At 43.5% G+C, this 71,350-nt stretch overlaps 2 protein-coding genes across 8 annotated transcripts; both read left to right on the forward strand.

Annotated features, from left to right (window-relative positions):
- The first annotated feature begins 4,594 nt into the window (after positions 1-4,594).
- On the forward strand, positions 4,595-27,313 carry ZNF606 (zinc finger protein 606). 2 transcript variants are annotated; one of them, XM_042969835.1, is made up of 8 exons: positions 4,595-5,077; positions 5,246-5,588; positions 6,171-6,277; positions 7,556-7,612; positions 8,148-8,236; positions 17,276-17,402; positions 17,875-17,932; positions 23,314-23,353. In XM_042969835.1, coding segments are annotated over exons 3-8 (363 nt in total). In that variant the 5' UTR covers positions 4,595-5,077; positions 5,246-5,588; positions 6,171-6,246; the 3' UTR covers positions 23,315-23,353. The 2 variants fall into 2 exon arrangements, with proteins under 2 accessions (XP_042825769.1, XP_007093561.2); XM_007093499.2 differs by having other exon boundaries at positions 4,596-5,077; positions 17,875-17,970; positions 23,314-27,313.
- Positions 27,314-37,914: 10,601 nt separating this feature from the next.
- CE2H19orf18 (chromosome E2 C19orf18 homolog) lies at positions 37,915-48,355 on the forward strand. Of its 6 annotated transcripts, none has more exons than XM_042969943.1 (7): positions 37,915-38,319; positions 38,443-38,508; positions 39,486-39,494; positions 42,192-42,284; positions 42,902-43,004; positions 46,526-46,692; positions 48,069-48,355. In XM_042969943.1, the coding sequence occupies exons 1-7, from the start codon at positions 38,241-38,243 to the stop codon at positions 48,182-48,184; spliced, it is 633 nt and encodes a 210-aa protein (XP_042825877.1). In that variant the 5' UTR covers positions 37,915-38,240; the 3' UTR covers positions 48,185-48,355. The 6 variants fall into 6 exon arrangements, with proteins under 6 accessions (XP_042825877.1, XP_042825878.1, XP_042825876.1 ...); XM_042969942.1 differs by having other exon boundaries at positions 37,916-38,319; positions 39,453-39,494; XM_042969945.1 differs by having other exon boundaries at positions 37,917-38,319; positions 38,430-38,508; positions 39,453-39,494.
- Positions 48,356-71,350: the final 22,995 nt, after the last annotated feature.

The following is a 71,350-nucleotide window of genomic DNA, read 5'->3' on the forward strand; positions in this document are numbered from 1 at the left end:
CCTGCTTCAGATTCTGTGTCTCCCTCTCTCTCTGTCCCTCCCCCACTCATGTTCTGTCTCTGTCTCTCAAAAATGAACAAATGTTAAAAAAAGTAAAATTAAAAAAATTTAAAAAAGAAAAAAGTCATGACCATGTGGGGTTATCTCAAGAATTCAGGGTTAATTTAATCAAAATCAATAAATATACTTCACTATATTAACAAGCTAAAAAAAAAAGTGTATGATTATCTCAATACATGCAGAAAAACTGACAAAATCCAACAATCATTCCTGATTTAAAAAACAGGGGTGCCTGAGTGGCTCAGTCGGTTAAGTATCTGACTTCAACTCAGGTCATGATCTCGCAGTTTGTGGGTTCGAGCCCTGTGTCGGGCTCTGTGCTGACAGCTCAGAGCTTGGAGCCTGCTTCGGATTCTGTGTCTCCTTCTCTCTCTGCCCCTTCCCCTGTACTTATGCTCTATCTCTCTATGTCTCCGAAAAATGAATAGACCTTAAAAAAAATTAAACTAAAAAAATTTTTTAATGTTTATTTCTGAGACAGAGACAGAGCATGAGTGGGGGAGGGGCAGAGAGAGAGGGAGACACAGAATCCTAAGCAGGCTCCAGGCTCTGAGCTGTCAGCACAGTCCGACGCCGGGCTCGAACCCACAAACTGTGAGATCATGACCTGAGCCCACGTCGGTCGCTCAACCGACTGAGCCACCCAGGCACCTCTAAAATTAAAAAAATTTTAAAACAAAACACAACTCTCACCAAACTTGGAATAGAAGGCAATATCCTCAACCTGACAAAGGACATCTACATCCACAGGTAATATCATACCTCTTGGTAAAAAACTGAATGCTTTATCCCTAAGATTAGAACAGGGCAAGGATGTCTGTTCTCACCAGTTCTATTCAACATTATAATGGAGGTTCTGGCCAAGGCAATTGGCAAGAAAAAGGAATAAAAGGAGTCTAGATTGGAAAATACATTTTAAAAAATCCTTCTTTGTGTCAAAAGACATCATAAAGTAAAAGGTAAGTCACAACTTGGAAAGCATATATTCCTAATAAAAGATTAGTGTTAAATTTATGTAAAGAACTTCTACAAACCAGTAAGAAAAAGACAACCCTAGAGAAAAATGCATGGAAGAAGTGGGAACTTAATTCAGGGAGAGAAAACACAAATGCTTGAAACTATGAAAAGATGCTGAACCTCACCAACAAGAGAACAGCAAACATATCACGATGAAATACCATTTCCTACCCATGAGTCTGGCAAAAATTTTAAAAAGTGACACTATGAAGCATTGGTGAGTATGTGGAACAAGTGGAACTCTAACCGTTGCCAGTGGGCATATGAAAAGGTGAAATCCTGGGGCACCTGGGTGGCTCAGTGAGTTAAGCATCAGACTGCAGCTCAGGTCATGATCTAATGTTTCATGGATTCAGGCCCCATGTCAGGCACTGTGCTGACAGCTCAGAGCCTGGAGCCTGCTCCGGATTCTGTGTCTCTCTGCCCATCCCCTGCTTGCACCCTCTCTTTCTCTCAAAAATAAACATTAAAAAAATTTTTTTAAAAGACAAGGTGAAATCATTTTGGAAACAAGGTGACCTATCTATCAATGTTGGACATAAATATTCATGCCCTCAGTACCGCTCTGAGGGGTACCCCAGAGAAACCCTGCATGTGTCCATAAGGAGACCTGTATATGAATGTTCATAGCAACATCATTTATAGTAGCTGGAAGCCTTTTGCTTGCAGTGCTCTTGCCCCCACCCCACCCCCCATATCTATATGGCTGGTTTTCCCCCTGACTTTAGGGCTTTACCTGCATATTACCTTCTCAGTGGGGCCTTCCCTAAGCCTTCAACTTAAAATCCCAACCATTCTCTCCAGCATTCCTTGCCCCCCTTCCCTACTTGGCCCTTAACAGTTATCCCCATCTGATGTGTTATATATTTTACTTATTTTACTGTTGCACATTCTCCTGTAGAATGTGAGCTCCATGAAGGCAGAGGTTTTGTGATTTTTATCCACTGCTTTATTTCCAGTTCCTTGCATAGTAGGTTCTTTAATGAATATTTAATGAACGAACCTAAGTGTCCATCAAAAATAGATGGGATAGGGGTACGTGGGTGGCTCAGTTGGTTAAGTGTCCAACTTCAGCTCAGGTCATGACATCATGGTTCACGAGTTCGAGCCCCACATCAGGCTCTGTGCTGACAACTCAGAGTCTGGATGGAGCCTGCTTGGGATTCTGTGTCTCCCTCTCTCTCTGCCCCTCCCCCACTCACACTTGGTCTCTCCTTCTCAAAAATAAATATTAAAAAAAAAAAGATGGGATAAACAAGTTGTGGTACACTCATCCAAAAGGAAACTAGATAGCAGTGAAAATAAATGAAATAGAGCGTCACATATCAAAAAGGAAAAATCTTGCAATGGTAAACACACAGAGCAAAAAATTTAAGTTGCAGATAAAATCTTGTATTGATATATTTTTATGAATGCAAAAAATGCACAGTAAATGTTTTGTATTGCTCTGGGATACACATATGTTATAAAGTTTCAGAAACAATAATCCACATCTCATTCAGGATAATGGCTGTTTCTAGAAGGTGGTTTCTGTCAAAGAGGGGAACACAGAGGTTTCAGTTGCATGGATAATGTATTTTTTTTTTCCAGGTTAGGAGTGCTTTCACTGAAATCCATACAATTTTATTATGTTTTACATGTTTTTCTTTTTATTATTTTAATGTTTATTTATTTATTTTAATGTTTATTTATTTTTGAGAGAGAGCATGAACACGGGAGGAGCAGACAGAAAGGGAGACACAGAATCAGAAGCAGGCTCCAGGCTCCAAGCTGTCAGCACAGAGCCTAACCTGGGGGCTTGAACTCATAAACACTTGAGATCATGACCTCAGCTGAAGCCTGACGCCTAACCGGCTGAGCCACCCAGGCGCCCCCTAATGTTTATTTATTTTTGAGAGAGAGAGAGAGAGTCGAGGAAGAGTGGAGAGAGAGGGAAACAGAATTCGAAGTAGGCTCCAGGCTCCGTGCTGTCAGTACACAGCCTGACGTGGGACTCGAACCCACAAACTGAGATCATGACCTGAGCTGAAGTCAGAGGCTCGTTAACTGAGCCACCCAGGCGCCCACCTCTACCTTTAAAATACTATCTGTCACGGGGGCGCCTGGGTGGCTCAGTCAGTTAAGTGTCCAACTTTTGTTCATTTGGGCTCAGGTCAAGATTTTGAGGTTCGTGAGTTCCAGCCCCGCACTGGGCTCTGTGTTGGCAGTATGGTGCCTGCTTGGGATTCTTTCTCCCTCTGCCTCTCCTAACTCGCGCATTCTTTCTCAAAATAAATAAATAAACTTAATTTAAAAATACTAAGGGGGGCGCCTGGGTTGCTTAGTTGGTTGAGCATCTAACTTTGGCTTAGGTCATGATCTCGTGGTTCATGAGTTTGAGCCCCGCATGGGACTCTGGGCTGACAGCTCAGAGCCTGGAGCCTGCTTTGGATTCTGAGTCTCTCCGCCGGCCCCTCCCCTGCTTGTGCTCTCTTTCTGTCTCTCAAAAATAAATAAACATTAAAAAAAAAAAAATACTAACGTCCACAACTGGATGCGGATCACCACCACTTTGATCCAAGCTGTCCTTTTTTTCATTTTGATTACTGCATTAGTTTCAAGGGTCTGACCCCTCACGGTCTCTCTGACCACTGTGCTGTTCCCCCAACTGAGCAGTCAAAACTAGGGTGGACGAATGCACAGGCCAAGATGAATCAGGAACAAGGAGGAAAAGGTGGGGGAGCCAGGGAAGCTTGGGGTGAGGGTCACCTCAAACACGGGTGGGAAAGAGGTTCCAACAGGGTCCCCAAGGGCTGTCAATGTGGGGGGGGGGGGCGGTTCCAGGCTCAGCTAGGGCTGGAGGGGGTGGTGGCCCAGGGATCCTCCCCGTGCTGGATGAGGAGCCTTTTGGTCGTCCCCGTCCATGCTCTTGAGTAGTGGTTTGAGTGACAGTCGCTGAGGCAGAGATTTCGTTAGCCATGTTCCCTGCTGTTCTTCAGCGCGGCTCAGTAAACGCTGACTCCAGGAAACATCCCAACATAGGTCGATGGTAACGCAGGCTGCCATAAAGCTTCGCCGTCCAGGAAGAGATTTGGGAACAATTCCTTATGTTTTAAAGGGCTTTATGCGAGAAGCTCAAAACCAGGTTCCTCATTTGAAAAGGAGTATCAGAACAGCTATGTTGAATGAAAGGATCCCTTGAACGCGTTCAGGCCTGCGTCTGGGACGCGTTAAACGATCAGACTTTGTCAAGTTTGCACTGGTGAGCCGCCATTTCACAGACGGGCAAACTGAGGCTCGCGGGGCCGCGATCTACCCAAGCCTTTCCAAGATGGGCAGCGGCGGCGGGGAGGGCCGTCTAGGCCCCGGACAGTACCGTCGGCTCGCCGGCGGCTGTGATACCAGCCGCCGACGTAAGCCCCAGGCGCCGCGGTGGCCGGACTCGCTGCAGAGTTGCTCGGAGTACGTGCCATGGCGACGCTTCCGGACCAACCGGAAGCCCACTGCCCAGAACTACAACTCCCGGCAGTCCGCGCGACGCGTCCTGGTCGACGCCGGGGGAGCGGCCGCCATTGTCCGCCGCCGAGGTGAGGCGGTCGCCCAGGCGGTGGGGTCGCCGCCGTTGCTGCCGTGGGAGCCAGGAGGTTGGAAGAACAAGCGCGAAGACGCGGCGCCTGCAGTCGGGGCCGGCGCGGATCCCGCGCCTGCCCCTTCCGCGTCGGCTTCGCGCCCCTGTTTCCTTTGGTTCTGCGACCCTCCCGCCTCCCGCCTCTGGGCTCGCGGCCGCGCTGGGCCGGCTGGGCGGGCCCCGGTGAGCCCTGCACGTCGGGCCTGGCGCTGGGTAGCAGCCGTCGGCTCAGCGCGCCTTTGTCTGCCCCGCCGCGCGAGAAGATCCCAAGCGTACCGCCAGGCCGAACCTTGGAGCGGAACAAAAGCCCGAAGCGAAGCGGCGAAGCGATCCCAAGCTTGCTAAGTCGCTTGCCTCGAGCCGCGGGGACCGGCCCGCAGGGGTGGGAACCAGGTAAGGCCGGCCGCGAACCAGGTAAGGCCGGCCGCTCGCGGGTGCGGGCTCCCGAGCATCGCCTCCGCCTCCGGTGGTGCATAAGAGATCGGGCGGGAGGCCAGGCAGCAGGTGATGCGGCGCCTCTGAGGCCGTTAAAGGGAATAATAAACACCTTTCTTTCCCCAGCGGGTGTTTCTCGTCCGCGCGGGTTCAGCTAAGGCGCCGAGGGACGACGGCGACCGTGGGAGGGGGACAATCCCCGATTCTCTTCACCGTGCAGTGACGGCGGACTTGGTTAGGTTGCAAACAGCGGTGCGGAATCGTTTGCCTACTTTGAGTTTTGGCGCAGATCCCGGTGTTCCTGGGGCCAGCAGGCGTCCTGGTGCTTTATACTCACTCCCAGGAATCCGCAGAGCTCTGACAGTTGGCCCTCGTACCCTCGAGAGGTCTCGGGACTTGCACAAAGACTTGGAACCGACGGACTTTGTGGTCTGGGCTCCACATCAGGAAACGGACAGACTTGGGCCCGGTAGGTCTTGCCGGTTGAGTTCTTGTTTCCCTCCTCCCTTCCTCCCTTTTAGATAAAGGTTGCATAACAGAAAATCATTTTAGAGTACAGTTCACTGGTTTTTGTTGTATATTCAGAAAGTTGTGCAATAATAACTACTATCTAACAGAACATTTTCATCACCTCCTATAAGAAACCACCCGCACCATTAAGTGGTCACTCCGCATCTCTCCCTCCCCGCCCAGCTCTAGGCAACCATTGATTTCTTGGGGGGGGGGGGGAGGGGGGGGATGTGCAGGTGGATTTTACAGTAGTTTTTGTCAAATCAACCAAAAAATAACCTCGAGGTTGTCACTGACTGTCTCTTAACAACCACTGACAAATTTATACCCTCTCAGTCTGGAGTGTGGTCTTTTTTTCAGCTTATTCAAGTCACTCTTCATTTATGTCCTGGAATTCTGTTGTTTTTGACACGTAAATTCTGTTTTCTTACAATGCTCCCTACAAGTCTTTTGTTGCTTCCTTGGATGGGCTGTGTTCTTTGTTCCCACTGGCTCTTCTGTGACAAAGGACCAGTTTTGTCTTTTCCATTTTTGTCATTAGGTTGGTATTGCAATTGTCTGTGAATCACCTTAATCCAGTGCTTTTGGCCAGGCACCTGGTGGATTGATCCTGTGGGATGGCAGCTGTCAATCCATGGGCCTCCTGGGGTAAGTCCCAATTCTGTGTCTTCCGGGCCTCCTCAGTGGTGAACCTGCTGCAGCCAGGGGTCAGAGCTAGGGAGGGACTGAGAGTTTTGGGGGATTGGAGGGAGTCTCTCTGTCTTGGTATAGAATTAGAACTGAATGAGATTAAAAAAAAAAAAAGACAACTTGGTTGTTGGTGAAAAAGGAAAGTGGTTAGTGTAAAAGACAGTGTTATTTTGTATATCTATAGTCTTAAGATGTGTTAGTGGTTCTAAGACATTTTCTACTGATTTGTGGGATTGCTTAGAAGACAGATATACATACAATCAGAATTTCTCTATCATTGCCGTATTTTTTACCTTTAGTGTTGTTTCTCATTTATGTAGCAGTGGCATGTAATTTAAGAACAATGTTAAATAGCGTGATGTCAGTGATGTGTTATCTTTAAGTGAGGTTTCATGTATTTATCACTAAAGACATCAAGGGAGTATCTTACTACTTAGATTATTATTTTTATATTATATATTTTTTTAATTAATTATTTTTTCATGTTTATTCATTTTTGAGAGAGAGAGACACACACAGTGCCAGCGGGGAAGGGGCAGAGAGAGAGGGAGACACAGAATCCAAAGCAGGCTCCAGGCTCTGAGCTGTCAGCTCAGAGCCGGATGCAGGGCTCCAACCCACTAATGGTGAGATCATGACCTGAGTGGTCAGATGCTTAACTGACTGAGCCACCCAGGCGCCCCTCTACTTAGATTATTTTTAGCATTGGGTAACCTTAAACATTTTATCAGATACCTCTTCAGCCATTCAAGTGATTCTATTCTATTATTATCATTTTTATTATTAAAAAAATTTTTTTTAATGTTTATTTTTGAGAGAGAGCATGAGCAGGGGAGGGGCAGAGAGAGAGGGAGACACAGAATCCTAAGCAGGCCCAGGCTCTGAGCCGTCACTACAGAGCCAAATGCAGGGCTTGAACTCAAGAGCAGTGAGATCATGCCCTGAGCCAAAGTTGGACACTCAACCGACTGAGCCACCCAGATGCCGCCAAGTGATTCTATTCTTGATTCTTCTTGGCTATATCATGTCAGATTTTTGGGTAGTGACTTACCTGTGTATTTCTAGTATAAATCTAGCTTGTTATGTTGGATTTTGTTACATGCCTTGGGCTCTGTTTATGGAACTTCGTTACACCCATTAGTGAGACAGATCTGCTTTTCTATTTTGTTGCCTTTAGTCACTGGGATTGTTGTCACAGTGGCTTTTCTTTACTTGTCCCAACCTGATCTGGTGCAGGTGTCCTTACGGACCAGTCCTGGGGAATGGCGGCTGTTGACCCGTGGACCTCCTGGGGTGAGTCAAAAGCCTGTGTCCCCATTGGCCATGTTTGCTGCTGTGTCATGCTTCTTCCAGCAGTGACCTGCCGTGGCCAGGGATTGGAGCTGGGGAGCCAGGTGGGGATTTAGGGCAGGGGGGGTTCTGGTCCAGGTCTCTCTGTGCAGAGCTGGAACAGGGACGGATCAGAACATTCCATTGGGTGATAGAGTGATGGTGACACCTCCAGGAGAAGGGTGCATGAGAATAAGTGTGTGGCCATTTACAGCTCGGGCCCAGAAAGGATGTGAACTGGTACTACTTCTCAGAGATGGTGCTTCTGAGCAAAGGGGGCCAGTGCAGGACTCATGTTCAGGAACATTACTTCTCTTCTCGGAGCCCCATTTCCTTCATCTATAAAATGAGGAGTCTCTTTCTTTGCCCAATGGACACGGCTAGGAACTAGCTCTCCCTCAGCACACTCCCTGCCCCCGCCGTCACCCTGACCAGGAAGGACTCGTCGGCATACTTCCGGTGGGGAGAGCTGCCTCCGTGACTTTGTTTTCCTCCCCAGCTCTGTGTCCTCAGGACTCTGCCTGGCCTGTGGAAGAGAGCCCCAAGGAGGAGAGGAGGGTCACTGGGCTCCCGACAGCCCAGGTCCAGGTGAGTCAGGCATCTGCTTTTTCCTGAAGGGCTGTCCTGTACCCTGGGGTGTCCAGGTTGTCCCCCAGCATCCTAGTCTTTGTGTTCATAAGTTTATAGCAGCTAGACTTCGCCTAAAGAAAGAGTCGGCCAGAAGTTAATTGCTTTCAAAGCACATACAGGGAGAATTCAAACAGTTTTCTGTGACATGGAACCACATTATCGACCAACCTGTTCACAGAACTGAGCCCTGGCAATGCCGTGTGTTGTTTTGGTGGACGAGGGGCAGCCCCTTTGGCCGGCAGCAGCCCCCTTTTCTCCTCCCACCTTACCTCATGTATTCAGTGCCATATTGGGTTGATGCTGTCCTGTGAGCTCTGTGCTTGCTGGGCAGAGAACATGGATAAGTCCAAGCCCTGGTCCCGAGGAATTCTCAGTCCCCTTTCCCAAGGTGGTTCAGTCAGCTACTGAGGCCTCATGGCCTGCTGGTGCCACACCTGTGGTTCAGGACATGGGCCTGAGATGCTTAAGGAGGCCCCAAGCCTTGGAGAGGCTGAGCCCAACTAAGGCCTCGAGAAGTGGGAGACAGTCTGCATAAAGTCACTGGGGCACAGAGCAGCTGGAGTCCTTCCGCTGTGGGGAGGGACGCTGCCCGGGAGACATGATGCACTTGCACCAAGAGGTTAAGGGGGCTGCAGGGGCCTGGCCTTTTGTGACCCTGCCTGTGTGTGTTGGGTGAGGGTGGGGGCACCGCACGACCGGCGTCTGGGTGAAGGATGACCCTAGTTAGAATTGAGGATGCAGAGGCCAGGATGAACCTAACCAGGCCCTGAATGCCTACTGTGGAGCCAGGGCTCCATTCTGGTGGTAATAAAGAGCTTCCTAAGTGCAGTGAGCAGGAGGTGCCATTGTCTAAAATGTGGCTGGAAGGGTGTCCCTGGCAGGAGTGTGGGGGGGAACGGGGTCGTGGGAAGCAGGTTGGCATTTCAGGTGTCAGTGTGACCAGGGCCTGGGAGCAAGACCTTAAGAGGTGTAAGGGAGTTGATGCAGGGTAACTTTGAGACTATTAGCATGTGAGGATGGGTCCTGAGAGGAATATGACAGGAGACATGATAGGGAAGAGGTGGCAGGAAATAGGATAGCAGAGTTGATGATACTGGAAAGATGTCCACTCCTTTTTCTCCTGCCCAGCCTCTTCATTAGAGACACCCACTTAAGAAAAACCAATTGTTTTAATGACTTTATTAAAATATTCAAATACCATAAAAGCGTATAGTTCTGTGGGTTTTTGTATATTCACAGAATTATGCAACTATTACCAACCAGTATCTATTTCTGGTTCTGCTTCTAGAACATTTTTCATCCCCAAAAGAAATTCTATACCCATTAGCAGTCACTCCCTGTTCCTACCACCTTCGACCCCTGGCAACGACTCATGTACTTTCTTTATGTGTTTGTCTCTCCTGGACATTTCACATAAAGGGGATCATATGATATATGACCTTTTGCGTTTGGTTTCTATCACTTAGCATATTTTTAAGGATCATTTATGTTGCAGTACATATCAGTATTTTATTTATTTATATGATTCAGAGGCAGCCATTTTTAACTTACTGTTTTTGGTTCCTTAGGGTTGTCTCCATATTTCTAAATGAGATTTTCATCCTGATTCATGAAATTTACATTTACTATTGGCTCCCTACTATGAAAAATGAAGAAAAATAGTTTTGTTACCATATTTAGGTTTTATTTGCTAAGTTTAAATAATGGATCAAACAAATGTACTGAGGTATAAAATTATTAATAACGTCTCTACGTAACTTAATGCCTCCCCCCCAAATTAAAAATATGTGATGAAATTTCCCATGGTTTCAAAGCTGACTGGTGAAGTGCATCGCAAGTATGCTGTCCTCACGTGGCAGCACGGCTGTCCCGGGGAGCAGAGGGCCTGAACCACGTGGTGCAGAGTGGTGGTTGTCTGGCATCAGAACTCGGGCAGCTTTGATGTTCATGGCTGATATGTTATATAGTCATTTTCAGATTCTGTAAAAGAATCGGCAATGAGGCAAGGCTGAAAGATGGGCCCTGAATCAGTCGCTTGGGAACAAAAGTTAGTTGTAATAAAATGCTGTGAAGAAGTCTTAATAACCACTGGGCTGCACCCTGCTGTTAATCTATGTGAGGGTTCCTGAGAATTATTAGGGTTAATGCTGAGAAAATAAAATGGAGAATTAAAATAACAACACCCTCCAGTGTCTGAAGAGTTGTGATTTCTGAGAACATGCTCCTGGCCCCCCCCCACACTCACTTCAAATTTTTCCCTGTGGGAGATTCAAGACTTGAATCCTGTGAGTTTTGTACTAAGCGAGGTCTTCAGGAACACTAATGAGAGCCCCATTTCCCTCCACTGTTCCCTCCAAGTTAAATACTGAAATAAAGCATTCATCTGGTGAAAACATCAAATGCTGTCATCCCTTGTTATCTGAATAGTCCATTTTGGAGAACATGTTGCATAGCAAAGTTTCAACTAGTGGGAGCCCAGATCCCATTATTTTGAAGAATAGGGAAAATGATGATACCCCATTTAAAAAACTCCAGCCAGCCTCCTCAGATATGGAAACTCTCCAACCTGTCTGTAACAATCCGCCGATGATTTGTGCATGATAAGTGTGCACGTAAATAACAGTAATACTCTGTACCCATCCCTGGCTGGTCTGAGGATGTGCACGTAGTTGTTTTCCTTCTCTGCAAAAAACTTACTGAAAATACTAATGAAATTCTGAAGTTGCCAAAGAACCCATCTGAATTTCCCCAGATTTCGTGAATGGGCCAGCTGTCCATGATATAATGCAGGAGCTGATTTTACATCTTCCCTCGGCACCCTTACATCTTCTCTCAAACCTTCCCATGATGTAGATGTACGGTCGGGTTCCGTAAAGTGCCGTCGGGAGCCCTGGTAAGCGCTCATGCGTATGAACAAAGTGAAATTGCAAGAATGACTACAGGAAATTTAGGTGGGACATTTGCGAGTTACCCTAGCAGATGTTTGTAAAGTGCAACCTCACGTAAGGGTAACCTGGGAATGGAACGGCTCGCTCCTTCCTGTGCTAGCTTCTAGGGTCCCTCTAATCCACAGTGGTGAGACTGGGTGCGAGACCTCCATCTGCTCTTTCTGTTTCACTTCTAGTCTTGGTTTTGGATTTTTTTTTTTTTTTAATTTGTTTTTAATGTTTACTTATTTTTGAGACAATGGGAGAGACAGAGTGCAAGCAGTGGAGGGGCAGACAGGGAGACACGGAATCTGAAGCGGGCTCCAGGCTCTGAGCTGTCAGCCCAGAGCCCGACGTGGGGCTCAAGCTCACGAACCATGAGATCATGAATGACCTGAGCCGAAGTCGGACGCTTAACCGACTGAGCCATTCAGGTGTCCCTGGTTTTGCCTTTTCTGCCTCTTCAAGGCCTCCATGAAGTGTGGACCCCAACATGGGGACATACTCAGCTGGGCATCTTTTTTTCTTCCCCTTTGGCAGCACGTGAGTTCCTTCCCCTTTGATAACATCTACAAATCTGGAAATATTTCTTTTTACTTATTCAAAGTTTTATTTTGACAAATCCCATAAGCACAGAAAAGTATGGAAAGCAATCAAATATGGTCTCCATTACTCAGAATGAAGTTGTTAATGTTTTGTAATATTTGCTTAGTTTTCCCCAGTCACATTCTCTTCCCATGTTTACCCAGAATAGCTGCTTACGGTGTGTACACAGCTAATCAATTGTCTTACTCATATGTAGATAATAAGCTATTTATATAGACATCACATAGATAGTAGTCTAATTCTTTTTAAGTTTTTTTTTTCCCTAAGTCATCTCTATACCCCAGTGTGGGGCTCAAACTCCCAACCCCGAGATCAAGAGTTGCATGCTTTTCCTACCCATAGCTTTTCTATACCTTTCTTTGCTTATTCAAGGTCAACTTTGAGATCCATCCATGTGATAAGTTCCTTCCTTTTGCCCTCTGTTCATCCCTTTTACAGATGGGCGTAGAAGCCCCTCCCCCCCCCCCCATTTTTACTATTCCAGGAAAAGCTGTGTGGACCTTCTTGTAATATCATTTTGTGCATACATCTAAATGTTTATCTAGACGTACCCCTCAAAGCAGAAGTATGCTGAGTTTTAGGGTGCACGTTTGCAGTATGACCAGCGCTGCCCCGTGGCTGTTGGAAAGGGCCTCCTCTCGTTCTCACCGCCATGGAAGAGAGCCTGTCTCCCTGCATCTCTGCTGCTGAGTGGCAGTGTCGGGTCTTTTAATTTTTGCATAGCTCAAGACCAAAATGGTAGATTGTGTGGTAGATTCAATGGTAGATTCCTTGATTGCTAGCAAGGTTGTGTATCTTTACATATCGTTACTGGTCATCTGGATTTCTTCTCTGTCTCTCTCCCACTCCTACCTCTGTGTAGACTCTGACCTGTTGATACGTAGGCATTTTATATGCATTCTGGATCCTGGTTCTTTGCCATGTGTGAATTGTCTTCTCCCAGTCTGTAGCTTGTCTTAACTTTGTGGTGTTCTTTGTCAGTCCCATGTTTCCCGTATCTGTATTTGTTTATAGCTAGTGTTTTTGTTTCTTGTTTAAAGAATTCACATATTAAAAAAAAAAAAAATTCTGTTCCTTTAGGTTGTTTCTGAGGTCTTCTCTTACATGGTGGGCCTCCTGAAGCAATTGCTGTGTGTTCACAGTTTTTTTTTTTTAACATTTTATTCATTTTTGAGACAGAGACAGAGCATGAACGGGGGAGGGTCAGAGAGAGAGGGAGACACAGAATCTGAAACAGGCTCCAGGCTCTGAGCGGTCAGCACAGAGCCCGACACGGGGCTTGAACTCACGGACCGTGAGATCATGACCTGAGCCGAAGTCGGACGCTCAACCGACTGAGCCACCCAGGCGCCCCGCTGTGTGTTCACATTTAATAAATTCTTGTTCTTTCAGAGCCCCTCTTGTGTCATCCTGTTTTATACTGAAATCCCTCCAATCAGAGAATTGGGATTGCAGTTCATTGAAAGTAGGATTGTAGATATTGCCAGTATTCTGTGTACTTTTGGCTTCTGCGTTTGGTCTCCCCGCCTGTGCTGCACATGTTCCTAGCGTATCCATGGCTCTTGTGGTCTCCTGTGCTTACCAGGGAAGAGCTGTGAAGCTGTGTTTGAGTGTTCTGCTTTCCTGTGGCTGAGTAGGTTTGGTTCCTGGTTGGCTTTCCTGTGTGTGTGTCCGTCTATCTGTCTCCCTCCCAACGAATCTCACTCTAAGCTCCATGGACCTGCTTGGGCCAGGATCCTCGGGTTGGTTGTGTTTCCGGGCATGCAGCTGGCTGTCAGGCCACAGACCTCCTACCCCACATTGTTGAGGTTTCAACTCTGGGGTTGTTGGTCACCCGAGCAGCTGGAGAACCTCATGCACTCCTGTGTCTGAGCAGGGTCAAGGCAGTGTTACCCGAGTGTAAGTGCAGGGCATTTGGTGGTGGTGCTGCCCACAGGTGGCTGGTTGGGAGCTGGGATAGCTAGCAAAGCTGTCCTGAGTACCGACTTGCCTTGTCACCTGTTTTCAGCCTGCCTCTCACTCCTGACTTAATCGTTTAAGCTCAGAGCCCCAAGCCTCTCCTGGGAACTTCTTCCACCGTAGCCCTTCTAATGTGTGGGGGCTGGGATTCCCTCTGCTTTGTTTCCTTGGTCTGCTACTCTTAAATCTGTTCCCCATCTTGCAAGAACGTGTGGAACAACACGTGCCAATGGCCTCTTCTTTTCACTGGCTGGGATGTTTCTCTTTCTCAAACTTTATTTAGGAGATATTTAAACCCTAAAGTGGAATCTGGACCTTGTGTTAGTTCCTGTTAGCATTGTAACAACTTACTACAAACTTAATGTCTTAGAATAATATGAATTTACTGTCTTGTTCTAGAGCTCAGAAGTTTAAAATGGGTTTGTAGGCTCTTGGCAGTCAGCCAGTTCTGTGTTCTCATTGATACCACTTCTTTGACATATTGTTATGTCTTCTCTCTCCCCTTCAGATGTCAATAAATAGCAACATTTTTCAAAGACAAGAAAAAAAAAAAGGGTCTGTAAGGCCATGTTCCTTCTGGAGGCTACAGGGGAGAATTTGCTTCCTTGCTTTTCCCAGCTTCTGGAGGTTACCCTAATTTCTTGGCCTGTGGTCCCCACCCTCCATCTTCAGGATGCCTTGATCCAACATCATGTCTCCTTTTACTCAGACCCTCCTCCTTCCTCCTTGTGATTACATTGAGCCCACCTAGATGATCCAAGATAATCTCCCCAAATCAGTATCCTTAATGTAATCACATTTCTGCAGAGCCCCTTTAACATAATGGTTATAGGTTCTGGGATTTAGGATGTTGCCATGTCTTGGTGAGGGGTGTTATTACAAACACCCATGTTCAATAACTTCAACTGTCAGCTTTTAGCTTTGTGCCTTTTTCTCTATCCTGACACAAAAACTGGAATATTTTAAAGCAAATTTCAGATATTCTATCATTTTGCTTATCAACACTTCTGTGTAATTTCTAAGAGATAACATCCTTTTTAGAAAATAATAACTTTATCTTTTCACACCCAACAAAATTAACGACAGTAAGTCCCTGTTATTAGTTAATACCCGGCAATGTTCAGTTTTTTCCAATTGTCCCCAAAATATGTTTTACATTTGGTTCAAATCAGGATCCAAACGAGGACCACACACTGTGTGCTTAATATGCTGAAGAAACCAGGTCACTTTCTTGTTGGTTGCCTGATTTTGCCCTCTTGATGACATTGGGTGAGTTCCTCCATCCCTTTGCCTTCCATAAGCTGATAATTGGACTAGAGGGATGAGTAGATTCAGGTCCCATATTTTTGGTGAGAGTACACCATAGGAGATGCTGGGTCCTTCCTACTCTGTTGCATTAGTGGGTACAGGACATCTGATCGTCCCATTTTCGGAAGATGCTATGGATTAGGCTAACTATAGCCGCCCCTCCATTATTCTTCATGTTATTCAGACACGTTCAGTGTCTGCCTTCCATGTGTGATATGGCAGTTCCTGATGATCGTTGCCAATGTCGACTACTTGATTAAAGGTTGCAGAATCGCTCCCTGCAGTGTCTGTTAGATGTAGTTCTTTTATTCCTTAGGTGCGTATAGGGATTCCATTGGGGTCTTGGGAGGGGTGGGAGGTTAACTTGTGACTCGGTTCACCAGCTTAACAGCTGCTAGGGTGTGGGTTTGAAGCTTGTTAAGTGTAGCTGAACTGAAGCCATCAAGTAGATGCCACCCTCTGTGGGAGTTAGGTGGCATGAGGGAGCACACCAAGAGCACCCTGGTGAGAAAGCATGGCCTCCCAGCTGCGTGTGATTGGGTGTGATTGCTCTGTGAAAGTACACTGAGCTTATTATTTCAGCTCACTTGGGCTTTGTGCACTTCACTGTCCGAATGTTACACTTATATTAAAAAGTTTATATTACTTAAAAACATAGAAGCATCACCCAGCAAGGAAACTGAGGCCCTAGGCAGATCTGTAGAAGAAAGCCAAGGTATTGGCTTGATGAGTCCAAGGTTAGGGATAGTTGCACTAGGAAGTTTTGCTCTGCAGTTTTAAGTGCTTTTCAGAGTAAGGGAATTACTGCAGCAGAATCAGTTCTGTGTTTTAAGCTAAGCATTATTTGGTGGAGGGGGAGCAGTTGGGATCGACAGAGTAAAAGTTGTTACATTGAAGACCAGCCATGAGGGTGAACCTGATCAGAGATACCGAGCTCAATTTGTGAGCCTTGACCGGCAGGGACAGAAAAGAAGGGCGTGAGAAAGGCTGTATGGGGGAAGCGGTAACATAGCGGGCCATGAAGGCGTGGGGAGAAGTTCACAGGAGGCTCAGTGTGGAAATTCGCTGACACGGAGGTGGACCAGAAAGCTGGTTTCAAGATGGAGGGGAGGACCTAGAAGCTATCAGGGCCTGTGGGAATTGTAGTATACCACCCCTGATGGACAGCTCACTCCACCACCACCACAAGGGAAAGCACGCTCCCACTCCACCCTGGAAGTGCCCAGATAACTGAAGCTGACACTGAGTGCTTAAGAGCACTGTGAGCCAAGTGATGCGTTCACTGCAAAAGGTTATAATCATCTTCCCCTCTATGTTTCCAGTTGAGCATTCCTGGTTCTATTTTTCCTAAAAACATCAGTTGGAACATTTTAAAACTCAAGGTTGTTTTTTTTTTCTTTAAATTTTTAATGTTTATTTATTTTTGAGAGAGACAGTGTGAGCAGGGAAGGGGCAGAGAGAGAAGGAGATAAAGAATCTGAAGAAGGCTCCAGGCTCTGAGCTGTCAGCACAGAGCTGGATGCGGTGCCGGAACTCACGGACCGTGAGATCATGACCTGAGCCGAAGTCGGATTTAACTGACTGAGCCACCCAGGTGTCCCAGAACTCAAGGGTTTTTTGACAGCAACCGTACCTGATTCTCTGGCTTGGGCTGCTCTGCTCAAAGCTATCATACTCTTAGCTCCAGTCCTTGGGACAGAGATGATCTGGGAATGGAAACCTCCGTATAGTCCCTAGGAAGACAGTCTGTGAATATTTAATATCACCCTTCCAGGTACTAGATCCACATGTTGAGCAAAGACTCCAACCTGTTTAGCCTGCAGGCAGTGCTTGTAGTCTGTTTCCTCCCTGATCCTGGACTTGAGTATCTTTATCTCCAGAGAAGGGGGCCACTGGCCTGGTGGGAGTCCTATCCATACTAGCCAGTATTACTAGAACTGGGTAAGAGCCTTAAGAGAGACCTATTCATTTTTGTTGTGGTTATCATGGGCCTAGATACCTAATTTCCTAAGAGTATCCCAAATAGGGGGCCCTTAGGTGGCTCCCAGTGGGACCTGACAAATCAGTTATAGCAGTGAACATATCCAGGATAATTCTATATCCTGTCTCCTCCCCAGTGCGGTCAGCCTCACTCCATCCCCAGAAAACATTAGAGGATGTGGCTGCAGGCTGAGGAGGAACATCTGTGCTCTTTTAGGAACCAGTGACCTTCAAGGACGTGGCTGTGGACTTCACCCAAGAGGAGTGGGGGCAGTTGGACTCTATTCAGAGGACCCTGTACCGTGACGTGATGCTGGAGACCTATGGGCATCTGCTCTCTGTGGGTAAGGTGGTGCTGCCTGAGTAAATGAAGGTGTTTCCATGCAATACCTTCTGGTTCTCTGTGTTTAAGAGCTCACAGGCTGTAACTATTGGTAATATATGTTAACTAGATTTAGTGTTACGATAATAACACTAAATGATAATTTCACAATGTATACAAATATTGAAACATGTACACCTGAAACTGATATAATGTTCTGTGTCAATTACATCTCAGTTTTAAAAATTAGCAACGCATAACACCACCACTGACCAATAACACTCAATAAATAAAATAAAAAATAAATAAAAAAGAGCTCATGAGGGTCTCAAAAGGGCTGAGATGATCTTGAGCCCTCCTGAGGTTCAAGAACAAAATTCCTAATGCTTATAAAGCATAAAGTATGCTTATTCTGCCCAAATGATAAGTCAGGGAAGAACAGGCAAGGACATTTTCAAGGCTACACAAGTCTGTGTTTTTTCCTCCATGTGTAGGGAATCAGATTGCCAAGCCGGAGGTCATCTCTCTGTTGGAGCAAGGAGAAGAACCATGGTCAGTGGAACAAGCATATCCTCAAAGCACTTGTCCAGGTGAGGGCAGGTGGGAGCAAGGAACTTTCCTGCAAGCCCTCCTTGTTTGAGAAAGGGGCTGAGGCCATGAGGAGTTACCTTCCTCAGAGGCATTCACAATTTCCTCCAAGGAGCTGCATCCCGTGTATTGACTTTTTTGTAGCTGTTGATTCAGAGCAAAGGTGGCCACCCTGTTAACAAGGTAGCAGATTGTATGAGCTGCAGTTTCCCTTCCTCTCCGTCCATTCTCCTGATGCCCCTCATATTCTCTGCTGTCCCTTTCTCTGAGATAATTTCTCACTCACTTACCTGCTTTTTAGTGTGTTCATTTCCTTTTGTGACAGACTCACAGCCAGGAGCCACAGACTCTTTTTTTTTTAAGGGTTTTATATAGGTAATGTATTCACATGGTTCAAAAAATTCAGAGCTACATAGAATGTGTGAGCTGAAAAACCTCACTTATTTTTGCTGCTGTTATCCACATTATTTCACCCCACCTCCCCACAGGGCACGTACACACAGGTAACCACTTTTCTTTTATTATAAATGTTTCAGCTATTTTCTTAGTGGTTTCCCTGAGGATTATAATTAATATTTTAATTTATAGTAATGTACTTTGGTTAATACCATTAATTTTGGTAGCATACAAAAACCTTCCTTCTGTGTATTTCTATCCTCACCCATTTATGCTGTTATTGTCAGAAATTACATCTATACATAGTATGTCCATCAACACAGACTTACAGTTATTGCTTTGTTTTTGTCTTTTTTTTAAATTTCTTTTTTATTTTTGAGAGAGAGACAGAGCGTGACTGGGGGAGGGGTAGAGAGAGAGGGAGACACAGAATCCAAAGCAGGCTCTAGACCTCTGGTGTGGGGCCTGAACTCGAGAGCTGTGAGATCATGATCTGAGCTGAAGTCAGACGTTTAACCAACTGAACCACATAGGTGCCTGTTTTTGGCTTTTAAATCAGATAGGAAAAAAAAATTACAAGCAAAAAATGTGTTTAGACGGCCTTGTCATATTTACCTATGTAGTTACATTTATTGGTGTCCTGTATTTTGAGTTACTGCCTGTGTCCTGTCATTTCACCCAAAGGACTCCATTTGTTTTAGGGCAGGTTTGCTGGCAGCAGACTCTCTCAGATGGTTTATCTTGGAGTGCTTTCCTTTCCCCCTCATTTTGGAAGGAGAGTTTTGCCAGATACAGGATTCTTGGTTGGCAGTATTTTTCTTTCTTACCTCCATGGTTTCCAGACAGGTATGCCCTGTTGGTCATATGAAGATCCCTTGGATGTGATGAATACCTTTTCTCTTGCTGCTTTCAGCATCCTCTATCAGGCTTTGGCTTTTGACAGTTTAATTATCATATGTATTCTATGTTCCCAGAAATGTTTTAGAACTTTTCAAAGCCCCTAAGAACGTCTTCTCCCTTGGCTTTTTAAAAATCATTTTGGTTTTGCGTATTGTTTGCTTTAGCTATTTGCCATCGTCTCAGGCGGTAATGACTTTTTAATATACTGCCTGTAAATGTTTGACAAATACCTGCTTCCTAGAGGCTTCCAGTCCCTGACAACCTTTCAAGGGCCTGACAACCACCAAATGGGTCAAATAATGACTATTCTTTGGGAATGAGGCTTTGGGGAACCCCCAGCTTCGTGCTGTTCCCTCTAGTACCAGAAATATTGGCTGTTATTTTACAAGGCTGCTGCTGAGCCGGGGAGCCAGAGATGGGACTAGGGTAAGTTACAGTGCCCCAAAGCCCACTGTTCCAAAAATTCAGCTGTCTTTCTTGAATAAACTCTTCTCTGGGCTGCCAGAGGACTTTGGTTAATGTATAGAATTCTGAGGAAATTGATTCTGACAGTTTTTGGTTGCTTTTATGGAATGGTGAAATTTCAGAGGCCCTATTTTGCCATTTTTACTGACATCTTGCCCCAGATAATCAGTTTTAATAATTTCTATTATATGTTTCCAGAGTTTCCTTTCACAGCTAAAAGCATATAGAGATACGGTTATTTTCACCTTTCTAAAAGTAGAGTATAATCTATTCTGTTGTGTATCTTGCTGTTTTTAATTTAATAACGTACAACAGCCTGTTCTTGAGTTGTGAAGGTGGCTATCTTCCCATCCATTCTAATGAAGTAGGCTTTTTGGAGTCTCATCAGTTGCCCCCATTCATATCTGAAACCTTCCATCAAGGGCTCTGAATTCCAGGAGCTTTAACTCTCCTACTCTTGGCGCTGACCATTCTGAGTTACTATCCTGAACCACCGTCCTGAGGTTTGGTTCCACCATCTCCATCCTTAAACTTCTGTCTTGCAAATCACCTCAACCAACTCTGTGATCCTGCTAGAACCGGGAAGCTCATCTCTTCCTTCTAAATTACGTTTCGTCCTCTTTTTGATGCATATCGCTGGTACCAGCCTCCTGTGAGTCCTCCAAGCTGGAAATTGAGAAGTCTTACCTTCCTTTTCTTCTCCAAGATGTAATGGTTCTTCTAGCTCCTGAGATTTTCTGCCTCTGAAATGTTAGTTGTGTGTCACTCAGCTTCTACCAACATCACCCTCAGGTCCCTTACCAAATTCCAGCTCAAGTTAATGAATAAATTTTTACTTATTATTAGCTACCTCAGGTGTTTTTTCTTGATCTACCTCCCTGAAATCTTCTATTATGAGCTCTCTGTCAGTAAATCTGCAGTGATTCGAGTAGCCTTTTAAATAACTCTGACTAGATAGGTTTCAAGACCATCCATTTTTTTCTGTTATTTTTCTCATTTTGTCACTAGCTCGTGCTGTACAGGAGCAGTATGTCTATATTCAAGTAAAGCCTGAAGGCTGAGCTCATGTCATTTCTCTTGTGCGAAACCTTCCTAGATTGTTTCTGTTGAGTACTAATCTCTGATCTCCTTTCCTAGCCTCCCACCCGCCCAGCAACTGCATCCCCTCAGGCTCAGTGATACACTGTGTGTATTGTTGACAACTGTTTACTATGTCCTCTCATCACATAGGTTCTAACTCCCAGGTTAGATGATACTTTGTTGTCCTGTCTCTGGTTCTGGATACTCAGACTACAAGTACCAACTATAAAGTAGGACAAGAATTGTTCATTTGCTTAGCTACCATTTCTTAAAGTTTCTACTGGAAGGATTCAAAATCTATATGAAGATTGATCATTCCCTAACTTCTAGGAGCTAAGCTTGAAATTAGTAATAAATGCCACATCTTGAGCAAAGTAGGGCCCCTGTTGTAATGGAGTTGGATAGTAAAAGGAAGGAAATGGTGTATGGTGAAGACAGAAGAAAAACCTAGAGAAAGTGGACAAGAGTCTGTGTCGAATAAGGTATCTGTGGCTTAGACCCTGCGGTAGGGTAAATAATGACACCCCCTTCCTCCCAAAGGATGTCCACATCTTAAACTTGTGAATATGGTACTTTGTATGGCAAAGGGGCTTCTCAGATGTGAATAAATTTTGAGATGGAGGGATTATCTTGTATTATCTGAATGACCATGGTAATTGCAAGGTCCTTGTAAGAGTGAGGCAGGAGTGTCTGAGACACAGAGAGGAGATGTGGTGACAGAAACAGAGGATGAAGTGATATGCTCTGCAGATGGAGGAAGGAGCTATAAGCCAAAGGATGCAGGCAGCTTCTAAAAGCAGGAGAAGGCCACGCTGTAGATTCTGCCCTAGAGGGAGGCTCCCCTGATTGTAGCCCAGTAAAAGCCATTTTGGACTTCTGACTTCCAAAGCTGTAAAGTAATAAGATTGTGTGATTTTAAGCTGCTGCATGTGTGGTAATTTGTTATAGCAGCAGTAGGAGACTCAGACAGACCCCTTCAGTTGTTGGAGGACTGTTACCTCAGCAGTGATGGTGGATAGCTTTCATATGTTGAACTTGCCAGACATTTCACTGGATTCACAATCTCGCGAAGATATTGGAAACATCCTCTGTGGATAGTATACAGCCAGTATGTATGAATGTATGTGCGCGCGCGTGTGTGTGTGTGTGTGTGTGTGTGTGTGTGTGTGTTTATATATACATAGATTTTTAAAAATTATATTTGTAAGTAATCTCTACACCCAACGTGGGGCTTGAATTCACAACCCCAGGATCAAGAGTTGCACGCTCTACTGACTGAGCCAGCCAGGTGCCCGGAGCCACAATTTAAATACAGATTATATCAGGCTATAACTCCTGTGTCTTCATCATAATGTGTTGCCTTTCGAGTCTGTCTTGTGTGCCATTGCTTTGCAAATCATTCTGTAGTTAGAAGGGTTGTAACTGTAGGAGTGTTCTTAAACTATGGTGATTTGTGGGCTGACAAATTTTGTGTCATTGACTGAATGGAATATGAAACAATGAGACAGCATATTAACATAGATAAGATCCTTGCTTGAAGCTTCTGTTGGTGATACTTTCTCTTAACGCCAGTCCCTCCTTTTTGGGGGGCAGGTGTCAAAATAGGGAAGGAGTCAGGATATTAAAACACAGAAGTGAATTAGGACACTTTCATCATTTAAACATAAGTTAAAGGCCTGGTTGCTTGTTTATCTTGTAAGCAAGTTATTTCTTATTTTTTCACCTTAATAATATTCACTGGGTCCCTTTGTCAGGGATCCCCCAGGCCACCCTTGGGTTCAGTGATTTCACTAGGATGCACAGGACTCAAAAGTCATTGTACTTTTGTAATGCTGTACAAAGCAATGGCAGCAGAGGGAGAAGGCACATGAATATAAGTCTGGAGGAAACCAAGTGCAAGCTTTCAGTAGTCCTTTTCCAGTGGAGTTGCAGAGGACACACACGTTTAATTCCTTCAGCAGTGAGTTGTGACAACACATATGACATGTCATCTACTAGGAAAGCTGGCCAGAGCCTAGGAGTCCAGGGTGTTTATTGGAGATTTGAATACACAGTGCCTATGTAACTGACTGCAACCACTGAAGCTCCAGACCCCCAGAAGGAAAGCAGATGTTCACCATAAATGACCATAAATGTCATTTGTACACACTATCTAGAGAGATGCTACACAGTGTGCTTCAAGGCCTCAAGCATGCAAAACACTCTTAGACCATTCCAGGACCTCGATTCCTTTACCATACACCTTTATCCTGGTCTTTTTTTCTATGGGAAAATGCACTTAAATGGTTGTTATTGGTATCCAGTATACACTTATGCTGGTTCACATACTTTTTTTTTTTCACTATTCTCCTCTTCCCTGTTACGATCTTTGTGTTACAAATCTATTTGAAAACAAGGTCACACCTGCCTTTTCAATAATACGGACAATAAATCTCACTTTTCCCACTCTGTTCTCGGAAATTTTTTCTCTGTGCTCTCATGGCTTTTTTTTCTGATTATTTCAGAATGGATGAGAAATCTTGAAAGCAAAGCATTGATCCCAACACAAAGCATTTTTGAGGAAGAACAATCCCATAGCATGAAGCTGGAAAGATACATATGGGATGATCCTTGGTTCTCCAGGTTAGAAGTCTTGGGATGTAAAGACCAGTTGGAAATGTATCACATGAACCAGAGTACAGCTATGAGGCAAATGGTCTTCATGCAAAAGCAAGTACTATCTCAAAGAGGTTCAGAATTCTGTGAACTTGGAGCAGAGTGTAGCCAGAGCTTAAACTTTGTTCCATCTCAGAGAGTTTCTCAAATAGAACATTTCTATAAGCCTGATACAAATGCTGAAAGCTGGCGGTGTAACTCAGCCATAATGTATGCAGATAAGATTACCTGTGGAAATCATGATTATGACAAAACTTTCTACCAGTCCATACAACCTAATCAGCCTGAAAGGATGCAGACTGGAGGTAATCTTCTTAAATGTACTGATGCTGTGAAATCTTTCAATCATATACTACATTTTGGTGATCATAAGGGAATGCATACAGGAGAAAAACTCTACGAATATAAGGAATGCCATCAAATCTTTAACCAGAGCCCATCATTTAATGAACACCCACGACTTCATATTGGAGAAAACCAGTATGATTACAAAGAATATGAGAATATCTTTTATTTTTCATCATTTATGGAGCGTCAAAAAATTGGTACTGTAGAGAAAGCATATAAATACAACGAATGGGAGAAAGTCTTTGGGTATGACTCATTCCTTACTCAACATACAAGTACATACACCTCAGAGAAACCCTATGAATATAATGAATGTGGAACATCTTTCATCTGGAGCTCTTACCTTATCCAGCATAAGAAAACTCATACTGGAGAGAAACCCTATGAATGTGATAAATGTGGAAAAGTATTTAGGAATCGTTCGGCCCTTACTAAACATGAACGGACTCACACTGGAATAAAGCCCTATGAATGTAATAAATGTGGAAAAGCCTTCAGCTGGAATTCTCATCTTATTGTACATAAGAGAATTCATACAGGAGAGAAACCTTATGTATGTAATGAATGTGGGAAATCTTTCAACTGGAACTCCCATCTTATTGGACATCAGAGAACTCATACCGGAGAGAAACCCTTTGAATGTACTGAATGTGGGAAATCTTTCAGCTGGAGCTCCCATCTTATTGCCCACATGAGAATGCATACTGGAGAGAAGCCCTTTAAATGTGATGAATGTGAAAAAGCTTTCAGGGATTACTCAGCCCTTAGTAAACACGAAAGAACTCACTCTGGAGCAAAACCATATAAATGTACTGAATGTGGAAAATCCTTCAGCTGGAGCTCACATCTTATTGCCCATCAGAGAACTCACACAGGAGAGAAACCCTATAACTGTCAGGAATGTGGCAAAGCATTCAGAGAACGCTCAGCCCTCACTAAACACGAAATAATTCATTCTGGAATCAAGCCTTATGAATGTAATAAATGTGGGAAGTCCTGCAGCCAGATGGCTCACCTTGTTAGACATCAAAGGACTCATACTGGAGAAAAGCCCTATGAGTGTAATAAATGTGGAAAATCCTTCAGTCAGAGCTGTCACCTTGTTGCTCATCGGAGAATTCACACTGGTGAGAAACCCTATAAATGTAATCAATGTGAAAGATCTTTTAACTGTAGCTCTCACCTTATTGCACATCGGAGAACTCATACTGGAGAGAAACCATATAGATGTAATGAATGTGGGAAAGCATTTAATGAGAGTTCTTCCCTTATTGTACATCTAAGAAACCATACTGGAGAAAAACCCTACAAATGTAATCATTGTGAGAAAGCTTTCTGTAAGAATTCTTCTCTCATTATTCATCAGAGAATGCATAGTGGAGAGAAACGCTTTATATGCAATGACTGTGGAAAAGCCTTTAGTGGTCACTCAGCCCTACTTCAGCATCAGAGAAATCATAGTGAAGAGAAACTGTGAATTGAATTGATAAGAGATTTTTCTTTTATTGTACATTTGGTAACACACTGAAAAAAAACCCTATAAATATAATCAAGAGGGCAAATTGTTTAGTAAGAATTCAGAAAGACTTCTTTTTATTATTTGGTAGAAAGTATCTCCTTAGAAGAAACCTATGAATGAAAAGAATAGAACAAAGCTTTCAGCAGTTATGTAGCCTTTATTTAATATCAGAGAATTACAGTGAAGAAAACTCAAATCCCCTCATGGTCCTACTTGATTCCTACCAGGAATCCTACTTGAGGAACATGAATATAGGGAATAAGACTTCTTTCAGTAAGAGATCTCAACTGAGGTCTGAATTTGTGGATTGCAGTGCATTGTTAAGGGAAACCTTATTCTAGGAAAAGTTTTTTAACTGAAAGTACACTGTTTTGCATCAAGCTGGAATAATGGATAGGAAGCTTTATAATAACATCTTGTGCATAATTATGGAAATACAGATTTTGCTGTTACAAAGGGAGAATGTGGGTGCCGTTTAAGGAACACAATATGAAATACTAAATCTGAATTTAAGAAAAAAAATTAGTATTGAATGGGATATTTACTGTCGACCAAGATTAACCTTAGAAAAGATTAGTAAATGATTTTACTAATGGTGGAAAGATTATTACCTAGAAGTATGAGACTGATGTTGTTAGAACAAAAGTTGACAGTTTATGACCCATTGTGTCAGTGTCCATGGTTTACTCATGATTGCATTGTTGGAAAATTCACTTGTGATCTGTTTTAGGCAATCACTGTAAGTTACAATTGTGGACACTGCATCGATATACATAATGTTAAGGAATGAAAAGGACACAAAACTGTATATACGTATCTATTATAACATCTAAAAAATGTATATGGATAAGGACTGGAAGGATCCATGGAGAAATTAACCTTGTTAATTTAAGATTTTTAAAAAAGTTTTATAAACACAGCACGTATGTGCTAGGCTTTGTTTTAAATGCTTTCAGATATTAACTTGTTCAATCTCCTTAACTCTATGAGATAGGTACTATTATTATCCCAGTTTTACAAATGGAGAAACTCGTGCAGAGTGTTGAGAAACCTACCTAAGGACACACAGCTATTAAGGAATGGAACCAAGATTGTTTGGCTCTAGAGTCATGTTTTTAACTACCATGTTATGCTGCCTCTCCAGTGATTTTTTTTTTCCCCTAAATTTTTCTTTTGTTCAGTTTTCTATAGTAGATAACTTGATAATAAAAACCGAGAAATTCCTAAACAGTGAGAAATAAAGTTACCTGGCTCTCTGACCTGAATGATTTCTGGTAACATGAGAGCTAAGCGGCCTTTGGAATATGAAGTCTGGATTGGACAGTCAGAATCACTGCCATTTTCTAGTACTTGGGTTCCCTAAGATTTCACCACCCACAATCCTGAGCATTACAGCACAACAGTGACTGGAAGACAAATCGGAGGTTTGGGCAATGCTGAGGAATGCCTCTTGATGGGGTTAGAATGGCCCTTGTGGGGCAGAGAGCAAGAGACACTACAGCACATGGGAGCATTGTTTCTCAAGGTCTCTCTCAAATTCAGTGTTTATGCTTTCTTTATCTTCTCTTGATGAGAAGATTGCTTGATAGTAGGGGCGCTTCAGAAGGGAAGGAAGCTCACCAATTCATCAGAGTGAGGAAGTCTCTCTGAGTGCTCCTAGGGGAAAGGAGGCAGGATGGATAAGCAGATTTAGGTGGCTTCTCTCCTGTTCACAGATATTTCCTCTATTTCCCTAAAGTAGGACTATAATTACGGGCCAGGAATCCTTGGATAGGCTTCAAGGACATTGGTTAGAAATCCAGGATACAAAAGGTTCATCTAGTTCTTACAGGGTCCCCATTGGTTGAGAAACAGTGACCTACTGGTGTGGGAGGGTGTGTGTTCTGTAGCTGGAACTCACATAGGTATGTAACATCTGATTCCTTACCTTTCAGGGCTTAGTGCATAGTGGTCACCCAATAAATGTTGCAGGAGTAAATTAATGCATTTCTCATGTGATTTCTGCAAATATCTTTAGAATAGAATTAGCAATATTATCTCTGTAAGAGAAAGTAATATGTGTCAAGTAATACTGTGAATATATGGGTAGAGTATTCTAATACCCAGTGTAATACACTTTGAGCAAACTGAGATTCTTTGATTTAGTGACTCCAAAGAATCTCATAATTCATATACAATATTACACAAGCATCCTGACAAGTCACTCTATATTACACAGCTTAATATCTTTTAAAAAAGTTTTTCTAAAAGTGCCTTTTGTGGCCCAGCCCATATCACAAGTCAAGAGAAAGTCCCAGACTTCTGCTTCCTCCTGGAAGGATCCCTACATCTCTATCATCTATCACACAGCGTTATGTGCACAGTGTGCCTTGGATGTTCAGGACTCCCACACCCCTTCACCTCCCTTACTCCAACCCTCTAACCTATGTATGGCTTAGTTCATTGCCCTTTTTTTTTTTTAACCCCATGTTCAACTCCCCAACTCTGGAACCTTCTGCTGGGCCCAACTGGAACTCATTTCATCATGAGCTCTTCCTTGAAACCTTCCTGCTGTGACTGAAGCTTGAGTCTCCCCTATGCACAGTGTCTCTTATGATGGCTTCAAGGGGTGGCTCCTTTCTTCTCCCCTCCACCCCCCACTTTTCTCATTTGCAGCCTCTAGATTGTTCCTCCCTTCTCTCTAAAACTCACCTCTGACTCTTGGGACATGAGACCATCACACTTGCTTCCCTTCATTCCAGTCATCTATTATGAGTCACTCATCCACATATCAAAGAATTCGGCACCTGCCTTACTGCATCTAGAACCATTCCATCATCCATCTGGATGATCTTTCCATGTCCTGACCTCACAGGACCCCTCTGCTTATGGTTTTGTCAACCACTTGCCACAGTCAGTCACTCCCATGGTCATCCCTAGGACCATTCCATTACTAGTGACTGGAACCCCTCCACCATCTGTTTCCTAAGCTGCTTGGCTTGGCTATTTAGTATCAAAATTCCAACAATTCCTTGACTTAACCTTCCCTCAGGCTCACTGCCAGCAGATGACTTTGCTTCCCGCTTACCTGAGAACAGAAGGAATCAGTAGAAGCCTTCCATAACGTACCCATTGTCCACAGTGTCTGCCCTGTCCCACAGGGACCTACATACAAACTGGCTGGGTTGACTCCAGAGCCTATCTCGAGGGCATTGCTCTAGCAAGTTTGCCTTATCTCCTGTATCATCACGTTCTGCCGATGTACTAGATTATTCCCACCAATATGTAAACATACTTAAAAAAAACTCTCGATAACACATTCCCTTCTAGCTCCTGCATAATTTCTCTGCTTCATTATAGAAAGCAAAATTTTTCAAGAGTTGTCTGTTTTGCGGTCTCCACTTCTTTTCCATTCTTGAAACCTCTCCAAACCTACCTCACTGCCAGATGTCCTCCACATTGCTAAACCTAGTAGTCAATTCCGTTTTTTACTTCCTTGAAATATCAGCAGCATTATAGATCATGGATCATTACCTCCTTGAAGCATGTTTTTCACATGGCTTTCAGGACTTTACACCTGATTCTGGCCTTCATTTCAGGCTCCCTTAGCTGTTTCCTCCCCCACTTCCCTTACCTCTTACTGTCAGGGTGCCCCATTTCCTGTTTACATCCCTGAAGTTCTTATCCAGTCTTGAGGCTTCAAACACCACTGTTATGCTGAGGACTTTCCTTTTAGGGCTACAGTTTGAGGAGTGTTGAAAAATGTCTACACCCTTGTTACTATCACTACAATCAAAACTATATTTTCGCTTTCCCAAAAAGTTCCTTTATGTCTCTTTAGTTAATCCCCATCACACCCCACTGCCCCAACCTCTGGGCAACACCTATCTGCTCTGCCACTACATACTAAGATTGTCTTTTAGAGTTTCATATAAATAGAATCACACGGTATTTTATTCATATACTACTTTTACTATGTGGACACTTTTGGGATCAGGTCTTTTCTCCACATAATGTTTTTTTTGTCTGTTTTTGAGGTTCATCCATGTTGTAGCTCGTATCAGTAGTTTACTCCTTTTTTTTTTTTTTTTTGCTGAGTAGCATTCCATTCTGTGAATGTGCTACCATTACTTATCCTCTTCACCTGCTGATGAGCATAAAGTTGTTTCCATTTGTTGGCTATTGTAAATATAGCTGATACAGACATTCTACCACAGGGCTTTTGTGTGTGTAAGTTTGCATTTATCTTGGGTAAAAACCTAGGAGTGGAGTGGCTGGGTTTGAAGTATATGCATAACTTTCTAAGACACTCTCTGTGGGCTTTTAGTCTGATGTCTTTAATCTGTTTTACATTCTGGGAAATGTCTTTTTTTGTGATATTATCCATTTTTTTTAAAGAATAAGAAGCACTTTGTGCTCTCTCTCTGCTTTTCAAAAATGAATAAATGTTAAAAAAAAAAGGGGGGTGCACCTGGGTGGCTCAGTTGGTTAAGCATCCAACTTCAGCTCAGGTCACGATCTCGTGGTCTGTGAGTTCAAGCCCTGCGTTGGGGTCTGTGCTGACAGCTCAGAGCCTGGAGCCTGCTTCTGTTTCTGTGTCTCCCTCCCTCTATGCCCCTCCCCCATTCATGCTCTGTCTCCCTCTGCCTTTCAAAAATGAATAAATGTTTAAAAACATTTTTTTAAAAGAATAAGAACCACAAGGGGTGCTTGGGTGGCTCAGTTGGTTGAGCATCCAACTTCAGCTCAGGTCATGATCTCATAGTTCGTGGGTTTGAACCCTGTATCGGGCTCTGTGCTGATGGCTCAGAGCCTGGAGCCTGCTTCAGATTCTGTGTCTCCCTCTCTCTCTACCCGTCCCGTGCTCATGCTCTGTCTCTCTCTGTCTCAAAAATAAATAAAAACATTAAAAAAAATAAGAACCATAAAACATTGCACAAGGAGGATACGAGCATAGGGAGCATTACAAGAGATAAAAAGGTCAGTTTTTAGAAGTCTGTGATATGCTTAAATCAGACCAACGAATAAAGGCTTACTATTGTTCCAGTGACAAATGGTAACAGAATGATGGTAGTGAGGCTTGTACAAGGATTGGTAAATATAGAAAACAAGGAACAAGTCAGGCCAGTCTATAGGGTTAAGGCTCTTTCTGCCTGGATTTCTGTTAAACCTCCTTGATTACGACTCTTTTAGCCACATAGCATATAGTGGGCTTTGTTTTTCTGAACTCCCACTGTTAGTTTTATACATTCTTGACAGTTATGTACAGGCACAGTTGGTTATATGCATTCACCTTGCTAATCTACCAGGGTGCTCTCCTCACCAGCTCTAGCCTACTTCTTTGGAAAGCAATCAGGTATTCCCAAATTCCTCTTCTCATTCTATGCCTCTAAATTTCCTTTCTGAGCTTTTTAACATTTATTTCCCTCTCATGTATTTTCCTTGTTTACCAGGGAGTAACTGCCTCCCTTCTTTGCATTGATGACTAAAAGAAGAAGAAAAAAGAACTAAGAGGCAATAAATCATCCCAGGGGTAGTCAGATTTGACAAATGTTACAGTTCCTTCTAAGATCAAATTCCTGTGTTTCTGATTTTATCTTGAGTAGCTTTGCATATAAGCGGTGTTATGTCTGTAGTAAAAACAAGGTAAATTATGACAGTAACTGTACTGTTATTGTTATTAGCACAAACAAAAATATACAAATTTAGGATTTTATATGTCATAATATAGTAAAGGAATTTTGAATGAGATGTTCTAGGACCAGTGCTAAATACTTTATGGAAATTTACCTTATTTCTAATATTTCATCCTTTCCATTTAAAAAGTTTCTCTTTTATGACTCTGATTATTCAAATGTTAGCACACCTGTGTCTGTTGTCCATATTTCTTAGCCTTTCTTTTATGTTCTCTAATTCCTTTTCCTTTCTTTTTTTCTTTTGTCTGGACATTTTCTCAATTTGCTCTTCCAGTTTGCTAAGTTTATTTTTCAGCTGTCCATTTTGCTATTTATTGCCTCTACTGTGTCTTCATTTCAGCTATTGTTTTACATACCTAACATTTATACTTGGTTCTTTTTTATGTGTCATTATTCTCATTTCTTATTGTTAATACCATGCCTTACTCCTTAAATGCATTTAATAGACTAATTTAAAATTTTGTTCCATCTGTTCTAGTATATGTTTCTGATGGATTCTGTAATCCAATGTTTGTTTTCTCTTGAAATTGTTATGCTCTGAAAATTGCTTATTACTTGGGCCAGTGAGTATATATCTTTTGGGATCACTGGCTATTTCATCAGTTGTTACGCATACATGTGATGGGATCAGATCCTGGTACCTATAAACCCCACTGAGTTCAGGGGTAGAGACAATGGATCCTGGGAGGGGAGGTTGAGGCCTCAGAAAGCTAGTCAATGATTCCTCGTCCCATGAGATAACTCCTTGGAATGTGATTCACCATCCCAGAGCTTTGAGGAGGCAGGATGGAGAAACACTTGCCTGAGGTGATGTGTTCTGTGCCTGTTTCTCTGCTGCTCACAGGCTACTGCCTTGCCTTGATTCCACTCCTCAGGAAGTCTGGACCAGAAGTTGGGTTACAGCAGCTGTGGGCACACTGTTCTAAGGCAAAGGAAGAGAAGAAACAAGCGCAAACTCCAGGAGTTCCTTTTGTTTTTTTATTACAGCTGAGCTATACCGTCTCCTGCTCCAGCCAGCCAGCCCAGCATACTAGTTCAAATCAAACCCAAGTCTTTCTAGCAGTTTCTGATATTCCCAGATCTTTTGCCTCTTAGGTTATACCTGGCTTTATTTCACATAGGTGTCTGTGGTTGAATTGGCTTGTATGAACCAAAACTGGAATCTCCGTTGTGAATCTTCTTTGAGTACATTGTCTCAACATGAGGTCGAGACCACGTCCCATTACAGCTCCCCTTATTCTCTCAACTTCTCCGTAGGAGCAGCACACAGCACAGGCAAGTCCAAGGCCAAGAGGTTCTATTTAAAATGGCAGATCCCTTGGGGTGCCTGGGTGGCTCGGTTGGTTGAGTGTCCAACTTTGGCTCAGGTCATGATCTCAAGGTTTGTAGGTTCCAGCCTGTGTTGGGCTTTGTGCTAACAGCACAGGGCCTGCTGCTTCGGGTTCTGTCTCCTTCTTTCTGCCCATCCCCTCCCCTCTCTCAAAAAGAAGCGCTTAAAAAAATAAATAAAAAATAAAGCAGCAGGGGCACCTGGGTGGCTCAGTCGGTTAAGCGTGTGACTTTGGCTCAGGTCATGAGCTCACAGTTTGTGGGTTCGAGTCCCATGTCGGGCTCTGTGTTGACAGCTCAGAGCCTGGAGCCTGCTTCGGATTCTGTCTCATTCTCTCTCTGCTCCTCCCCCACTTACTCTCTGTCTCTCAAAAATAAATAAATGCAAAAAAAAAAAAAAGAAATTAAAAAAAAAATAAGGCAGCAGATCCCTCATTCTTGATTCCCTTACCCTACTCTATTCTTTTATTCTAAATATTCATTAACACCTATCAACTTCAAGCATACTATGTAACCAAGTTATATTTCTTTTCATTGCCTGTATCACTCTAACTAGATACAAGCTCCAATAGGGCATGGTTTTTCACTTGTTCAGTGTTGTATCTCCAGGACCTGGGAAGTGTCTGTCACATAGCAAGTTCTCAACAAATGTCTACTGAACAAAAGGCTAAACTGGCATTAGGGTTATTCCCAGCTCAGACTCTAAACACCCTCCCATGTTATGACAATGGAAGGGCCCCATCAGAGTCCAGGGAAGGCAGCCCAGGCCAAAGGGAAGAAGTTGGGGGTATGGATTTGTTAGAGCAGACTGAGGGAATAACAGGTGAGGCTGATCTGGATTTTGAATATTTGGAAAAATAAGCCTCTATGCTTAAGGACTTCTTGGGTGCTCTACTTGCCCTGGTTTACTTACTGGATGTTCTAATTGTCCAGTGAAAAAAACCACCTGGATTGGGAGGCTGTGAGTTTGTTCCTTTGGAACTTGGTGTAAACTGGGTTGGGACTGTCATATGGCTCAATGGATCTTCCAGTGCCTTCACACTGTCAGGGGGTGCAAAGACCCCAAAGAGAGGGCAAGGAGAACTTCCACAATTAATATTATAGGTAAATGCATGTAAACAAGTCTCTTAAGGTCATGATATAAATAGCCCAGTTACTCACAAACATCCCAACCCTCACATCTTCATTTCCGATATGCTGATGCCTGAAAACATTCATGAAAGCCCTGTTTCTGTATTGGAATGATATTGGGGTTTCGGGAACCACCAAGCAGCTTTAACCAGGAAGGAAAGAATGCTCTCGTATTGACAAAGCCTCTTCTGGCTGCTGTGTGGGTAATGGACTAATGGAGATAATGGTACGATAGGAAGAAGAGCCTGGGGGCTACTGGAGGCTTGGACCAACGTGGTGCGGAGGATGTGGAGAGAAGTGATGAAACACTTCAACCTGTAGTTTCAGACAAGGACCGCAAAGCAAGATAAACACACCAACCACATCCTAGTGAAAGTACTGAAGGCCAAGAGAAGCTTAAAAGCAGCAAAAGGTCACGGCCATGGCAGAGAAGCTTGGATCCGACTTACATTACTGGCAGCAATAACTGGAACTCTCAACCTTAAGGAAAACGCCAAGGCAACCGGGGGACGATGGGAGCAGGGAGAAGCCCTAGGGGCCCTGTCCCCGCAAGAAGAGAACCCGCCCAGACGAACTCCGCATCTGGGCACAGGCACCGAGGAGCAGCAGTCTTCCCTGCCGAGTAGGCCGAAGACGGAGCCAGGGGTCGCCATAGCTGGAAACCGAGGGAGCCCCAGGGGAGACAACCCCAACTGCACGCACGTTGCCCTCCACCAGGCGCCGGCAGCTGGGCGTCGGGAGCGGAACCTCCTGGCCAGACCTGGAGCACCCCGTCCCGCCCCGGTCTCCGGCGGACCCTGCCCCAGCCTCCTGGCCGCTCCCGGAACCACTCCGGCCTTTGCCGCCTCCAGACGTTGCCCTCGGTGGTCTCGCCGCCCCGCTCGGCCTCGAGAGGGATTCGGGCGCCCGACAATGTCAGCCTGGAGGCACGGAGCGCAGCACAGGCGAAGGTTACCTAGCACACTCGGCCGGGTTGCGCAGCCTTCTGGGACTTGTAGTCCACCTGCCCTGGAGGCTCAGACTACAACGCCCGGAAGGCATCGCGCCGCGCTCCGCCCAATGGAAACGCTCGGTGAACCGCCTTCTCCCCTTTCGGGGCCCACCTCCTCGCCCAGCCAGCCTCTTTCTGCTGTTGGCCGCCTGAGCGGGGGCAGTGGTCCTGGAGCTGCGTGAACGTCTTCTGGCTCACGGCCCGGCTCAAAGCTCCCAAAGCAGGTCCTCCACGTCCCTGGGAGGACACGACGTGGGTCGCTGCACCCGGGCTAGCCTGTGGGCAGCTTGCAAATATTGGAACAATCGTTCTGCTAATACGCCCACCGCAGATGGGATGTATGAAGAGGAATCCCATTTTGCAAATATACAAAAATTTTAATGTTGAGGGGAAAATGAAAAGAACCGAATCCTATGGCAATACATTTACACACATTTTCAAGAGACATAAATGCAGATGTGAGTAATTAAAAGATACAATCTAAGTGGTTCCTGCTTGAGTAGACTCGGTAATGTAGAAATGTGTTTCCTAAATTAATCAACAAACTTAAGAACATCCAAACTGATTATCCAAAATTATAGCTTTTAAAAATAAATAAGCTATCAAGCCATGAAAAAAACATGGAAGAACCTCAAATACATATTACTAAGTGAAAGAAGCCATTCTGAAAAGGCTTCATATGTGATTCTAGCTATATGACATTCTGGAAAAGGCAAAATTATGGAAACAGTAAAAAGATTGGCGATTGCCAGGGTAGAGGGAGAGATGAATAGGTGGAGTATAAAGGATTTTTAGAGTAGAGCAGTTATGTTGTATAATAATAAAAAGTTGGATACATGTCACGATACATTTGTCAAAACCCATTGAATTATAATACCAGAAGTCAAGTGCACCGCCATGAGGGGTGGCAAAATGGGGACACCTACAGAGCAGGCTCAACCAAGCAGGTGGGGAGCAGAAGGTGAGTATCCACGGGCAAGTCCTTTTATCGGGGGTCAGGATGGAGTACACAGGAATAGGCGGGAGAGGATATCGTTGCTACATTTGAATGTTGAAGGGAAGGGCAGAAGGGAGCTTGTGGCCAGAACTAGCCTTATCACCTAGGTAACCTGGTCACCTGGGTGGGGTGCTCACAGCCTGTTTGCATGGATATGGAGGCAGCAGGAAAATATAGTTTTAAAATTTACAATACAGCAAAATGAGTAAAGGAGGTAAAAAGGTACAAACCTCCAGTTATAAAATAAATAAGTCATGGGGATGTAATGTACAGCATAGTGACTAAAGTTAATAATATTATATTGCATATTTAATGCTATAGTTGCTATGAAAGTAGATCTTAAAAGTTCCAATCTCAGGGCGCCTGGGTGGCTCAATTGGTTAAGCGGCCGACTTCGGCTCAGGTCATGATCTCACAGCTCAAAGGCTCGTGAGTTCAAGCCCTGCGTCCGGCTCTGTGCTGACAGCTCAGAGCCTGGAGCCTGTTTCAGATTCTGTGTCTCCCTCTCCCTGACCCTCCCCCATTCATGCTCTGTCTCTCTCTGTCTCAAAAATAAATAAACGTTAAAAAAAATTAAAAAAAAAGTTCCAATCTCAAAAAAGTTTTGTAACTGTGTGGTGATAGAGGTTAGCTAGACTTATTGTGATCATTTTGCAGTGTGTACAGATATCAAGTCATGGTTGTACACCAGAAACTAATATGATGTTTTGTCAATTAGAACTCAAAAAACTACGATACAATCTACTTTGTGGTGTCTCAACATCATTAACAATACTGATTGGGATGGATAACGCTTGCCACCCAGGTTGTGACGATGTGAAAGATGACTGGTATTGCTTGACTAGCCACCAAAGGCAAACTTTGATAAAGGTGACAACTAGGAAGAGTTCTATTAGGCATGTGAGGGGGGTGTGGGACCCAGTTCTCAACCAGGGATCCCACTTGGTGGGAGAAAGCCAAGAGAACAGGTTGGGCACTCTGGATTTAAGGGAATCTGTTGGAAAGTTTTGGTTATGTTATGAAAGACCTTTATCTCTTAGCCTAATTTTCATAGCTTGACCTGATCTACACATCTGTCAGTATCATTAACCCATAGTGGTATTCTGATGGTACAATTCATCCAGCTGGGCTGGGGGCATGGGATATATGAGTCAATTCAAGAACCAAGTCTGGGAAAAGCCAGGTGTTCACAGCCCTGTGGTGTTCCTTAGATGTTCCCTAAGGTGTTCCCAGGTGTTCCCTTTTCCTAAGGGAAAAGACTGGGCAAAGCAGCAGTAACCATTGGGAAGTTGGTATCCTAAAACCAACTCCAAATAAAACAGTGTCCGTGGGGAGCCTGACAGTTCAAAATCAAGTCTAACGGCAGCAGTGCCCATAGGGAGATTGGAAGTCCAAAAACAAGTTCAAGGAGATACAGCAGATGAACTTATTCAGATGGGTTTGACCAGAGGCAGTTCTGAGATTGCAGGACTTCAAAAGAGTGGAAACCAAGTTCTTATATGGATCATCCTGTAGGCATGGCTGGATGAAAGGAAGACAGGAGTGGGAATTCAGGTGTTGTAAGAATTAAGCAAGAAGGTGGCAGTGGTCTGCTTCATGGGTATGTCTAGAGGGTCTTAACATTGTCATCTCACAAACATTCAGAAAGGATAGTTTGCCTTTGGGGTACAGTGCAAGTGGAACCAATTTCTAAACCTAGGAAGCTTTACAAGCATCAAAAGATCTGGTCTCTTATTGTAACTGGTAGAGGTGAATCGAAACGTGCTGTCTATATTTTGAGAACTACTGGACGGACAAAGGACAAGTATACGGGACAACCTTCTTCTATGCTATCTACTTTTTAATCCCATTTCCATATTTTGAGATGATTCAGTTAATCTCCTTTATTTTATTTTATTTTTTTAAAGTTTATTTATTTTGAGAGAAAGAACACAAGTGGGGTAGGAGCAGAGAGAGAGAGAGAGAGAGAGAGAGAGAGAGAATCCCAAGCAGGCTCCACACAGCCAGCACAGAGCCTGATGTGGGGCTCCATCCCACGAACTCTGAGATCATGACCTGAGCTGAAGTCGGACGCTTAACTGAGCCACCCAGGCGCCCCTCAATTAATTTCCTCTAAAAAAACTTTTGGAGGCAGCCCCTGGAGTCTAGTTTTCTGAACGGTACCCATCAGGTGGATGTGTACTGAATTGCTTTTTTGCAAATGCTCTCCAGAACTAACGCTCAGTACTAACGCTATTTTTGAGCTTTGCATGGATTTCGTTATTTGAATATTGCTATAACGCTGTGAGGTAGGTGCTATTTCTTCCTTCTGTTTTACAGATGAGGAAGCTGAAGTCCAAAGGGGTTAAGTAACCTGATCAAGCAAAAATGCGTAGGAAGGCAGAGATTAGGATTAGAAGTCAGGCATCTGACTACAGAGCCCTACTGCATTCTGTTTGCTTCTTATGGTATGTCCCATTGAATTGTAACTGATCTTTTCTGCCTCCTCACTGGTCTGTATACTCCCTGAGGGGAGGGCCCTGGTATTATCCATATCTATACCCACAGATGTGCCTCCTTCTCCCACACCCCATCCTGTTAGTCTCCCCATTGGCTGACTTGGTTCCGTGAAGGAAGGCTGTGTTGGCAACGTCAGCTGACCTCACACTGGTGGCTCCAAGTCAGAACGCAAACATTCTGTAGAGAGCAGAGTTTCTTAGTTTCTCAGAGAAATATAGGGCAGAAACTGCACTATAGCTAAATATTTCCTTTTCTCCATGTGATAAAAGACTAACAGTTTTGGAGTGATGGACAAGGTTCAGAGTTCTTTCACCTTTCTAGTTTTGTTTTTAATGGAATGGCCACCTTTATGCTTGCCTTATGAAGGTGAGTTCAAACCAGTTGAAATAGCAACAGACTTAATGGGTAGCTTCAACCATTGTTTTTACTTGTTTCAGGGGAAGTAAAAAGGGTTAATCATATTTCACTGCTACCAGTTTTCTTTTCAAGGCTACAATCAGTCACAAACATCCACAAATATCACTAAGCAGGAAAGTGTTTCCTCAAGACTCAGAGGTAAGTAATTGTATTACTCATTTGGTGAAATGAGAACCATAGACTGGGGTCCTCTCATCTGCTGTATGAATGTGTCTTTTCTTGTGTATTTGTTAGGAGCATGGTCCATACAATAATATAATTAGATAAGCATTGCTTGGAAATTAATCCAATATTATTCTGTCTCTGGAAACTTGGAAATTAATCCGATATTATTCTGTCTCTGGAAGCTGTGCTTTCTCTTTAGGGACTGCTTTGCTTCTCTTTTATTTCACTTGGCACACACAGAAACCTTGACCAAATCAGAGTGATTTGAATGTGTCTGTATGACTTTAATTGTAATTGGGTATACGTTTGGCAGTAGACCATACAAGTCCAGATACAGATGTTTTATGAGTGTAAAATATTCTTTATAATCATCTGTCTTCTATGCTTTGCATTTTGAGTCCTCAAGGGAACTTTGTTTATCTCAAGACAGAGAAACTGACCCTGCCAATCTGTGAAATCAGGCAGCAGCTCTTTGTGAAGATATGTGGTACTTATAAACAATCTCTATTCTGTACAAGGGAAATGCCATCTGCACAGTATAAAAGCATCTAATTTCTGTAGGAGGAAAGGGTATTGCCGTGGCTTTCTGGCACTGGCTCTCTGACTTTCTGATGACCACCCAGACCCCTTCAACTCTGTGCTAAATCTATCAGGTCCTCAACCAGCTCACGTGACTGCAAAAACAGACCAGAAGCCAAATGCATTATGTTCTCAACACCCCATATTCGTGGATGCAAACAGAACACCATGCTTTTCCAAATTAAGCCACATATTTCTATAAGGCATTGTAATAAATGTATTAACGACATTTACCATCTTAGCTTTTAGGTCCCCTTGTCTAATACAAGTTATTTCTTTATTTTCCTAAATCCATCTTGTACTTGTCTCTTCTCTCTGATCCTTTGAACAACTTTGAGCTCTGAAACCTCCTATGCCCACGCAATTACCAGGCAATAATGGTAAGTCAAGGGGTCTTGGAGGGTGGCTGGGATACAGGGACATACCCAAGGCTGTTGTGGTCTACGGCTCCAGAGGGCGCCCCACGGTGGTCAGCACTAATCTGTACAGCTCTTTGTGCAAATTAGAAAAAGGAGCGCCCTCTGGATAGTTGGGTTAGTCATGATGCCACTAGGAGCAGATTCTAAAATAACACAGATGTTGAAGCATCAGGAAATACAGTTGATCTTAAAAATGTGATTAATACGTCCAGCCATCCCAAACACATCGTTAATTTTTCTAAAACTCAGCTATGAATATCTCACTTGCCTGTTCACCCCACTACCCAGAGATCAGGAGGCCTGCATCCTAATCTTTACTTTGAAACTAACTTGTGTTGGGAGCTTGCACTAGAGGTTTACACAGCTAAGACCTCTGCTGTGCCTGAGCTTCGGGTCCCAGGTGCAGGTTCCGATATGGAGATAGAGGACAGAATTGTTTTAGATCACTGGAAGACTCCAATTTTCTCTGTAACCCTGAGCTCTTGGTTATATGGAAAGAAGCCTAACTCATAATAAGGAAATACTCATTCCAGTTTTCAGCTATCATGTTGAAAGTGAGCAAAATGTTTCATTAAAAAAAAAATGGCAAAGGATTTGGGAAATATCTCGTATTTTTTTCTAATTGAAGTATAATTAACATATAATATCCTACTAGTTTCAAGTGAATATAATCTCATATGTAGGCTAGGAATGAGTGCAACATCTATAGAGGGCAATTGGCGATTCTTATAAATATAAAAAGAATGTATTCACTTTTTGCCCTAGAGTGATGAAATATACCTGGGATTTATTTTAATCAGGTATGATAAGACATACAGACATGGAAATGATTGTCATGAAGGAAGAACATTATACTCACACACTCCTAGAAGCAAGAGGTGGGGGAGACAAGAGGGGAGAGCTTGGCCCAGAGTCTTTATTGGTGTTTTCATGGGAAGGAGTGAGTGAGGTAGGTACACAGAGTAGTGGATAGTTGGATGATTTTGGTGGACTCTAGGCTATAGGAGTGGTTCCTAGTTGTCCAGTACCTGGCCCTGGGATAATTTAGGTCAGGGGAAACATTGGCTTGGTGTGTGAGAGTTTGATAAAGAAGGTGGCTGAGGGTGTGGGCTCTGGATTGGTTGGTTTATATCAAAGGCACACTTGAAGGGGAGTTGTTTGCAATCTGTAGCAAATAGCCCTGGGAGGGTTGGTCTGTCCAGGATCAAGCCAGTAAATGCCAGAGCATCAATATACAGAAAATATGGGTATCTGTCTGGTTCATTTGGTGGAGTGTGTGACTCTTAGTCTCGGGCTTGTGAGTTCAAGCCCCATGCTGGGTGTAGAAATTACTTAAAAGTAAAATATCTTTAAAGAAAATTAAAAAATATGGAGAACACACAGAGGGTTACTGGAGGGGTTGTGGAAGGGGGATGGGCTAAATGGGGAAGGGGCATTAAGGAATCTACTCCTGAAATCATTGTTGCAGTATATGCTAACTAACTTGGATGTAAATTAAAAAAAAAGAAATAAAATAATTTGGAAGGACAAAAAAAAAAATAAAAAAATATATAGCCAATATACCTAGAAGTTTCATTTCTTGGACATTTTATTTAAAAATGTGTTTCTCATTTACCTAGCACACTTACTCTCCTTCTGCTTGGTGACTTTCTCATCTATTTTTTCTGCTCTGCAAAACCCCCAGCATGTTTACCTCTGCCTCACCCTCGGGGGATGACCTTGTTACCTCCATCACTGGCAAAATACAAGCGGTCAGAACAGAGCATCGCCACCCCATCCCCATCCCTGCTCCATCTACCTGCAATTGCACCCTCTTTCTCTGCCTTCCTTCCGGTCCAGCCCAAGGACTAGCCCTGCGGGTGTGCCAACTTCCAGCTCCGCCAACCCCCCGCACTACCGGAAGTTCTCTCCCCGTTTCCTGTGGTATTGCAATTTAACATATCACTTCCCTTCTCCTGTGAACGTGCTGCCGGTTCTCCCATCTGAGAAAGCAAAACCCATCTGTGGATCCCTCAGCCCTTCTGGGAGCTGCCCTCATTTCTCCCCCTACGACACCAGAGTTCCTCAAAAGAGTTCCTAAAACTCACAGTCTCCAATTCCTTTCCTCCTGTTCTCTCTTGAACTGTTTCGGTCACTCTGGCATTCCCCGCTCCCCACGTGGCTAGCACCGCTGTGGTCTAGGTCTCCAGTGACCTTCCTGTGGCCAAGCCTAGCGGCCAGTTTTTAGTACTCATTATACTGAAACCATCTGTAGCCCATTTTTTTTCTCCCTGCCCCAGAATTTCATTGTGAAAGCCTGAAAGCATACAGAAGGGTAGAGAAAAACCATAGAATGAACACCCATATTTCCCACGTTTGAGGTCTGCAATCAAGCATTTTACACCGCTAGACTTTTCACAGTCCAGGTTCCTTTTGTCAGGCTCAGGTGACCTTTCATTGATGGGTGAAACTCAGGGCGTTTTTCAGTTCAGTTGCTGAACTCTTTCTGTGCTAGGGAAGGGACAGACAGTGAGGGAAGGCCAAGTGCAGGACGAAGAGTAATCACCTCAATTTATCAGGTTTTACAAGTGGCTGAATAATGTACTTACTTTGCCAATTGCTCTTTTGTCCAGTTTGTACAAACAATAACTCTCTGGTTATTATTTTTTTTAATCCCAGGTAATGGGAAGGGTGATACACATAACCCTATAAAGACTAATGGGAGTCTAACAACCTATGCAGCACCCCTGAACGCTGATACCTGGAATGCTGGTTTGTGGAATTGCATTCACTTTTTTACGTTTATTTATTTATTGTGTGTGTGTGGGGGGGTGGAGACAGAGAGAGAGGGAGACAGAGAATCCAGAAGCAGACTCCACGACATGGAGCCTGATGCAGAGCTCCAACTCATGAACAGCGAGACCATGACCTGAGCCGAAGTTGGTTGCTTAACCGCCTGAGCCACCCAGGTGCCCCTGGAATTGCATTCGGAATCTCCCTAAGGTATCATCTCAGCACAGTGCTGCACACCCTGTACCATGAGTGCAGCGCCCAAGTCGTGAAACTAAAGCCACTCTCCTTTCAGCTACAGGGACAGCAAGTGCTGCTGTACTGAGTCAGGGGTCCTGTATCTCTACAGAGTAAAAGAGGGTTTTGACAAAGGACAAGAGCCAGAGAAAGAAAAAGGAGTTAGGGATTACTTTATGTGGCAGTTCAAATTATATATGTTCCCTGTGCAATGTAGCCTCCATATTTTTAAAAATTAAGGATGCTGTTTGTTATGGTACTTCTGATTTTGTCTCCCATTCCCCTTTGGAATAACAATATGCTTAACAAATATATTAACCGATAGACACAAGTAAAATGAAATCTTTTCTTTCCATTTTTAGCACTGATTCCACGTAGACCTGCTCTTGTTCAAGTAATTGTGATTGCGTGTATAGCCTTCAGCATTGCTCTGATATGTGGAATCAGTATTTCCTATGTGATATAGTAGGTATATACTAAGTAACATTTACCATCCTTAAGTAAGACATGATAGATTAACTAGGTTATTATTCAGTAATGATAATGATAATAATGATGATGATAATTCTTATAATCATTAAAGTATTATGGTCATCCTGAATTTCCACATCAGGGTTTTTCAGAATATGGACTGTACTCATGTTGGATCATAATACAAATGGAAAAAAGTGAAATAGGACAGAATACAATTTAGTAGGATAGAAAATATTAGAAAGCATTACAAGTCTTAACATAAATGCTCATTTTTTAACTTTTCAGACAAACAGATACACAGTTATGAGGTAAAACATATTTCTTACTGTGGATCATGGTCAAAATGTTTGAAAACCACTGTCTGAGATGATGGAATCCTTCCAAAACATGGTGTTCTAAAGAGAACTTGATACTTTGGAAGGAACCTTAGTGCAAAGCAGAAAAGAGTGATCACTCTCTTTTTCGTTAGATATTTATTATCTAGGAAAACAGTAGCATTTGGGGAAGATACTTCATCTTGTTTGCACAAATAAAGTTTGTGGTCAAACTCTTTAAAGTGATGTGATCATTTTGAAATTAGTATTAGACAAAAATGATCTGCACTGTGACATGATGCTACTCTGACCAGAACTATATATACTGATTCCTTCTCCAGGATTCAGTGCTGGGATTCCATTCTATCCCATCAGAAACAGTGTAGGCGCCTGGATGGTTGGGTTGGTTGAACCTCCGAATTCAGCTCAGGTCTTGATCTCACAGTTCTCACGAGTTCAAGCCCTGCATCCGGCTCTCTGCTGTCAGCACAGAGCCCACTTTGGATCCTCTGTCCCCCCACACTCCTGCTCCTCCCTGACTCATGCTTTCTCTTTCAAAAATGAATAAACACTAAAAAAAGATTGCAAAGGTAATGATTCTTAAAAAAAAAACAAAAACCAGCTTGAGGAAGTAGTAAATTACTTGCTCTATTGGAATTGAGTATGAACACAAAGAGCCTGTTGCCATGTGTTGGGTATTTTAAGGTGGCCACTTTAGGACCACTTCACAGTATGTCCAGTGAAGGCAAATAAGACTAAAGGTAAAGTTGAAGACATTTACTAATGAGAGAGTGTAAGCAGCATGTTTAGTTTTGGGACATCTAGTGCGGTGATCTTTCACTCAATTTATGTCATTGCAATTTCAGCTTCTTTTCAGTAGTGTACACAAAGATGTTAGCATACATAGAGTTTTCTATGAGAATTCCCTCAAATGTATCCTCCAGGACTTGCAGTATCCAATTAAGTTGCTGAGCTAATGTCAACTCTTACAGCTTTTACATTCATGCTACTCATAGGCCACAACAAGTTATTTTAGAGCATGAGGCAAAAGGAAAAATACATGTTCCAAAGTTACGTGTTTTTTTTTTTTAATTTTTTAAAAAAATATTTTCTTTTTTTTTTTTTAACGCTTATTTATTTTTGAGACAGAGAGAGACAGAGCATGAACGGGGGAGGGTCAGAGAGAGGGAGACACAGAATCTGAAACAGGCTCCAGGCTCTGAGCTGTCAGCACAGAGCCTGACGTGGGGCTCGAACTCACAGAGTGCGAGATCATGACCTGAGCTGAAGTCGGCCGCTCAACCAACTGAGCCACCCAGGTGCCCCTTTTTTTAATTTTTTAAAATTTATTTTGAGAGAGAGAGAGAAAGTGTGAGCAGGGGAGGTGCGGAGAGGAGAAAGAAGAGAGCAAGAATCCCAAGCAGGCTCTACACTGCCAGCCCCAATGCAGGGCTCGAACTCACAAACTGTGAGATCATGACCTGAGCCTAAGTCAGATGCTTAACTGACTGAGCCACCCAGTTGCCCCAGCAAAGCACATGTTTTCATGTAATTTTTAGTGGTGAATTTTTTCCAGAAGAGGTTTTGAAAATACTGTTGGTAAGTTTCATTCATTTAAATTAGGAAGGTAAAATTATAATAAACTCTGTTTCTTGCATAGATAAAATATTTAAACTTAACATAAGGTGAATTTTGATACACTACTTTTCAAATTGGTAATACATTATCAACTTTAGTGTTTTGGAAAAGAATATCCACTTAAAAACACAAAAAACATGTATATAGGGACTCACATCTTTCTTTTGACTCTGGTTCCCATATGGTTCATCACAGCACTGTTGGATCTTATGTTTATTTAAAATTTTGATATTTGGTTTATCATGGATTTTTTCCCCATTCATTTCAACTTGTTAAAAGATTGAGCTCAAATATTTATCATCACTACTGAGTTTTTTGGCACCCCCTTAAATTTTATAACTGGAATCAAGACATTGGGATGAGACCAGGATTTGGATGATTACTGTTAATCATGTTTAGGATCAGACCAGTTCTTCCTGATTATGTATGTCAAACAGAGTTAGGAAGATATGTATATTAGCAAAAAGGAAATCCCTCTATTACTCCTTTTCATGTCAAACAGAAGTAGCTGCTTGAAAATCCAATTCCAGGGCTGGATCTAGAATGCAGTGAGCAAGGCACTCACCTCGGGTGCAAAATTTAAGGGGTTGCCAAGAAATTCAGCCATCAAGATGAATAATATTTTGATTCAATATTTTATAAAACCTAAATTTATTTCAAAAAATATCCATGATGAACAAAATGCCAACATTTTATTTTGTTTTTATTTTTTGAAGTTTATTTTTATTTATTTTGAGAGAGAGAGAAGGCTGGGTAGGGGCAGAGACAGAAGGAGAGAGAGAGAATCCAAAGCAGGATCCTAGCTGTTAGTGCAGAGCCTGACACGGGGTTCAAACGCACGAACTGTGAGATCATGACCTGGACTGAAATCAAGAGTTGGACGCTTAACCTACTGAGCCACCCAGGTGCCCCCAAATTACCAACATTTTAAATATAGCCTCAGTAGCAGTGCTAGGCCAAGCCATGTTAGAGAGTGAACAAAAGGAAAAACCCCTAATACCTGTATGGACTTTATTTAAGAATGTTGATATTTTGTTCATTGTGGATTTTTTGCCATTCATTTTTCTTTAGTAAAATATTGCATTATGATATTATTTATCTTGAATATACTATTTATCTTGATTATGGGGTTTTGCACCCCACATGAGTTCCTTCCTCACCTCACCCAGTCCTGGCTGGGAACCACATTTGGCATTGTCAGTTACTCCTTTTCTGCCTATCAGCGCCCATTGGAGAGCAATCTGTTTCTGCCTCCCTCCCCCGCTTACTATCATGTACCAGTGACTCCTATTCAGTCAAAAGTCACAGGATTAGATGTGATAATTTACTGGGCACTTGGGTGGATCAGTCAGTTAAGCATTTGACTTCGGTTGGGGTCTTGATCTCACGGTAGCTTGTGAGTTTGAGCCCCGCATCGGGCTCTGTGCTGACAGCTCAGAACCTGAAGCCTGCTTAGGATTCTGTGTCTCCCTCTCTCACTGCCCCTCCCCTGCTTGCACTCTGTCTCTCTCTCAAAAAGAAATAAACATTAAAAAAAAATTCCTCTACATTATTCTCCAGTCGGCTGGTCCAGGCTGAGGAAAGACAGCAACTTGCCTGGCTTTATAACAACGTCAAGATACCATTGCTGGGAGACAAGGACGAGGGCTCTGAGGATGAGAGCCAGGATGAGTCCACCTACCTACTTCCAGAGAACGAGAAGGAGCTGGAAAAGTTCATTCACTCAGGTGAACACCCGACCCACCAGTTTATCTTGTCAGATGCAAAGTCACATGAAAGCTGAGCGGGCAGTGATGGTTTGGTTTTCAAAGGCAAAGTTGGGTGGGATTTAATGGAGTTTGAGGTAATAAAGGTGAATATTCATAGCCACACCTACATGAATGAACTGTTCTCATCAAATTATACAGAGGGGCAAATAGCCACGGACTGCAATTCCCAGGACCAAACACAGAGTTCAGGAGACAAAACTTGCCCCAGACCAAACACTTATCAGTGCGGTGTTATTGCTGAGCATAGAACACAGCTAGACAGATGTCCTTCTTGCACCGTCTGCCTCCACCTGATGTGGGAATAGGATCCAGGTGCACAGAACAGACCCTTGTGTGCGAGATGCTCACCATGCCTGCAAATCTTTGTGAGGAGAGGGCAGCACATGTGTTCATATGAACCTGCTCTTGTAGGAGTTCAGAGATTCTTGGATACTTGCTTTAAAAAATTCTAGAGCAAAAATATGTAGAGTGCAGTGTCTGATTCAACCACGTCTGTCATCCCTTGTATGCATCTCCTCTGTAACGGTCCCAGATGCGACAGTCAGAGACAGGCTGCAAGGCCAGGAGTATGGTGGTCAGTGATGCTCACTGATGCCAATGCTTACGCTTAGGAAATGGTTTTTCAATGTCTTTTCCTTACATTGAAGTATACATTTTTTTAAAGTTTTTATTTAAATTCCAGTTGGTTAACATACAGTGTAATAGTAATTTCAGGTACACAATATACATCAGCGCTTCTATATATCACCCAGTGCTCACCACCAGTGCCCTCCTTAATCCCCATCACCTACATAACCCATCCCCCACCTGCCTCCCCTCTGGTCGCCAGCAGTTTGTTCTCTATAGGTAGGAGTCTGTTTCTTGGATTGCCTCCCCCTCCTTCCCCCCACCTTTGCTCATTTGTTTTTCTTAAATTACACATATGAGTGAAATCATATGGTAGTTGTCTTTGTCTGACTTATTTCACTTAGCAGGATACAGTCTAGTTCCATCCATGTCACTGCAAATGGAAAGATTTCATTAATTTTTATGGCTGAGTAATATTTCTTTGTATCTATATACCACATATTCATTCATCAGCCAACATTCTTTTTTTTTTTTTTTTTTAACTGGGCATTTATAAAGCCTGTATATAGGAAGTGGGAAAATAATTTTTTTTTTGGGGGGGGAATAATTTTAAAATTCAAATTTTACCATCCTTTTCAGACAGATAGCTTTCATTATATCTTGAAAATTCTATTGTTTGTACCTTAATTTTTCCATGTTTTCCCTTACCTCTTTTGTCTCTATTCCTCATTTAATAGCATCTCAATAACATCATGTCTACGTTTTAGTTATTAGATCCAAAAGAAGAAAACATATGGAAAACAGACTGAATAAAGAACAGTCGTTATCAAGGGAAACAAGTCTAGATAATTCTGTGCACAGTGTGAGCCTGGAGAATCTGTGAGAGCAAAGGAAAAAGACGCAGTATGCGCTAGCCAGCGTGGAGCCCACGGCTGCAGGGACAACCCACGATGGGGGACCCGAGTATGACTTACTCCTGGAGAGTTCTGTTCGGAGCACTCTAGAGAAGCCGACTGGAAGTATTTAAGAGAAAATAAATCCATACGCTCAACAATTCTTGCATAGTTCATTAATAATTATAACTTAATTGGAAAAGAGAAAAATCCAATTTCATATGTACAAAAGAGAGATTCTCAGAATTTTCTTTATCTTTTTTCTTAAAAAAATTTTTTTAATGTTTTTCAGGATTTTCTTTTCTTGCTCCTGAACAGGAGCACAAATCATTTCTTTGGGCACATTCCCAGGCCATGCTAAGGGATCTCTCTCATGATACAAAAGTTTTCCAGGGATATTATCTATCAGTTCCAGCACCTTGTCTCCGTTTACTCAAAAGGAGACTGAAAATATCAAAATAGACACCACACTGGATTAAAGTGCAATCATCCCTGTTTTTAAGGAGCTGGGCCCTGGCGAGGAAGAAGGGCCTGCAGGCAAGTTGCTGTAAAGCACGGCCAGATGTGTTGGCTGCTGCAAAAGCTGGGAGCTGTGGAGAGGGACGGAAATACAAGAGTCAGGGCTCAATTCACATGGCTCAGTGCTTTGGAAAATGGTCTGATGGTTCCTCAAAAAGTTATACACAGAGTCACTATATGATCCAACAGTTCCACTCCTAGCGTCATATCCAAGAGAATTGAAAACACACACAGAAAAACCTAAACACAAATGTTCACGGCAATGTTATGCATAAGAGCAAGAAGGAGGAAACAACCCAAATGTCTCAACCCAAATGAATCTATCCATACAATGGAATATTCCTCAGCCAGAAGAAAGATAGAGATATTGATACATCAGGGGTGTCTGGGTGGCTCACTTGATTAAGAACATGACTCTTGATCTCAGCTCGGGTCATAATCTCATGGTTTGTGGATTCGAGCCCTGCATGGAGTTCGGCGCTGACAGTATGGAGCCTCCTTGGGATTTCCTCCCCCTCTCTCTCTCTTCCCTTACCCAACTGGTGTGCCCTCTCTCTCTCTCCTAAATAAATAAAAATTAAAAAAGAGGGGCACCTGGGTGGCTAAGTGAGTTGAGCATCTGACTTTGGCTCAGGTCATGATCTCACAGTTCAGGAGTTTGAGATCTGTGTTGGGCTCTGTGCTGACAGCTCAGAGCCTGAAGCCTGCTTCGGATGCTGTCTCTCCCTCTCTCTCTGCTCCTCCCCCGCTCATGCTCTGTCTCTCTCCTGTCTCTCAAAAACAAATAAATGTTAAAAATTTTTTAAATAAGAAAAAGAAATATTGATATATCTGCAACATAGAAAAACCTTGAAAACATGCTAAATGAAATAAATTAGACACAAAGGTCACACATTGTATGATTTTGTTTATACAAAATGCCCAGAATAATCACAGAGGCAGATCTACAGAGGCAGAAAGTGGATAAGTGTACAGGAAATGGCTGAGGGGAGAAAAGGAAATGACTGCTGATGGCTGTGGGGTTTCCATTTGGGGCAGTGAAAATGTGAAAATGTTTAAAAATTAGCTAGTTGTGGGGCACCTGGGTGGCTCAGTGGGTTAAGCATCCAACGTAAACATCTGTGTCTCCTTCTCTCCCTCCCCCACCCCTGGTCGAGCTCTGTCTCGCTCTCTGTCTTTTTCAAAAACAAACAAACATTAAAAATACATTTTGCTCTTTGGAAAATATTTGTTGAGTGGCCACCATGTGCTGGCAGCTTATTCATATGATAGACAATGTGGCCAAGCAAGTTTAAATATTTCTCAATAAATATTATTACTTCTGGATTACCTGTTAGTGTACAATGTATCTGAAGGAGTAGGTACCAACTCTAAGAAACTCTCTGCCAGTGCCATCTGGTTATGCCCTATAATTTTTAAATTTTCTTTATTATTTAATTTATTTTTAAATTTATATCCAAGTTAGTTAGCATATAGTGCAACAGTGATTTCAGGAGTAGATTCCTTAATGCCCCTTAGCCCATCCTCCGTCCCACAACCTCTCCAGTAACCCTCTGTTTGTTCTCCATATTTAAGAGTCTCTTATGTTTTGTCCCCCTCCCTGTTTTTATATTATTTTTGCTTCCCTTCCCTTATGTTCATCTGTTTTGTATCTTAAAGTCATCATATGAGTGAAGTCATATGATATTTGTCTTTCTCTGACTAGTTTTGCTTAGCATAATACCCTTCACTTCCATCCATGTAGTTGCAAATGGCAAGATTTCATTCTTTTTGATTGCCGAGTAATACTTGAGAGAGAGAGAGAGAGAGAGAGAGAGAGAGAGAGAGAGAGACACCACATCTTCTTTATCCATTCATCCATCAGTGGACATTTGGGCTCTTTCCATACTTTGGCTATTGTTTATAGTGCTGCTATAAACATTGGGGTGCATATGCCCCTTCGAAACAGCACACCTATATCCCTTGGATAAATATCTAGTAGTGCAACTGCTGGGTCCTAGGGTAGTTCTATTTTTAATTTTTTGAGGAACCCCACACTGTTTTCCAGAATGGCTGCACCCGTTTGCATTCCCACCAGCAGTACAAAAGAGATCCTCTTTCTCTGCATCCTCACTAACATCTGTTGTGCCTGAGTTGTTAATGTTAGTCATTCTGACAGTTGTGAGGTGGTATCTCATTGTGGTTTTGATTTGTATTTCCCTGATGATGAGTGATGTTGAACATTTTTCATATGTCAGTTTGCTGTCTGGATGTCTTCTTTGGAAAAGTGTCTATTCATATGTTTTGCCCATTTCTTCACTGGATTATTTGTTTTTAGGGTGTTGAGTTTGATAGGTTCTTTATAGGTTTTGAATACTAATCCTTTATCTGATATGTCATTTGCAAATATCTTCTTCCATTCTGTCGGTTGCCTTTTAGTTTTGTTGATTGTCTCCTTCGGTGTGCAGGAGCTTTTTATTTTGATGAGGTCCCAATAGTTAAGTTTTGCTTTTGTTTCCCTTGCCTCTGGAGATGTGTTGAGTAAAAAGTTGCTGCGGCCAATGTCAAAGAGGTGTTTTCCTGATTTCTCCTGAAGGATTTTGATGGCTTCCTGTCTTACATTTAGGTTTTTATCCATTTTGGGTTTATTGTTGTATATGGTGTAAGAAAGCGGTCCAGGTTCATTCTTCTGCATGTCGCTGTCCAGTTTTCCCAGCACCACTTGCTGAAGAGACTGTCTTTATTCCATTAGATATTCTTTCCTGTTTTGTCAAAGATTAGTTGGCCATATGTTTGTGTGTCCATTTCTGGGTTCTCTATTCTGTTCCATTGATCTGAGTGTCTGTTTTTGTGCCAGTACAATACTGTCTTGATGATTACAGGTTTGTAATACAGCTTGAAGTCTGCCCTGCAATTTTTTTTGCATTATTAATCAACAGGTGTTTATTCTCTCTCAGTGCTGGAAGTCAGAAGTCTGAGATTAAGGGTCTCAATAGGGCTGGTGTCTCCTCAGACCTCTTTCCTTGCCCCATAGTGGCCGTCCTATCTCTCCTGGGAAAGACAAACTCTCCTGGTAGCGAGGTGGTCCTGGAGGAGGCAGGTCCCAGAAGGTGGGGAGGCCAGGGTCCAGTATACCTCTGTGCCTCTGGAATCCATTGAGGGTTGTGGCCAGGCCCTCCGGGCACTGTCAGCCAACCTGGTACATATTCCAGTGTTGGTTCTGTGAGCAGTGCACCCCATCCCGAATATAGACGCCAGCATGAGAGGCTGGACTGCTTTTCATTATATCGAGTAAACAAGGGAAGAACATGAGTCTTCATGGGCAAATGTCTCTTAGCAGAAACCGCTGTGCTATGGTGACTTCTATGATGGCCCCCCCAAGATTCTCGCCCTTGGTGTTCACAGCTGTATCATTTCCTCCCTTGAGTGTGTCTCTGCGAATATGAAAATGTGACATGTAGCATTCTCATGACTAGGCGGAGGTGATAGGATAGTTGCTCTTTTATTGCTACATCACAGAAGACTCTGACTTAGCAAATTGGAGAGACACATCCCCAAGTCGTTAGGGACTGGCTCAATGCAGGGAAAAACTTGTGCTAATCAACACAGTATGAAGGCTTGAGGCCTTCTTGGATCTTTTCCGGGCATATACATCTCCTCTGGTGTGTGTGTGTGTGTGTGTGTGTGTGTGTGTGTGTGTGTTTTCCCCAATTCTGCAGTACACATGTCTTAATTTTCCTAAAGGTCTCACACCCGCTTCTTCTCAGGGCATAAATGTTCTGTTGTATTCCTCTGCCTAATCTATCCCCGGCACCTGCTGGACTGCTGTCTTCCTGCAGCTATCCTGAGTTTGGAATCTGCCAATATCCTTACTGGCCTCCTACCTGGTTTCCAAACTATTGCCACCATTCCCATCAGCGCAGAGGCAGGAGATGCAGAAACTGGTCCTATCCTCAGCCTTCAGACAAGTTAGAACATTGCAATCAAGCCCCACTGTTTTCCATCCTTCCTGGGTTTCTACAGACCTTCAACTGATTTGTAAGGACTCAAAGTATTTTGGTCAGCATGTTTTTGTTTATTCGAGTGTTTTTAAACGTAGCAAGGGCCTGTAGTTCCATAATCTGCCATTTACTGATGTCACTCTGATTTAAGGTTAAACTTGCAAAATTGGTTTTCTTTTTTTTTTAGTTTTTAAATTTTTTAGTTTTGAGAGAGAGAGAGAGACAGAGCATGAGCAGGGGAGGAGCAGAGAGAGAGGGAGACACAGAATCTGAAGCAGGCTTCAGGTCTGAGCTGTCAGCACAGAGCCCGATGCAGGGCTTGAACCCATGAACTGTGGGATCATGACCTGAGCTGAAGTCGGACGCTTAACCTACTGAGCCACCCAGGCACCCCTCAAAATTGTTTTTCTTATTGGCATAGTGGGCCTTTTGGAATTCTTGTCATCTATACAGAAGTTTTGCATTCTTTTGAGATGATTTTTGTCTCACTAATTTGTGGGACTTACTTATTAACTGAATTTATTAATTATGTAGCTGCTTTTTTATTTTTAAAATTTAAAAAATTTATTTATTTAAAAATTTTTTTTTATTTTTTTCTTAAAAAAAATTTTTTTTAACGTTTATTTATTTTTGAGACAAAGAGAGACAGAGCATGAATGGGGGAGGGTCAGAGAGAGGGAGACACAGAATCTGAAACAGGCTCCAGGCTCCGAGCTGTCAGCACAGAGCCCGACGCGGGGCTTGAACTCATGGACCGTGAGATCATGACCTGAGCCGAAGTCGGCCGCTTAACCGACTGAGCCACCCAGGCGCCCCTAAAAATTTTTAATGTTTATTTATTTTCAAGAGAGGGACAGACAGCAAGCAGGGGAGGGGCAGAGAGAGAGGGAGACACATAATCTGAAGCAGGCTCCAAGCTCTGAGCTGTCAGCATAGGGCCTGGCGTGGGGCTCAAACTCATGAACTGTGAGGTTGTGACCTGAGCCGAAGTTGGACGCTTAACCGACTGAGCCACCCAGGAGCCCCTTTAAATTTTTAAAAAATCTTTATTTATTTTTGAGAGAGAGAGTGAGACAGAGTGCAATCAGGGAAGGGACACAGAGAGGGAAGTACAGAATCCAAAGCAGGCTCCGGGTTCTGAGCTGTCAGCACAGAGCCCAACGTGGGCCTCAAACCCGTGAACCATGAGATCGTGACCTGCCCTGAAGTCGGACACTTATCCTACTGAGACACCCAAGTGCTCCTGGACTTTTAGTTTATAACTGCCTTCCCAATTTACCTCTTTTCTTATTTTTAAAAAATGTATTTATCCTTTGTTCTCCATAATTGCCTGTGGCTTTGCTGCAGCTTCTTTGTCCTGGATTGCAATTCTCTTTTATTCCCCAATAAAGCTTTTGCTGGAAAAATAACTGACAGTTGTTATTTTTAAGGTTAACAATTTGAAAATTACTTTTGATTTCTTAATTTTGAAAGTTAGAAATGTGAAATAGTCAAATATATTTTAACATAAAACATGTAACTGGATTGTCTAAATAGCATTTTAAAACAATATGTTTACATGGATGCTATAAAAAGCAATCATTTCTAAAAAACTTCCATACCTTCAACAAACTCAATGGCAATGCTATTTTTACATGAAAGAGCTGTTTCTTCTCAGAGAGTCTTATGCCCAGGTAAACTAGGATTTTCTGGTCTTTTTAAAGTCTTTTAATTAGATGTATTAATATTCTTCACAGGCTCAATGTTTTCATAGTGAAATTGTCTCAATTGAATGGTACTCTATTACTTGGGAATGTGGAAACTTTTTTTTATGTTTTATTTTTATTTTTGAGAGAGGAAGAGAGAGAGCGCAAGCAGGGGAGTGGCAGAGATCCAGGGAGACAAAGGATCCAAGGTGGGTTCTGTGTTGAGGGCAGAGATCCTGATTCAGGGCTCAAACCCATGAACACAGGAACACACAAGATCCGGACCTTAGCTGAAGTCAGCTGCTTAACCTACTGAGCCACCTTGACGCCCTTAGGGAATGTGCAATCTTTTAATGGTAAAACAAGATGATCAGCTCTAGAAACATTCCAATTCAAAAATCCCCAAATTATCCATGGACCACCAACGACATCACTACTGAAGCTACTCAGAGATCTTTACTCTTTTCACCATCCAAAGTATTTCTCCAGAGACACTTCTGCCACCATCTTTGAATCACTACATAATCATAATTAATAACCTTCCTTAAAATTTGTTTTAATCGGGGCACTGGGTGGCCCAGTTGGTTAAGTATCCGACTCTCTGTTTTGGCCCAGGTCATGATCTCACAGTTCATAGGTTTTTGGAGCCCTGTATCGGGCTCCGTGCAGATGGTTCAGAGATAGTCTGGAATTCTCTCCCTCCCTCTCTGTCTGCCCCTCCCCTGCTCTCTCTCTCTCAATAGTAAATAAACTTAGAAAAGTAAAATCTGTTTTAATTGTGGTATAATGATATATAACATTGTATTAGTTTCAGGTGTACAACATAAAGACTGCATGTTTGTATACATTGTGAAATGATTACAATAACTCTAGTCAATTAATGTCCATCATCTCACAGGTACAAAAATTAATAGCTTTCTATAATTTGCATTTTACAACTGTTTTTCTGAGATGATATCAATTCCTCATGCGGTATAGAACTGTAATCACAGGGAAAATGATAATACTTCCCAGAGATGAGATGAGATCATGGATTTAAGATCCTCTTATATTTCGGGATTCAGAGCACCCTTTGCACGCATGCTCCACCTGTAACACTGCAGACGTTGTCCTATATCAAAATAAGTATTTCTTTCATTGTTCTCTTTTTGAGATCAATGTCAGATCTTGAAGTGAATATAAGGACATTGAATAGGAAATGTGAATGGATAAAAGTGTTGCCCACCAAACTGGACACCATTCATTCTGCAGATCCATTTTTGTAGTCCTGCTTCAGGCTGGCACAACATCCTCCTCCATCTTTCTCGTCAGGCCCCTATCTGGAGCATTCCTCTTGTCTCTAATTGAACATACAGTTCAGTTTCTTTTCTTTTTTTCTTAAAAAAAAAAATCTTTATTTGAGAGAGAGAGAGAGAGAGAGAGAGAGAGAATGAGAGAGAATGAGAATGGAGGAGGAACAGAGACAGAGGGAGACACAGGATCCAAAGCAAGCTCCAGGCTCCGAGCTGCCGTCACAGAGCCTGACGCGCAGCTCCGACCCACGAACTGTGAGATCATGACCTGAGCCGAAGTCAGGTGCTTAACTAACTGAGCCACCCAGGCGTCCCACATATATTTCAGTTTCTAAAACTGGCTCTAATTCTTCAGAGCTCATACGTTTGAATTACAGTACGGTAATTTTTATTAGTTTCCTCTACCATTGGACACATTTTGTGACTAACTCTGAAATAATATGTGCATCTGGATCTGTAGCTTTGGGGAACATCTGGAAGAATATGTTTAGCTTCTGAGAGCATGCTGAGTTTCAGGGACTCTAAAACGACAGGTCTCTAAATAAATGATCCGTTGCTGCCAGACTATCCAGAAATCTCAGTACCGCCTCTTTAAGAAGGAGCTAAGACCCTCCTCCGCCCCGGGACCTGGAGTCGCCGTTTCCCAGCGCCCCTCGCGGCGGAGCTGGGCCTTTTCGATTGGAGGTGAGGTGCGAGCGCCCTTACAGCGCAGCCTGAGGCTCTATGAGAACTACATTGTCCAGAAAGTTCTGCGACGGAACCGGGGGGGGGGGGGGGGGCGGAGAGACAGCGTTGCCCAGCCAATTAAGACCCAGAAAATTGCCGTTTGGTAGGGGGCACAAAACGTCGGGGAGAGACTTCCGGCGTCTTTCTAGTAATTACTTTGGCTACGCTGGAGTGTTGTCACCCGGGTCGAGGGTTAGAGCGTTGGGGTTGGGACCAAGAGAACTGACCGAGAAGGCGCGAGGGGAGGAGCCGACCTCGGCGCGCAGCCAGGGGTCTGTGGCTCGACGCCGCCGCCGGGCTGCCCGGCGCCGGGGCCGAGTGTCCCCTCCGCCCACAGAGTATCCCCTTCGCCCAGGTGAACGCGCGGCCCCCGGCCCTCCCCGCCCTCTCCCCACGCAGACCCTCGAGGCCCGAGCGCGGGGCACCTGCTCGCGTCCCTGCGGCCCAGGTCCCGGTGCCCGGGCAGGGGAGGAGCTCGAGGGCGGGGGCCCCGTGTCTGAGCGCCGACGTGACCGGGTGCGGGACGCATGGTGAGCGGCGATATTGAGATCTGTGCCTCAGGTTGAGCAGCCAGCACGAAGTCACCTGTCTCCTTTTCAGGACCGGGCAGGGGTACAGGGAGACCTGAGTCCATCGAACCCCACCATGGACTCATTCATCCAAGGCCAGTCTTTTTCCACATTTCCCATGGCTTCAGAAGCGGCTCTGGAACTCCAGGGACTGGAGGGTGTCTCAGTCCCTCACCCTGAACCACATGTCCTGTGGATTGTGGTGTCTTGGGACTCCAGTGCTCTTCACTCGGTCTTTGGGCCTAGGGACCCCAAAATAGGGTCCTAAGGCCATGCCAGGGGTTATATGGAGGTGTGCCTGTTCCAGCGGTCAGTGTAAACACATGTGGAAGTTTATTCCTAGATTTGATACCAGGATGTGCAAATTCTTAGAGGTAATACTGAGCTCAGAATAGTCAGGAAACCACAAGACTTTCTTTCAGGTGGGAACAAAGAGCAGGGGGATAGGAGTCAGGACTGCAGTGGCTGCCTGAAAACTTGGGTGTCTATTCTGGAGGTAGTGCGAAGTTTGCATCAGAAGAGGGAGGCGATCTTAACCAGGGTCTTCACAGGCTGCAACTGGATGCAGTATTAGGAGGCAAAAGCTGGGCTTGAGAAGGAGGAAGGACGATCAGGGTGGAGGCTACTGCCGAAGTCCAGGTGAATGTCAGTGGCCCAGTCATAGCTGAGATAAGGTTGGATTCTGGATCTGTGTTTTTAAAGGGGCAACTAGATTTTCTGATGTGAATGCTGAAGGTGTGAAACAGAGTTCAGAGATGGGTTTTGGTCTTGAAGTAGGGAAGGGGGGTGGCTGGGTGGCTCTGTTGGTGAAGCAGCCTTCTCTTGATTTCAGCTCAGGTCATGATCTCATGGCTCATGAGATTGATCCAGGAGTCAGGCTCTTTGCTGACAGTGCGGAGCCTGCTTGGGATTCTCTCTCTCTTTCTCCCTCTCTCTCTGCCCCTCCCCTATGCACATGTGCTCTCTCTTTCTCACTCTTTCTCACAATAAATAAGTAAATAAACTTAAAAAAGTAGGGATGGAAGTTCCATCATCTGCCATGAGGAACTTGGTTATAGGAGCAGTATTCACTGGGGATATCAGGAACTGTGTTTTAACCCTGTCAAGTGTCTGAAATGTTTTGGAGACCACTAAGGGGAGGCCTTTAAGTGGGCAGCTGAATACGTAGGTCTGAAATATGGGGAGTGATTCAGGATGAAAGCATCCAAAATGTGGTGGCTGCTCTGTGGAACCCAGTGAACGAATGTTGGTCACATTTAGGAGGGATGATCTTCAAGCTATGATGTAAAGCTCTAAAGGGAGCTGAAGGGATGGGTGGAGGCAGAGGCCTGGGTCTCTGGCCTGGATACCTACCTGGCTGGTGTTACCAAGCTTTGCAAACACAGATGAGGGAGGCAAGTGGTTATCAGTGGGGGTAGAGGGATGGGAAAGTGGGGAGGGGCCGGCCCCAGCGACAGTGTTGTCTGGCAGGTGGCCAAGGCTTCCAAGAGAAGTGTGGACATGAGCTGGATAGAGAGGCCGAGAATGAGGCAAGGTCTCAGGTCAGAGCAGGTGCCTATTCACCACTCTCTACACACCAGGATTTTGTAGGAACTTTTATGGGGCTTATGGTATTTCATTCATCTTGAACAAGAGGGTCAGGAGCACATGCGGTCATCGGTAAGAGTCACTAGAACTGGAGTGGGCCACCAATGGGCTGAGCTTTGAATGAGGAGTAGGCAGTGACTATTGAGAGGACAACAGGGGCAGCCCAGAAGTGGAAGAGGGCCACAGGTATCTGAGAGCCATCCGTGGTTCTGTGTGGTTGAGTCTGAGGCAAGGATGGAACCAGGAAGGGAGATCTTTGTAGACTTTGGTGCTATGACCACTAAGGAAGCCATAGGATGTCTGAGATGATACTGGATCCTGTTTGGATAGGTCAAGCATAGTCTGGATGCCATCTGCCAAGTTTAGCATAGGCCTAAAATTAAGACCTATTATGGATACCCTTAAAATATGGTGAAAATGGGATGGCTAATATGGCCTGAGTGCAAGTTCCCATCCCCACCCTGCTCCTGTGGGTCAGCTCTCCAAACCAAACACCCCTTTTTTATCAAGAAGACTAGAGCAGTTCCAGTGTATCTCTCTGCAGCAGGTCTCAGTTTCCTACCAATCCATGGACTTACGTGACAAGCCAGTCACCTCTTCCCATGGGAACTAAGGTACATTACTTCTTGATACTACAAAGCTTACATCTCAGAGCCCCTGGTGACTCTGTTCTTCATTCTTTTCTGGAGTACCACCTCCGTGTGGCCCTGTGTGGTGTAGCATTGTCTCACTCCTATGCTGTGAGTATGTGTGCTTAATAAATTGCTGTTGCTCTCATCTGGCCAGTGTCAGATTTCATGTTTGGCCATCTCCATAACTGTAGGGTGGGAAATCCACCCTCACCAGTGGGATGAAGAGATGCTGAATAAAACACAAATAATGTGTGGAGAGTTCAGGGACATGCCTGGCCACATGGAGTGGGCCAATGAGGTGTTGGTGGCCGTGGGCATGTGGCCGTGGGTTCCAGAGATGTAGGGGATGTGCCCTATAAAGAATGATGTGTCCTTGGAGAGAGAGTATACCTGATGGTCCCAGGACCTGGTGTTGAGACCTTGGCCATAACAGGATAATACGAGCAGCTGGATCCCTGTATGCCAGGCCTACAACTTAGATACACATTTGTCCACCTGCCTCTTGTTGCTAATGTCTGGACTCCATGGTTAATGGGCCCATGAAGGCACAGTGGTACCAGTGGTGCCAGGGCATAGTTTCTCCTCTGAGTTGGGGAGCTTGGAAGGAGGGTGGGCATGCTGTAGATGTGTAGGGAAAGGGATTGTGTCTCCTTAGAAGTGGACTGTCTGTGGTTCATTTGTCACCATCGCAGCAAGGCACTGTGATCTTCAAGGACTTGACTGTGTACTTTTCCTGGGAGGAATGGGGTCTCCTTGATGAGGCTCAGATGTGCCTGTACCACAATGTGATGCTGGAGAACTTGACACTTATGACCTCCCTGGGTAAGGCTCTTAAACCTACCCCTGTGCCCTAAGATACTTTTTGCCCTTCCTCTTTCCCAAGGGACAGCTGTAGTCTCACACCAGGAGCATGGGCATTGCTTCCTTCCTCAGTTTCCTGGGTAGGTGCTGTGGTTGGTTGGGCAAAGGTATGTGCACTGCCCTCTTCTGTCCTTTAGCAGCCCTAGCACCTGCTTCCCTGCAGACTCCCAGGGAAGGATGCAGGGTCAGGAGGGTCAGGATGCAGTCATCCTAATGAATCCTACGTTGCTTACTTTCTCACAGGCCAGGTGATTTTGTGCAGATCCAAGGCACATGTGTGCCTAGGTGTCCTTCCTTCCTCTAGCCGACATTTCTTCATGCTTGCCTGTGCCAGGTGTTGTTATTACTGACAGTCACTACTCATGGATCAGAATCTATTCTTTCAAGACCCTCCTCTGAAGCTCTCTTTGTTAGTTTTCTTTCCTGCGGTATATCACGTGCTGAGTTGTTCTGGGCCCATCTTTGGTGCCCTTCTGTCTTTCCCTGAATCCTTGTATCACCCAGGTCCTGTGTAGTTGCTTATTTTGGGGGTGAGGTGGAGAGCTCCTGTGGTTCACAGGATGGAAATGAATTGTCTTCATGCTGCTGTAAAAAACCAACATGGCTGGGTCGTTAAACATACATTTATTCCTCACACTTCTGGAGGCTGGGAAGTCCAGATCAAGGCACCAGCATGGTCTAGTTCTGCTGAGGACCTTGTTCCTGGTTAATAGCTGCTGCCTTCTCTTTGTGTCCTAACATAGTAAAAGGCATTAGGGAGCTCTCTGGGGTCTCATTTATAAGGGCACTAATTTCATTCGCGAGGGCTCTACCTTCATCCCCTCACGGAGTCCCCACCTCCTAATAGCATCACATTGAGGGTTAGAATTTCAGCATGCATTTTGGGGGGACACAGACTTTCAGTCCATAGCATTCCACCCCTGGCTCCTAAAATTCATGTCTTTCTCACATGCAAAATGCATTCATCCCATTCCAGCAGCCCCCAAATCTTAACTAGTTCTAGCATCAACTTTGAATTCTAAAGTCTTATCTAAATATCATCTGTATCAGGTGTGGGTGAAACTTGAGGTATGATTTGTCCTGCAACAAATTTCTTTCCAGCTGTGAACCTACATAACCAAACAAGTTACGTGCTTGTGAACTATGGTGGTGGAACAGAGGTAGAGTAGATATTCCTGTTCCAAAAGGAAGAAATGAGAAAGAGAAGTGATAGATAGCAAATAAGTTCAAAACACACAGGCAAATTTCATTAAACCTTAAGCCTGAAGAATACTTTATGGTTCCATGGTGTGCCATCCGGGTCCACAGAGCAGCAGTCCCACCTCCAAGGCTCTCGTAGGCAGCAGTCCTGCCTCTGGTGCTCTCCTGGATTGGGATTTCATGACTGTAGCTCTTCTCAAACTGGAACTATAAGCTGGTGACTCTATCGCTTTGGGTCCTGGCCCTACTATTCTGAACACTGGCCCCCTGTCTCTGGCGAGCACACTACAGCTCTCTGCCAGAGCCCCTTCCTGAGGCCCCGGTAGGCACATCTGGCCCGCCTGAACCAGGGAAGTGAACCCTCTCCCCCCCCCCCCATGAAATCACTCTACCCCACTGGCCCATACTCTGGTCTGTTGGTGGGAATGGCAGCCCTGAGGGTCTGATGACCCTGAGGTGCTGGGCAGGAGGGTGTCATTCTTCCCTTGTCTTGAAGAATAGCACCTGGCTTCTATGGAGGTGGCTGATAACGTCTGGTTCATATGCATTCTGATACCCTTATCAGTCACTTGCCCACGTCCTTAGTGTTTTCTTAAGAAAACTGCTTTTTCATTTTTTTCAATGTGGATAGGCTGAGAATTTTCCACATCTTTAAGTTCCGGTTCCTTAAGAAAAATTTTTTGTAATGTTTATTTACTTTTGAGAGAGAGAGACAGAGTATGAGTCGGTAAGGGGCAGAGAGAGGGAGACACAGAATCTGAAGCAGGCTCCAGGCTCTGAGCTGCCATCACAGAGCCCAACGTGTGGCTGGAACTCATGAACCGTGAGATCGTGACCTGAACCGAAGTCAGACGCTTTACCAACTGAGCCACCCAGGCTACCCAAGTTCTGGTTCCTTTTTGCTTAACCGTCCCATCTTCAAATCAGTTCTAATTACATTTTACTATAAACATTCAAGAAGAACCAAGCAACTCCTTCAATACTTTGCTTAGAAATTTTCCCAGCTAAATATCCAGTTTAATTGCTTTTACATTTTACTTCTACAAAATACTAGAACATGGGGGCGCCTGGGTGGCTCAGTCGGTTAAGCGGCCGACTTCAGCTCAGGTCACGATCTCATGGTCCGTGAGTTCGAGCCCCGCGTCGGGCTCTGGGCTGACGGCTCAGAGCCTGGAGCCTGCTTCCGATTCTGTGTCTCCCTCTCTCTCTGCCCCTCCCCGTTCATGCTCTGTCTCTCTCTGTCTCAAAAATAAATAAAACGTTAAAAAAAACTTTTTTTAAAAAAACTAAAAAAAACCAAAATACTAGAACATGAACAAAATTCATCCTTTTATATCCATTGTCCAATAACATGTTCCTTATTTCCTCCACCATTCTGGTGAAGTCCGTCCATATTTCTACCAACATTCTGTTCATGATCACTTAAGTATCATCTAAGATGATGGACACTTTCTGTACAACTCTCCTCTTCCTAAAGTGTCATGAGAATTGCTGTGAGCACTCCCTTCGTGACAGTATTGGCCTTTGCTGGTACACTCCACAAAGCTCTTCCAGCCTACCCACCACCTCCCAGTGTCAAAGCTGCTAACACTTTCTTAGGTATTTGTTGCAGCAGGCCCCCACTTCTCGTACCAATTTCTGTTTTGGCCCACTTCAACTGCTATAACAAACTAACATAGGCTGGGTGTTTAGAACAGAAATATGTATTTCACAAGTCTGATGTCTGGGCAGCCCTCAGTGGAGGTACTGGCAGATTCAGTGGTAAGGGCCTCTTCCTGGTTCATAAATGGCCATCTTGTACCCATATCCTCACATGGCAGAAAGAGCATGAGAGGGCTCTCTAGAGTCACTTCTACAAAGGCACTAATCCCGTTCATGAGGACTTCACCCTCATGATCTAATCACCTGCCACAGGCCACACACACCTCCTAATACCATCACCTTGAGGGTTAAGATGTCACCGTGAGGATTTTGCAGACACACAAACATTGAGTCCATAGCATGAATCCAGCCCCAGCAAGATGAGCTCAATGGGAACCTGGCCCTGGGGGAAGCACAGTGTCAGGGCTGTGTTCAAATCATATCAGAAACTTATTGTTTGATATTGTGGTGTAATGACAGTGGTGACTAAACCTTATTAGTGCCTTTCCCATTCTTGACACTGCCAACTGTCATGTCTGCTGTTTATTGCTTCTACTCTTACTTCCAGAGCAGGGTTATTCCCCCACATTGGTGGACTCCATCTCACTTGTTATTGCTCTGCCTGGAGCGCTCTAACACTGGCGTCTACATGTTGGGTCATGGTGTGTGCACATAGACAGTCATCACATACCAGCTGCTCTGTTGCATTCACATTTTCCTGCCTGAACACATTCTTCTACCTAACACACCCACGGCAGCAGAAGACAAGATATGCTGAATGTTGTTTGTAGAGGGACAAGTAGTAGACCATGCTGCTCCTTCCTGTATTGCACCCCATGGTTGTGTCTTTTACCTTGTGTGGCCTCCCCCATCCCATGATCTTTAGAGGCCCAGTTCTGATAAGCTGCCCATCCACAATCTGTACCCAGATCTCTGGCCCTCAGAATAGTCCCACTGATTCATTCCTGGGTTGGTCAGATAACTTTTCTACAGGTTTCCCCTTCTCACCAGAGTCAACATGCACTTCATCAATGTTTCTTTCCTTCAGGTTGTCGGTGTGGAGTGGAGGATAAGGCCATATGTTTTGAGCAGTGCATTTCTGCGAGAGTATTGTCACAGGACGGGACTTCCAAAGCAGGTATGTCTCCCCAGAAGATTTGTGGACCCATCTTGAGAGACATTTTGCATTTGATCAAGCACCAGGACACTCATCATAAGCAGAAATTGTACATATGTGGGGCATTTGGAAAATAATTTCATGACACTGCAAACCTTCATCAGCACCATTAGCAGCACATTGGAGAGAAACACTTCAGAAGCAATATGGGCGGAGCCTTGCTTTTAGAGAACTGCAAATTCGATGTCAGTGAAGCCCTTTACCTGCAAAGAAATTAGGAAGGACTTCTTGGCCAGCTCAACTTTCTCTGGCAACAGGTCACTCACACTGGGGAGAAGTCAAACAGTGTAACTGAGTGTGTGGTGGCCTTCCACAATGTAAACTGTCATTGTAACCAGGGAGACTGCATGAAAACTTTTAGCCCCAAACACACGTTTATTCAGCACCAACAAGTCCTCACGAGGGAAAGATGTTATAGCTGCAGTGAATGTGGGAAATCCTTTAGCAAAAGCTGTAGCCTCCGTGACCATTTGAAAGTTCACACTAGAGAAAAGCCTTATAAGTGTGGGGAGTGTGGGAAATCCTTTAGGCAAAGCTCTGGCCTCATTCAACACCAGAGAGTTCACACTAGGCTAAGACCTCATGAATGTGATGAATGCAGAAAATTATTTAGCAAGAAGTACAATTTCATTATGATCAGAGAGTTCACACTGGTAAAAAGCCATATGATTGTGGTGAATGTGGGAAATTCTTTAGCTGCAAATCTGACCTCATTACTCACCAGAGAATTCATACTGGAACAAGGCCTTATGAGAGCAGTGAAGGTGGGAAAGCCTTTAGCCACAGCTCCAGTCTCATTAAATACCAGAGAATTCACACTGGAGAAAGGCCTTATGAGGGTGGGGAATGTGGGAAATCCTTTAGCTAGAGTTCTCACCTTATTAAACACCAGAGAGTTCATGCTGGAGAAAGATCTTATGAGTGCAGTGAATGTGGGAAATTCTTTATCTCTAGTTACCGATTCTTTCAACATCAGAGAATTCACACTTGTTTGAGACCTCACAAATGTGATGAATGTGGAAAATTATTTACCAACTTGTCCAACTTCATTAAGCACCAGAGAGTTCACACTGGAGACAGGCCATTTGAGTGTAGTGAATGTGGGAAATTCTTTAGCTACAAATCCTACCTCATTACACACTGGAGAATTCACACTGGAGTGAGGCCTTTTGATTCTGGGGAATGTGGGAAATCACTTAGCCATGGCTCTATGCTCCTTCTACACTGGAGAGTTCACATGAGGGAAAGGCCTTAATGAGTGCAGTGAATGTGGGAAATCCTTTAGCCACAGCTCTAGCCTCATTAGACACCAGAGAAGTCACACTGGAGAAAGGTCTTGTGAATGTAATGAGTGTCAGAAATCCTTTAGCAACAGCTCTAGCCTCATTAAGCACCAAAGAGTTCATACTGGGGAAAGGCCTTATGTATGCAGTACATGTGGGAAATCCTTTAGCCAGAGTTCTAACCTCATTAATCATCAGAGAGTTCACACTAGAGAAAGACCTTATGGATGTAGTGAACATGGAAAATCATTTACCTTCAACTGCCATCTCCTAAAACACCAGAATATCCACAAGGAATAAAGCCCTTTACATAATACAGGTAAGTCTGTTATAGACTGCATTGTGTCCCCTCAAAATTCGTATGTTCAAGTCCTAATCCCTAATGTAAGTATTTCAGATGTGACTTTTTTATTGAGATAATTAAGGATAAATGAGATCATAGAGATGGGGTCCTAATCCAATGTGACTGGCGTCCTTTTAAGAAGAGGAGATACTGGAAGGTGTGGCCCTTGTGTACTTTTGTGTGCTCTTTCTCTCTCTCCATTAGCAAAAGACAGACCATCTAATAAAGATGGTTGTCTGTAAGTCAGGAAGAGTGGCCTCATCACAAATCAATCCTGATGGCAACTTGGTCTTGGAGTTCTAACTTCTAAAGCATGAGAAAATAAATTTCTGCTGTTTAAGCCAACTAGCCTGGTATTTTGTTAGGGCAGACTGAGAGGGGACAAAGATACAAATTTCTTTGTACCACAGCATATTCTGTTTTCACTGGACTTGATAGGTAGCCATGAATAATGCCAAGAACATATAAAAACATAGTAAAATAATTAGGAAGTCACAAATTTTAAGAATTACTTTGCTCTTTTAACAGGTTTATTGAAGTACAGTCAGTTCTTGTTATTCTTGACAGTTATGTTCTAGAAAGTTACTGGGAGCACTGAATTAGTGAATACAGAGCCGTTGTTCCTGGGGAAATAAGGTTCCTAAGGGCCTCTGGTCACATTTTCATCAGTCAGTCAATACATAACATTGTTTTACATGTGTTTCTGTTTAACATATTTTTAAAAATTTTATTTTATACAGAGACAGTGGGAGTGCGGGAGGAGCAGAGAGAGAGGGAAAGAGAATCCCAAGCAGTCTCTGCACTGCCAGTGCATAACCCAGTGCAGGGCTCAAACTCACAAAACTGTGAGATCTTGACTTGAGCCAAAACCAAGAGTCAGACGCTCAACTGACTGAGCCACCCAGGCCCCCCCTACATGTGTTTCTGTTTAAATGCAACTCATTTACTGTATATTGTTGATTGAATAACATTGAATTCATGGCCAACAGCACTGTAACTCATGCCTAACCAATATTTATCTAACATGTATTTTCTTTAAGGCACATTCCTTGTGCTTAGGAATATCAGACAGCACTTAGGTACTAGGCTTGGAGGCCATTTGGAACCACAAAATCATAAAAACTGCAAGTATGTCAATAAGGAGATCATGAGAAGAACACTTGTTTTCAGTGTGAATGAGAAGGCATCCTGTGGCCTTGTAGATCTCATGCACATCAGGTGACTCAAATTTTTTGTAGCTCTGCATGTGTCTGGGTAAATATAAAAGTGTGAGTATTGATTTTATAGCTTCAAATTTTAGCAAGTAGGCAAATTTATAAATAACAAAATCCATGAAAAATGAGTATTGACTATATAGTTGTCTTGTAATAAATTGTTGTATATTTAAAGCATACAATTTGTGTTTTGGTATTCTTAAACTTTTGAGACTAAAAGTTCCTTCTTGCCCTTCATAATCCATCCTTAATTTATAAAGTTACTGAATCAAGGACATATTTTACCTTTTATAATGGATATTTTCAAATATATACATAAAGGAAAGGACTGTGTTATGAAGTTCCATAAACTTTTCCCCAGTTTTCCATCATTTATCATTTCATCATTCTTGTTTCTGCTATTATGATGCACATTGCTATGCTGTTTTACTTCTAATCTTGACATCTTATCTGTCTTTATAATTTTTTTAAAATGTTTTTATTTATTTTGAGACAGAGTACATGCAAGCATGGGATGGACAGAGAGAGAGGCAGTGAGAAAATCCCAAGCAGGCTCTGCGCAGGCTTAGTGCAGAGCCTGATGCGGGGCTTGAACTCACAAATCGAAAGATCATGACCTGAGCTGAAATCAAGAGTCAGAGGCTTAACCAACTGAGCCACCCAGGCACCCTGACATCTCTCTTAATGCATAATCTGCAGAACACGTTTTCAAGTTTAAAGGCCTCAACAACTTGTTCAAAAAATATTTAAAGTACAATAAAATGTTTTCAATGCCCAATTTTTTCTATTATCTAAAATATGTGCTCCTTTTTTTTAATGGTTATTTATTTTGAGAGAGAGAGAGAGAGAGAGAGTGAGCATGAGTGGGGTAGGGGCAGAGAGAGGGAGAGAGAATCCCAAGCAGGCTGTGCAGAGCCCGATGTGGGACTCAATCTCATGAACTGTGAGATCATGACCAGAACCGAAATCAAGAGTCAGATGCTTAACCAACTGAGCTACCCAGGTACTCCTGTGCTTGCTTTTTAAGGCAGGTTGGTTGCAATCGGGTTCCAAAATGTATCTATGACTTAAGTAGTTCTGTCTCATAATTCTCTTTTAACTTATAGCTAATGTTTTTTTTTTAACCTTTTTTTATTCTTATTTATTCTTGAAGTTCCTGAATCATTTGTCCATTAGCATTTGTCACATTCTGGATTTGTCTTTTTTGCATATCTGATGCAGTTTAATTTGGTTACCCTTTCCCTAAATTTCTCATAAACTAGATATCAATGAGATGGATCAGAGAGCTGTAGTCCCAGATGAGTGTGTTGGTGATATACCTGGAAGCTCATACGGTGTTTGCGAGGACATATCCTCTCTGCCTGGAAACCCAAACATTTCAGATACCATATGCCCCAGTATATGACAAATATGCACCTGTTACACTGCAGCATAGTCTAGAGAAATATACATCCCAGCAGCTCTCTGTGACAGGTGTGTGGTACTGACAAACCTGTGGAGGCCCCACTTCCAGCCTGAGGACAGGTGTGGGATGCTGATGCTCCTCAAGACAGCCTGGACCCACATACACATATATCACCCTGTCCACAAAACAAGTTTGACAAGCATGAGACGGAACCTGCATTTGCAAAAGGCCATAGGCCCGTGGTGAAAAGGAAGGTGCTGACACACAACAGCAGGTGTGGCCATAGGAAAACACACATACTGGGGCGCCTGGGTGGCTCAGTCAGTTAAGCGTCTGACTTCGGTTCAGGTCACGATCTCGCGGTCCGTGAGTTCGAGCCTCGTGTTGGGCTCTGTGCTGACTGGTCAGAGCCTGGAGCCTGTTTCACATTCTGTGTCTCCCTCTGTCTCTGACCCTCCCCCGTTCATGCTCTGTCTCTCTCTGTCTCAAAAATAAATAAACGTTAAAAAAAAATTAAAAAAAAAAAAACACACATACTACATAGAGACGTGTGAGATGGGCATGCGACAGGGTTATGCCAAAGCTGGTGTTTGAGACACACGTGCAGTCACACAGTGTCCGTGGATCGGGTGTGACAAGGCAGGCACAGCCTGGCTTGGAGACAACCACCTTCTCCATCATCCCTGCAAGTTTGTTGATTGTGGAAATGAGAACAAACACACACTGGTGCAACCATTTTCACGAACAAAATGATGAACTTATCCTTCCTTCTCAATATTACCTCCTGCCCCTTGACAATTTCTCTCTTGCTGTCTTCCATGGTTTTCCTTTCCCGACAACTGTTTACCTCAATATAGATTAGTTTGCCTTTTCTAGAATTTTATATCAATTGAATCTTTATTTTTTGTTGTGTGGTCTGTTTCCTACTGCATAATTATTTTGAGATTCATCCTTGTGCATATGGCGTATAAGTAGATTTGGGATTTTTTGCTTGGTTGTGTGTGTGTGTGTTTCCCTAAATATTCTATTGTACGTATAGAACACAATCTATTTATATATTCATCTGCTAATTGACATGTGGTTGTTTCTGGTGTTTTGGCTGTTAGAGATAATGTTGCCACAGACATTTATATTTTATATTAAGTCTTTATGTGGGAATTTGTTTCATTTCCTTGAAGTTAAGACCTAAGAGTATAATCACTCATACAGATGATAGGTGAGTGTATCTATTGTTAAGGAACTGTCAGACTGTTTTTAAAGTGGTTAGACAATTTTACAGTCTCACCACCACCAGTATTGTTTGAGAATTTTAGCTTATCCAGATCCTCACCAACAATTGGCTTAATCAGTCCTTTTAATTTTCGTCATTCTCCAAAGTGTTTCTTGAATCTTCTTGGAAAAAAAAAAAAAAAAGGAAGCGCAGTACCTGGTAACTTCCTTTAACTTTAAAAGACAACTTTTTGTCAACTAGAAATAGAGCTGATAAAACAGGGGACATGGAAGATGGTCAGCATTGAGGGGATCCTAGAGTAGGAAGGGACTCCAGAATGTCCTGGTTGTGGTGCAAGCAGTCCTGCCACTCAGGCCACATGATCTAACAGATCCCTTGGAACTGAAGGCATTGGTGGTGGGAAGATGTCCAGTGCTTGGTTTCGGGCAGTCCCTAGCCAGAGAATCACCATGCATGCTCCTGCCTCTCTGGAGGATGTCCATGCCACCTGAAGTCCAGATTTCTACATCATTTTGAAACAATTCCTGTTGTGTCACTGTCCTCACATAAGAACAGAATGGTTAAATATGAGGCATCAAATCACGCACCCAGAACAGCCTTGCTATATTCCATTATTATGGAAACGTATACGTTTATACACGTATAATGTATACCTCCTGGTTATAACCAAGATTTAGCTGGATCAGATCCAGAGAACACAAGTGGTCTGTGCAAGTAGGTGGTTGAGGAGCCCCCCACGGTAGTTGACAGTTCTGGCCAATGGCGATTCTTGGCGTTCTGCACAGCCAGATGGAGGGGAAGAAAGCCTGAACTTTGCTTCTGCATTTGTCATTACCACCGCCTGGATGATGTTCCTTCACCCTAAATTCATATGTTGAAGCCCTGTTCCTCAGTGTGATGGGATTTGAAGGTGGGGCCTTTGGGAAATAGAGTTGAAATGAGGTTGAGAGTATATGAAGCCCTCATGATGGGATTAATGTTGTTATAAGAGACCTCACAGAACTTACTCTCTGCTCTCTTCTTTCTTGTCTTCTCTCTCCCTTCTTCCCTCCTTCCCTTATTTTAACTAGGCCATACATGTACATTGCTTAGCATATTTGCTTCTCTGAATCACCTGCTGTATAACAGACTGAGAGCACTCTTTTTAATTCGTGTATTTCTCCAGAAATATTTTCTCTCCTATTCAAATGTGCTGGGAAATCTCCTTATACTCATTTGCTCATTTTCTTTTCTTTAAAAAACTTTTTTTTAAACATTTATTTATTATTGAGAGACAGACCCAGAGTGTGAGCAGGAGAGGGGCAGAGAGATAGGGAGACACAGAATCCGAAGCAGGCTGTCAGCACAGAGCCCGATGCGGGGCTTGAACTCAAAAACTGCGAGATCATGACCTGAGCCAAAGTCAGTCACTCAACCAACTGAGCCACCCAGGTGCCTCATTTGCTCATTTTCTATGTAACTTAACTCCTGAATTCATTCTCCTCAAACCATCTTTAACTGAATCTAATTTATGATCATGAAATACGAATTGACCAATGCCATTAGGATGTTCCATACACCTGATTTTCTTTTCCATGGTTAAATTTTTGGTTTATTAAGACTTACTATTTTCTTCCCCTCCAAATTTAATGTGTTTTACTTTTAAAATTTTTAATTATTTATTTAATGTAATGTAAACAACCAAGAACTGTTTCAAAAAACTTCTCGTTTTAATGAATCTCATGAGAATAGTAATAATGATTTTTCTAGTTGGATTTAGAATTACACAATTTTAATTATTTGATCTTATTTTTGCATTTTTTTCTCTTGGG

The sequence above is a fragment of the Panthera tigris genome, chromosome E2 (assembly GCF_018350195.1).
Source record: "Panthera tigris isolate Pti1 chromosome E2, P.tigris_Pti1_mat1.1, whole genome shotgun sequence".
Taxonomy (NCBI): Eukaryota; Metazoa; Chordata; class Mammalia; order Carnivora; family Felidae; genus Panthera; species Panthera tigris.

Coding starts and splice junctions, on each gene's coding strand:
- ZNF606 (XM_007093499.2), top strand. CDS start 6,247: ATGGCAGCTGTCAATCCATGGGCCTCCTGGG. Junction 7,613..8,147: donor TGACCCGTGGACCTCCTGGG/GTGAGTCAAAAG, acceptor TTTCCTCCCCAG/CTCTGTGTCCTCAGGACTCT. Junction 8,237..17,275: donor TCCCGACAGCCCAGGTCCAG/GTGAGTCAGGCA, acceptor GTGCTCTTTTAG/GAACCAGTGACCTTCAAGGA.
- CE2H19orf18 (XM_042969942.1), top strand. CDS start 38,241: ATGGACAAGGTTCAGAGTTCTTTCACCTTTCTAGTTTTGTTTTTAATG. Junction 38,509..39,452: donor TGTTTCCTCAAGACTCAGAG/GTAAGTAATTGT, acceptor AACAACTTTGAG/CTCTGAAACCTCCTATGCCC. Junction 42,285..42,901: donor CGCTGATACCTGGAATGCTG/GTTTGTGGAATT, acceptor TTCCATTTTTAG/CACTGATTCCACGTAGACCT.